This window comes from Microtus oregoni, unplaced genomic scaffold (genome assembly GCF_018167655.1).
Source record: "Microtus oregoni isolate MIOR12 unplaced genomic scaffold, Mior012 000047F_ref0000412, whole genome shotgun sequence".
Classification (NCBI taxonomy): domain Eukaryota; kingdom Metazoa; phylum Chordata; class Mammalia; order Rodentia; family Cricetidae; genus Microtus; species Microtus oregoni.
In genome coordinates, this window is record NW_024543221.1 from 9,945,446 (window position 1) to 10,017,534 (window position 72,089).

General features: G+C 41.8%; 1 protein-coding gene across 2 annotated transcripts; it reads right to left on the reverse strand.

The window, feature by feature from the left end:
• Positions 1-19,891: 19,891 nt before the first annotated feature.
• Lyplal1 (lysophospholipase like 1) lies at positions 19,892-44,416 on the reverse strand. Of its 2 annotated transcripts, none has more exons than XM_041635378.1 (5): positions 44,282-44,416; positions 41,151-41,250; positions 32,016-32,185; positions 21,891-22,006; positions 19,892-21,108 (listed from the first exon to the last, which is right to left on the reverse strand). In XM_041635378.1, the coding sequence occupies exons 1-5, from the start codon at positions 44,373-44,375 to the stop codon at positions 20,869-20,871; spliced, it is 720 nt and encodes a 239-aa protein (XP_041491312.1). In that variant the 5' UTR covers positions 44,376-44,416; the 3' UTR covers positions 19,892-20,868. The 2 variants fall into 2 exon arrangements, with proteins under 2 accessions (XP_041491312.1, XP_041491313.1); XM_041635379.1 differs by lacking the exon at positions 44,282-44,416 and adding an exon at positions 43,795-44,257.
• Between the last annotated feature and the right edge of the window lie 27,673 nt (positions 44,417-72,089).

Genomic DNA, 72,089 nt, shown 5'->3' on the forward strand with positions numbered 1-72,089 from the left:
CTCCGGGCACTTGACTCTGAGCTTCACTGTTTCACATGTTAAGTGATTGGAAACTTGGGAACCATGAAGTAATAGTTTTCTCTGATTTGGAAACTTTGAGTCTTTAACAATGAAACCTTAGATGTGTATTAAGAAAGGTATAGTGTTTTCTTTATAGACGCCTATCATTGGCCCCCATTATATAACTCTTTCTAGGCGAAAAAGAAATATCTAAAGCTGATTTCATGTTTTCATGAGGTTTTTTTTTTTTTTTAAGCCCCTCTTCCCTCTACTCACCTACTGTATTTGCATTTCTTGTTGGTTTCTTCTAAAACTCAAACCAGCGCCAAGGGCATGAGGCTTTAATCAAAGCCTCCTAACACGGGTCATTTCATTTTTTTGCCTTAAGAAAGAAAGAGCTCACGTGCCAGCTGCTGATGGCTATCACGCCATGCTCTTGCATAAACACGGTACCTCCCCTGTGCGGAGGCTCCTGCCAGCCTTTGTAAGTTTGCATATGTCTGAACCCAGATGGCTACACTCAGTGATGCTGGTTGCCAGTTGCAGAGTAAACCACAGAAGGCACGCAGACTGGGAGAAGCACAACCCAGGTCTGGCTAACAGCCGCACTCAGCACTTGGTCCGGTAACTCTTGACTACAGTGTGAGCTGGACCCTGATGGAGAGACCGCTTGCTTTTGGATTTGAGAAATACTCAGTGCCTGGCATTGTACAGGAGGCATAGAGGGCCACCCGGCATGATCTTAAACTTGCACCATAAATTTCGTATTTATTTATGGGCAAAATCTTGAACTTTCTCAGTTGACAGATGTTCCTTTAGAAGCTTTTGCATCATACTTTTTTGCTTTTATGAGTAAAGAAAAGCCTCCTTCGTTTTGAATCCATTTCTCATTCATTCTTTAGCACAGGCAGAACTAGAAGGAGATGCTTATTGATGGTATCTAGTGTCCTGGAGGTGACAGAACACCATGACAATATGGGCTGGCTTGACACATCATACAGTCTGCCCCCTGGATGACCCAGAACTCAGGATTCCAGTTTACCTCCCCATTGCTCAAGGCCTGCTCCTTGGAGTGGGTGAGTTCTACTCAACTGGGAAACACGGAGCATGAATGTACCTTCCAGTCAGGTAGTCCATTCTCCTTCATGGAGAAGAATAGCCAGGGTTGCTAGCTTAACAGAAGAGGACAGAGAGGCAAAGACTATGGAGAGTCTATGATAACACTGTCTACTATTTTAATTTTATCATTAAATATAATATGACTTGAGGTCTGGCAAACTTCCCCAAAGGTCACCCCTCTCAACATTCAGAAGTCATGGCCCTATATTCTATTTTCCTCCCTGTCTACGGTATAGTTTAGTTTTTATAGAAGGAGTTGAAATGGGTCAACCTTTATATTAATCAAATTAATTAATTCCATCCCAGGATGAAAATTCTCTCTTCTATTCCTATTAAATTAAGTTAGAATGTTCAGGTCAGCCTAGCTTATCAGAGAAGATGCACAACACAGCAAGACCCAACACAGAACTTACACTTACACAGGAAGAGGTGCTTCAACGTTGACTACAAAGCCATTCCTCATCAAACCTGCCGAACATACTAAAGGTTTCCTTGCTTTCTTAAAAGTTCAATGACAGTCACAGTCCAGCTGGTCTTGGTGAGCTCTCAATAGATCAGCTCCACTGTCTCAGTGGGTGGGTGCATCCCTCGTGGTCCCGACTTCTTTGCTCATGTTCTCCCTCCTTCTGCTCCTCATTGGGACTTTGGGAGCTCAGTCCAGTGCTCCAGTGTGGGTCTCTGTCTCTATCTCCATCCATCACCAGATGAAGGTTCTATGATGATATGCAAGATATTCGTCAGTATTGCTCAAGGATAGGGTCATGACTGTGACTGAAAAAGCATGGGATAAAACTGGACTCTCTGAACATGGCGAACAATGAGGGCTGATGAGACGCAAAGGACAATGGCACGGGGGTTTGATCCTACGTAATGTGATGGCTTTGTGGGAGCCCAGCCAGTTTGGATGTTCACCTTCCTAGATATGGACGGAAGGGGGAGGTCCTAGGTCTTACCACAGGGCAGAAAACCCTGACTGCTCTTTGGACTGGAGAGGGAGGGGGAAAGGAGTGGGGGGAGGGGGAGAAGGGTGGGAGGAGGGGGCGTAGGGTGGGAGGAGGGGGAGGGAAATGGGAGGCTGGGAGGAGGTGGAAACTTTTTTTTTTTTTTTCACCTTTTCTCAATAAAAAAAGAAAAAAAATAAAGGAAAATTTATAGCATTAGACATCTAAAAATAAAGTTATAAGTTAAAATATAAAAAAAAAAGTTCAATGACATTAAATATATGTTCACATGCATCCAAATCTGAAAACTGAACTCTGGTGTGTCCCTCGCTGGAAACCTAGGTAGAGCTGGCTTTCTTTATCAACTGCATTGGAGAACAGACATCATTCCTTGGAGCTGGCACTGCACAGCGTGAAGGGCGCTCTGCAGCCTCTATCAGAGTTGGAAAGTTTAAGTGCTTTCAAAGAAGAAGCTTGCTTTCTCCTTCTACTCTGTAATTCTGAAGCCTTTTCAATGCATAGAAATTGACTTCTCTCTAAAGAGCTAACTCACCAAAATGTCAAGGTGGGAAGGAAGGAATGAAGAGCAGAGGGAGTGGGGAGGACAGAGAGAGCCGGAAGCACACAGGGAAGGGAGGAGAGGAAAAGAAAGGACAAAGGAAAGACTCTCATGTTGTACAGTTGTGAGGATAAAATGTGGGCTCTTGGGGACATTTCCTCCCAATTTCCAAGTATGCATCGGTTAGAGAATCGTCGTCTACATATCCCTGCCTGAGAAAGCCTTTGGCACTTTCTGAGACCTGTGTTTTCTGGTGGTGATTCATAGGACAGGGAGGTCCAGGCATCGGAATTCAGTCGGCACTTGGAGACTCTGAGGATTCTCACCATCTCAAACAGCATGTCACTTCAGTGGTAAAAGTTGGCATTTCTTCCCCGGTCACTGGGGTTTCTGTCCTGCCCAGTTCCCACAGCCAGTAAGCCCCAAAGAAAATCACACAGAGAGTATATATTAGGTTATAAACTGATTGGCCTATTAGCTCAGGCTTTGTATTAGCTCTTATAACTTTTATTAGCCCATTATTCTAGTATATGTCAGCCACATCGCTCCATACCTTTTTCAGCAGGGCAGGTCACATCTTGCTTCTTCTGTGATCTGGGCAGGACTGCAGGAAGAGCTTCCTTCCTCCCTGAATGTTCCTGTTCTCATTGCCCGGCCTCTACTTCCTTTCTAGTTGTCCTGCCTGGCTACCAGCCAATTAGCATTTATTCAAAACATAATTGACAGAATACAAGTGTCCCACACCACTTCTCCAGATCAGCTATATTGTTCTGTTCCTGCCTGGATCTCTCCTTCAGGATGTTTAACTTAGCTAGGACTTTCTGTATGTATCTTACTGATCAAGTTCCCTTCAAAGCACAGGATGTAAATGCATCTTCACGCTCTCTAACTATGTCACTATGGAGGTCACTAAATAATAATGCTCCATCCTTAGGAACTGGCTTCTGGAGTGTGACCCCTGCTGAGGGATTTGTTCGGTTTGCTCACCAATTATGTCTACCGTCAATGGGTTTGTTTATTTGAAATTACTTATAATTTCCTACTTGTTAGTAACTGAAGAAAACAAACCACTATACCTCCCCTCTCATCATCATAAAATTAAAAAAAATGAAAACAACTATACCTCAATGTAATTTTTGTTCCAGTCCCATAGCTCAGACCATATTCCTTCTGCCGAATGAGCCTAAAACCTCAATGTTTCTCAAAAAAACAAACATAATCCCCCCTAAAAACAAGCAAAGCCTATTCCTTCAGCATAAGTGGCCCAGTCTTCCTCCCCCCTCGCTTTATTCTCCTTGCCTCTGCTCCTTTGTCACATTGAGAGCAGCACATAAACCAGGCTGTACCATCCTTCCTCACGTCATGTTCTTAGCCATACTGATTTCCAGAGACTGCTCATTTTCGACTTTGCCTCTGGGAGTGCAAAAGTGTACTTGTGTTTTTATTTTTACATGATTTCCCCAAAGCAAACATTTTTGTTGTTGTTTATAGAGTAGATCTATCAGTCATCTCTGGGTAGAGGCAATATTTGGCTCTCAGAAATCTGGAGCTGTGATCAGAATTCATAAAGTGGATGCACATGGAGCCATCTTGACTCCACATGTTTGAGAGCCAAAGATGTGCCGAATGCACAGATCTGAGATGCTAATACTCCGTCTCACCAACGCTCTCCCATATGACTAGAGTCATGAACAGAATTGAAAAAAGGGGCCAAGCTTGAAGATGCCTGGCTTGACACGGCACACACAGCGGGCTGCTTTTATAGGCTGATCCTCCACACACACTTTACAGATTGACTGAGAAAAGCTGACCTGTATATAAAATGTGAAGCACTTTTAGCCAGCTTCCTTCTTAATCACTATGGCATTTTTCATCTCCAAATAGCAGAGATATTCTAAACAGGTATCAAGGTGTTATAGTTATAGTAGTACCTATGCTTATCTTGTCTTTATCACTTACTTACTTTTAGGGGCTTGATTCTAGTTTTGTATCCCTCATCTAATAATCATATCCCTATGTCTAGTTTCCTTCCAATTTACATTTCCACCACTTTTTCAACTACCTGAGACAATGTGCTTCTAAAGAGGAATGTCTTATATTGATTCAGAGGTTTTAGCCCACACCGATCTTCTCTGTTGCTTTGAAACTGTGGTAAGGAGGCACCCTATGGCATAAATATTGTGTTAGAGCAAAACCAATGTCTTTGTGAATTTTCTGTTGCTGTGATAAGACAGCATGACCAAAGAAACTTGTAGATGGCCGAGTTTTGGTGCTTACAGTTTCAGAGGGTTAAATTCCATGACTATCATAGTAGGAAGCATGGCAGCAGGCATGGCTCTGGAGCAGTAGCCGAGAGCTTACATCTTGATACACAACCACCAGGCAGAGAGGAGGCACTGAGGTTGCTATGAGTTTGAAACTTCAAAGGCCATCCCCAGTGACACACCTCCTCTAACAAGGCCACACCTCTTAATCCTTACTCTTGTTTCTCTTCAGATCGTACAAATCTTTCGCCTTTTATAAAGATGACAAATTTTGCGATTTCCTCAAAGTGTCACAGGTGAAAGACCAAGGCTTTAGCATATGAGATATGAGGAACATCCAGGTGCTAAGTTATAGTTACTCGGATAATCATTCCAGGGTCACTGGAATCAGATACACTACACTCCAGACACACTAGTTCCATTAACTAATACACAGCAATGAAAGGCATAGAATAAGTCTATTAAAATCGCCCATCCAGATAAAGAAAGCCACAGCCATTGCTGCTCAGTGGTGCTGATGGCCTCTGGTGAGAAGGGCATTAGACAGTAGTCACTTGGTTGGGGGAGGGTAGAAGAGTTCTCTGTAGACCATCTTCGGAAACATAGAGGAGATGACTTTATCCTTTATTCTGACTTATTGCTGGTCAAGTCTTCCTTGTTTATGCTTCTCTAGGAGTTATTGAAGATGAAAATTAGACAGCATGGAAGCTTGTACATGGGTTTATGGTTGATTTGAGTCCATGCTTATAGTGTCTTGTCCAACACATAGAGCTGAGTGGGCTTCTGGTTACTGCTTTTAGTCAGTCTTGTTGGCTAGAACTTATACCCAAGTTCTTTTACAGACACTATTCTGCATTATAACTTATTTTTTGTACTCTCAGTTTAATTCTCTTCCTCAAACTTTAGTAATAATTACATTGGCAAGTACTCTATTATAGACCTGATGAGATCCGATATAGACAGGACTCTATCCTGGCGTTGTGAGAAGGAAAACTATGAACTAGCTTTAAACCTCTTCTACTGGAGCACTGTCAACTCTATCACCCTTAGAATTAGCTCACTCAATAGCCCCCCACTCTGGTGACCGCACTTCTGAAAGATAGCCGCACGCCAACTCACTTCATACCGACAGATTAAGCTCTGCTTCTGATGGTCTGCCCATTCTAGAACTTTATGCTTCTTCAAACCAGAAAGGCACAAATCAGGTCTCTTGGTGTGCACAGCCTCTCGGGAGCACACCCAGGAGCACACACTTGTAATTAGTCATTAACTCTGGTTTTGTTATTTGGGTCACACATTGAGCTGATGAATCTTCTACTGAAAACTTTCAGTCTCTTTATGGATCTGAAAAGTTTGTAAACTAATAAACTTCACAACTCTCCTTCACTCTTTAGGTCTAAAACAGTGAGATTTTACTGCTCACAATGATAAAGTTTTTAGTCATGTCAGCCATATTTGTTTCTTTAAAACTTATGTTCAACTTTGAGGCAAGTACTGTATTATTAGGGTTTGGTTTGCCATCAAATCTACCTGATAGGGACGTTCTTGTAGATTTTAGGATAATTAAACTTCTAGTTTTAAACAAGCAGTTCCCAAGCTGAATGAGCATGCATTAATATCTGCTTCTCACTTACCTTGAAGTGTTGGATAACATCTCTCTGTGTGTTATTCTTCTGCATATCATAGTTCAAGTCTTCCAGATCCTTCTATGTAATCATTATTTCTTCATCAGGAACACTCTCAAGGACAGTCAAATTGGCAGAAGCATCATGGAAGAGTCTTGTGGGGTGTTTAAGAGTCAGGAATAAGCTAAGCAGTGGTGGCTCACACCTCTAATCCCAGCACTCGGGAGGCAGAGGCAGGCAGATCTCTGTGAGTTCGAGGCCAGCCTGATCTACAAGAGTTAGTTTCCAGGACAGGCTCCAAAGCTACAGAGAAACCCTGCCTTGGGAAAAAAAAAAAGAAATAGACATGAGATCATCTGATCCCATTCTCTAGAAGGAAAAGATGTAGTTATCTTGTGTGTCCAGGAAAAGCAGAAAAACAGAATTAATAATGTTTAGGAATCTCTGAAAAACAAGAATAACTAAATTTCAAGGTTCTTGAGAAAGATCAATTCAGTTTCTTCTCCTCCTCCTCCTCCTCTTCTTCCTCTTCCTCCTCCTCCTTCTCCTCCTCTTCCTCCTCTTCCTCCTCCTTCTTCTTCCTTTCTCTCTCTCTCTCTCTCTCTCTCTCTCTCTCTCTCTCACTTTGTATTTCTGGAATTAGCTGAAACAGTGGAGCATGCCAGTTCATCTCCTGAAATATTCAGTTTGTATAACTTTGTTTCTTTTAGCTAAAATTACAGCAAAAATTATTTTCACTTATTTTATCCTTGCTTTTATATTGGTATTTACATTTTACCAGTGTTGTCAAATAGCCTGAAATGTAAGTGATAATTAGCCTGTATGCAAATAGATTTAAGGATCTATACATGCCCCCACCCTTGTCCATGTGGGTCACTCTATGTGCAATTTTACTACAATAGACTACAATAAATAAGAAGAGATAACAATAAATCCCTTTAGAATTGAGTAAAACCTTAAGACTATTAGTTCTTATCAGCTGCATTTTAAAGGCGGCTCCATTTAATTGAGAGTGCTAAGGTTTTTCAAAAATTTTTTAGAAAGCACAAACATATACATACATACACATGCACGTACTCATGCATACACGTGTGCGCACACACACACATATACCTTTTGGCTATTCATGCTACAATTCACTAATGCATTGCTGTTATTAGGTCCAGAAAGATGTTTAAGTGAACAAGTGATTTTCCAATATTTCATCAGTTCTTATTTCCCATTTGCATGGGTAAATCCACACAGACACACATTTGTAGGGCAGTGCGCTATGAAATCAGGCTTATGATTGTTCCATACGTCTTACATTCATCACCTCAGTATTTCAGATTGTCGTCTTACTGTGTGACAGGGTCTAGTGACGGCATAAGCACTGCCGTCTTTGCTTTGCCTGCGTTAACACTGCCTGCTCTGCAGAAACTCACTGCAAATCCAATGATTGCTTTCTGACGCGTAGGGAACAGTCTAGATCACATCAGTACGAGGAACTGGATCTTTTATAATTGCTGGACTAAATCGCTACAGGGAATGGTTCTAATTTAGCATGATTGTGAGCCTAGCTACGAAGAGAGTTAAAACCCTATGATGTATTCAGGCAGCATACTTGAATGTGTGCCAAAACTTCCATTATAACCCTTGCTTGCTGGGAGTTGATACTCTGCCACATTGCGTTGAGCTGCAAATTGGAATATGATATCTAAATTTTACTTTAAGGTTAGAATTTATTATACTTAAACTATAATGTATGCCTACAGAAAACACACACACACACAGAGAGAGAGAGAGAGAGAGAGAGAGAGAGAGAATCACAAGCACACATCTCTGACAGAATGCTCTCAGGGTTCCTTCACTGCCACATGGGCCAGTTCCCTGAACTGTCTTCATGTCTTCGGCCTTCTCACCCTTCTGTATGGAAAATTACTGGTGCACCTATCTGCTAGTTTATTGAGTCAATAAACATCTGCTCAAGGGGTTGGTGGTACAGCTCAGCTGGCGGAGCAATAACCTGGCATATGCAAGGCTTTGGACTCAATTCCTGATCCTGAAAAATGTATAACACACAAACATAAACTGAGAATCCCCTACTCTTCATCGACTGTGCCTTGAGCTGGAGCTCCCTGTAGGGACAGCAGGTGGCACACACTGAAGCGCATGCTGGAGTCTTGCCCAAGAAGCCCCAGCTACACATTGAATTTTTCATATTCTAATCCCTACTCTGCCAATAAATGTATACTTCTAGGAACACTCTTTGAACCATCCCAGTGCATGAGTGACACCCTTTGAATACTTTTTTCAAGGTCATATATCACATGGCGAGTGTGTATCTGTCATGGTCTTTTCTTAAATTTTTCTGGTGAATTTCAGAGAGAATTCGCATAGCCCACAACACAGTCACCTAAGTAATAATTGTGAGGATGTGTGTTAGTTACTCCTTGGGTTTGTCTAGTTTTTGTTTTGTTTTGTTTTGTTTTGCTGTGATAAGACCCCTGACAAACATCAGCTTGAAAGCAAAGGGTACACAGATCCCAACCGTAGATCCTAGAAGGAGGGAGGGAAAGGCAAATGTAGAAATCTGGAGGCAGAAACTGAAGTCCAGACCATGATGCTTTCTGGTATACTCTTTAGGCTCATGCTCGGCAGCTATTTTTCTTATGCCTGTTAGTGATGTGGGATTCCCCTCTGTATGTTGTGAATATCATTGGTTAATAAAAAAAAAAAAACTGCTTTGGGCCTGTAGCAGAGCTATAGGGGAACAGAGCTAGGTAGGGGAAACTAAACTGAATGCTGGGAGAAAGAGGCAGAGTTAGGGGAAGCAAAGTAGTCTGGTTGGAGACGAATGCCAAAACTTTACTCGGTGAATAAGAAGTTAGAGCTAATGGGCCAAGTAGTGATTTAATTAATACAGTTTCTGTGTGATTATTTCGAAACACTGAGATGCTGGGCAGTGGGGAAATGAACAAGCAGCCCCCTTACAACATGTTAGGACCTATTGCCCAAGGGGCCATGAGCTACAGTGAACTGGGCCTTCCAACACCAAACATTGATTAACAAAGTGATCCATAGGCTTGCCTACAGGCCCATCTGATGAGAGCATTCTCTCAACTGAGATTCTCTTTTCCCAGATGACCGTAGCTTGTGCCAAGCTGACAGAAAGAATGAGTCAGCACACTCCTTACGCTCCAGCTGTCTTACTTTATGTGCAGTTCTTTGTCTATTTGCCTTTATTTTTAAGGCAGTATCTTAGAGGTAGTCAAGGATGGCCTTGAACTTACAGCCTCATTGCAGAACCTCCTGTAAGCTGTCTATAAGCATGTGCTGCCATTTCAAGAGAGATGAGCTTTGTGCTGTTATTTTCTGTGCTGGTATGAGTCAGTCAGTCCCTACTTTATCATCCACTGTTTGTTTTTCTCTGATGCTCTCACCCTGTGAGGCAGATTATGTGTTCTACATCTGTAAAATAACTGGAAATCTTTCCTCAGAAGTTGAATAGATGATTACTCTTGGGTATTAACTATCAATTTACTTATCAAAGCCAACTCAGCTTAGTCATGGTACACAGAGTTCAAAAAATATTGTTGAAACAAAGGAAAGGACATTCTGGTAGATGGCCCACTCTCAGAGATAACAGAGGCACAGTAAAAACTTCAGATTCTATGTGTTTTGGAAATCATCTTTCCCATTCTCTCATCTGAACATGAAGAGATGAAGGCTGAGCTCTTTTTCTGCTTTTCGAAGTTCTGTGCTTATGGAAAGATCCAGAAGACAGAGGTAGAGTTCCCATCCAATCACTGATCATACACTTAGGATTTCATTCATCAGTGTCTATCAAAAATCTTGTAAATGTCAAGGATTGTGCTAGATGCTGAGGACCAAGCAGCAGATGATGCTATTCTGTCACAGTGGAGAGCACTCTGTGAGGGGGAAGCTGAGTAAGTAGAGAGAAAAATGAAGAAGGAATTACAAACTAAGAGCCATGAACAAAAACCTCTTAGAACCTACAAGAAGGTTCAGGAGTCCAACTCAGCCTTGGTACTCTCAAAAAGTATCTGGGAAGATGAGAAGTCTGAGTTGAAATTAAAAGCAAACAAACAAGAACAGATAAAAACCAAACCAACTAAGGAACAAAAACACCCCCAACAAAAATCACCACCACCACTAACAACAAACAAAACAAAAACAGAGACAGGAGAGTGGAGACTTTGTGATAGAAGTGGGCCTAATCGCAAGATAAGGAAGGAAGCTAACTCTTTATCTAGAGCATTTTCTGAAGACTGCTGGGAGGGCAGACCTTGTGGTGTTGCTACTCCCACTGCCTGTGTCCTGGGCCTTGGTAGCACATTAGCCAATAAAACGTGTTGACAAAATTGTTGGTAGCTGTTGAAAACAACTCTGCGACATTTATTTCTTCCACACAGTTTGAATGCCTGCTAAGAGCCTCAAATTGGTTAACAATGATAACGTCATTTGTGGGGAAATGGGCAACTTTTTTAAAACACCAAATGTATAAATAATGCTATTTGAAGCTCATTGTGATTTGTGTTTTGTTCTTTTAATGTTTTGTTTAGCAAATAGCTCACTCGATATTTTCTGAATATCATGTGAATTACAGAGAACTTCCAAAGACTTGGAGTATTTATTGGTACTGGCTTGACTTTTTATGTTATTTTAACTCATCATTTCCTAGATTCAAACTTGGTAGCTAGAATGTGAGTTAACGATTCTACTTTTTTTTTTGTATTTCCTAAGTAGCCATATATACAGTTTTAGGTGCTATATTCATAAATAAAACCACATATTCCTGTATATACAGCTGACTTTCCACCACTTTTGAAATTTAAAATTAGGTATTTTAGATGCTTACCAAAGACCAAGGGCATCTTGAGGCTTATTAAAGATACAGAAGAAGAGAGAAAGAAAGAAAGAAAGAAGAGAGAGAGGGAGAGAGAGAGAGAGAGAGAGAGGGAGAGAGAGAGAGAGAGAGAGAGAGAGAGAGAGAGAGAGAAGGGAAGTAGGGAGTAGGGGAGGAAGGGAAGGAGGAAGGGAGGGAGGGAGGGAGGGAATGAGGAAGAGGCTGCCCTCAAACATAGGTAAATGACTGGATTGCTTTAGCCAAACTCCACCAAGTTATCTGAAAAAAACATGAGGTCAGATTTCGATACATACAAAGTAGGGCTTCCTCACTTGTTTTGAGATAGTTACAAATGCTGTAATTACTAAGACTAAGTCATGAAGCTTAGCATCACATTGTGGAGTCAAATGTATTAAGCAAAACCTGGCAATTGTTGAAAACTGTGCCTTCCCCTCCCCTCACTCCACAGGAAATCACATCTCCATCTAACAGTCCTAGACAGTAAGCACAGTCCCTGTCTAAAAGATCTGGTCTCCTAAATGGACAGACTCCAGATATCCGTAGGTAGATGATTTTCACCATCCCTCATGGGACCCATACAGACCACATAAAGCACATTTTCATTTTTTAATGTCCATATGTTTGTTTGGCAGGAAACCAAGTTTCATTACATGTTCCTATTATTTCACAGTATAACAATTTTATTTATTAGCTATTCATGTAAGAACTAATTTCTTTGATAGAAAAGCTGCTAATGCTGACTTCAGCTCACTATAATAAAAGCAATATTGCTGGCACTCCAAGCAAATGCTGGACCTGAAAACCACACCTTTGTTCCCTTCTCCAGAAAGATAACTACGTAGCATCAACCTTTTCTCTTGGGTCCTTATACAAATATGTCAAAAGCACATAGGAACATTTTCAAATGGTGGGGGTCCTGCATAAGGCAAGGGAAGCGTACCTGCTCCCCATAAAGGGTAGGAAAAGCCTTTCCAAAATAAGATTATATTTGAATTCAGGGGCTCTCATACATGATATAGTTGTCTTAGAAACCTATGTAAGAAGAAAGCAATATTCTTTTCGAAGACAATGTTATCTACATGTTATACATATAAATTGGCAATCTTGGTTTCTCTACAACCCTGCAACATTTTTCTCACAGCAGATACTAAAAGACTACACATAAAACACATGCCCTGAAGCATTAAAAGTTCACTGATGTCACATTAAATGCTGGACTACTTTCCCACATTAATCTATAGTAATTAGATTATGTTCCATAAACAATGGACTGGATCCTCGGCCTCCCTTCCAACTCGGTGGGGTCTGGTAGCAATCAAAGATGCCTCGGTATTAACTTTAGAAAGTGAAAGGAGTGTTCTGTTTCAAGAATGTCACCTTAGTGCTTCAAATGTTTACATTTTTGCTTACAGATGTAGCCATGAGCAAATTCGTGGGTTAGCGTGGGATTTCGTGGTGTGGTTACTCCTGCCTCTGCAAAGTGTCCTGTCAGCAATCTGAAACCATATGTTCGCAGTCAAGCCCAATAACAGCTAATTAATCTTCTCCTTGGAATATCACGGTCAAAGTGAGTTATCATGCATGCGAGTGAAAGATCACGTGTTATCTAAGATACACGTCCAAAGACAGTGTGAAAACTTCATGATTTTCTAACATTTGACATAGCTCTGAGTTGTGCTACATTCTTATATTCATAAAGTATAGGGATAAAGAAATGAGTAACCTTAAACAGCTACAGGAGAGATAAAACTCTCAATCTGCCCTCCAACTAAAGGCTCCCCAGACATTATCTGTTATTGGCTGTTTGCAGTCATAACTTATCTCTGGGACCATTCCATGAAGATTCCCCAGTGATTAAAACAACAATCCAGACTTTGCATGTTGTGTCTTACAAAGAAGTACAAATTTTATTATTAATAACATGTTAGTACCTTCCTTGTTCTAGATTGAGTATTAGATACCCAATAAAATCACATTTATTAATTCAGCCTTAACTTGAAACAAGCTTGGTGTGTGTGTCTCTATACTTGTGTGTATGGGGTGTATGCATGTGCACAGCTGACCATGTACATGTGCAGATCAGAGGACAATCTCAGCTGTTACTCCTCAGAGGGAATCTACCTTGTTCTTTCAAGACAGGCTCTTTAATTGCCTGCAGCTCATCAAGTAGCCTAGGCTGCTTGGTAAGCCAGCTTCAGGGATAAGTCTTTCTCTGTCTCCCAAGCACTTGAATTACAACTACAAGCCATGATATATCTGTCTTAGTTTTTAAATACATGTTCTGAAAGATTGAACTTGAGTCCTAGGACTTGCAAGGATTGCCTGACCGAGCCATCACTCCAGCTCAACTCAAAATAATTTAAAAGTTAATATTGTCTTCAATTAAAAGAGAATCCAGGGACCAAATATTTAGTGAGATGGACTTAGTAGGGCACTAGTTAGTTCACTTCCAAACCAGGGCAAATGTTTACCACAGTCTTCCCACTGACTTAGTTTCTTCTTGGGGATGTCCCCCACGTTTAGCAGTGCTTTCAGGAAGTGATTAACCTTCCATAGAAAGCATTTCTTCACTGCTGATAGTAAGTTTCACTGTATTGCCCTACTGAGGTTTTTTTTTTTTAAAGTATTAAAATAACATACAACATAAAAGTTCCCAATTTAACCATTTAGACATATAAGTCAGTGGTTGTAATTATATGTATAGTGTTCACTTTTCCACACTGGAAAATTAGAGCTCAGATTCTGTTGTTTGGGTATGAAAAATCCCCCCAAAGCTCATGTGTTGAGAGGTGAGTCCACAGTACAATAGTCAGGAGACAGGTTTTTCAGCAAGTGATTGTCTCAAGAGAGCTTGTATCTTAATCAATCCCTTGATGGATTTGATGGCTAATCTTCATTGACAATACACTGGGGTTGAAAATTGCCTATGAGACACATCTTTGGGCATATTTACAATGGTGTTTCCAGAGAGGATCAATAGAGGTGGGGAAAACCATCTTGGATGTGTGAGTCACCATCCTGTGAACTGATGATTTGAGACTGGATAAAATGGGGGAAAGGAGAAAGTAGAACACAGAAATTTCCATTTCCCTGTGTCCAGGCAAAATGAGTAAGCAGCTGCAGCCCCACTACACCTCCCCATCAGTGATGAACCATAACTCTTCAAACTATGGACTAAAATAAATTTCTCTTCCATTTACTTGTTTTTTGTCAGGTGCAGAGAGGAAATTAGTCAAATGTACCCATTATTTCATGGGCTGTTGTGCTGTGAAGACTTTGGTGGGAGAAAGGACCTCGATGGAGGAAGTAGATCTCTGGTAGCGTTCCTTTGAAGGCTATATTTTTGCTCATAGATATCTCTTCTCTTCTTTTCTCCTCCACTCACCCCTCTCCACATCCCCTCATTTATCCATATTTTATGTCTTTGTGTCTGTCTCTCTGAGCTCCCTTCTCTCTCCTGTCTACCTTATAAGTAACATTATATTATCTGTTCTTATGAGTTTGGTTACTTTAGATGCCACCCACAGTGGCTGTCCTTTTGTAATTAGATTCCATGACATCATAATAATTTTTTATCCACTTTGGGATATGTGTCAGAATTTCCTTCCTGTTCAATGTTGAAATATATGTATATAAACCTAAACATACCACATTTTGATTTCTTCCACCTACTGATAGACATTTGGGTCATCATAAATGATGCTATGAACATGTGTGTACAGATAGTTTCAGAGATCCTATTTTTAATTTACTCAGATATATACCTAGAAGAACCAGCAGATCATAAAGCATAAAGCAAGTCTAGTTTCGGTCATTTGCAAAATTGTCATGTTGCTTTCCAAATAGATCACACCAGTTTGCATCTGATCAACAGGGCAGGATTCCAACTGCTCCACAACATTGAAAGATTTATATCAGGGAGAACATGGGTAAGTAGAGAATAATCTCTAGTTCTGAAAAGACTGAATATTTGGTAAAAACAGGACAGATACATGCTTCATAGAAAGTAATCACACACTAAAATTAGCAATTATTTGATGTATCCCTTACCCCCTGGGAACATATACACAGTTGTTTATGAGTATTGATGTTCACCATATAAGGGAAGTGGGCCAGGCTTGGGAAGGTGTGGCAGATAATCCCCCAAAATTTGATGTAGACAATCAATCTGGTTGGTCTTCTCTAGAGAGAATTTTGCCATATGTTTAAAAAAATATTGATCCTTTCCAATTTCACATATTATAACCTCAGGACCATTGTCAACAAAATTAGGACATAAGGCTTAATGGTCATTCTTTCTTTTTATCATTAACCAATCACATCTATCCCTAAAAACTTGTGGACATATAAATATACATGTATATATGTATATAAATATGACTATAATATATGTATGAATATTAGGCTTATTTTTATTAATATACATACATTTAGGCTAATTTGTTGTTGACAGAAAATATAAATACTTTTAACTAAGAAAGATTGGCTGAAGATACTAAGTATTTTGGTGTCTGTACATCCCTGCACTGTTTTAGTATTTATATTCTTTGTCACGGTCAACAGTGTTAGATTCCTCTGGGCTCTCCTCTAAGATGCTTCAAACAGTCTTCTCTTTACTCTTCTCACCTGGATCTCATCTCGATGCATGCAAGGTATTCACTCACCCAGCCCCCAACCCATGCAAGACTGTTAAGGGTTTTAAAAGGATGATTTACTTAAAATTCCAAGCATTTCAACATACTAGCAAGAGGGCCTCTCCAGAAGTAGAGTTATATTTCCTTCAAAATTCCCTATATAGTAAGCTGTCATTATCAGGCACTTTATTAGCTATTTTCAAAGATTTACGTAATTACATTCTGACAAATATGTTTTTCAAAGCCATCCATCAGTGACTTTTGACTCAGAGAGCATACTCTCTGGGATGGCAGGGAAGTGGACTTCTGTGAGTCTGGCTTCACATTAGGTGTGTCACCTCCCGAATTCAGTTCCCGAGCTGCAACCTCAGTTTGTAAAATACTTTGCTACCAAACAGCCTGTGCCCCAATGCCTGGGCCTTTAAAATGAGCACATGTGCACTTAATAACATGCCAGGCTCCTAGGCACACTGAGGCACTGATCAGAGTCAAAGGGGATGCAGTCAGAGGGCTACTGTTACATTTGCTAATTGAATGTTTTCTGCTGAACTGTAGTTATCATTGCAGTTCCCGGGGTCATAAAATTAAATTCATAAATACTTCATCTGTATCTTGTGTTGAGATATCGTTGGAAACATTGTGAGTTAGGGGAATACAAGTCTAGATGAACCAATTTTCTTTTGGCTCACGAGTTGGCTTCACCAAGTCAGTCAATAACAAGACGAACCTCTTAGGCAATTAAGTAAGGGCGTGATGGAATCCCAACTTTCAAATGCATTGTGTTTTACAATGGACTTTACAAAATGATTCAGGATAGTCCACAGAGCAAACCTGAACATTCAGCGAGAAGCACAGATAAAGTTATAAATGAGAAGTAAAAGCCACAAGGCAGGTTTCTCCGGAACAATGAAACATGACCTCGACCTGGCCATTCCAGGGACTTAAAGTGCTGATGTGATTCACGTATCTTAGCAACCACAAAATGCTCTCACACGTGATTTCATTTCCTTTTCATTAACATTTAAAATGTAGGGTTAAAATGCTCACTATGGAAGATGCTGGTGCTCCAGTTTGCCTTTTTACTCATGAGATGATGTGGCGGTTTCTATGACACATGTCCCCATAGGCTCAGGTATTTGAGCATGTGGTCCCTAGTGAGCTGTTAGGAATTGTAGCCTTGCTGGAGGAACAAGGCCACTTCGTGGCCTCATCCCACGCCACCACTGCCCGGCTAAGTTAACTGTCTTGATGGAGACAAGGGAAGGGGAATCTAAGGAGGATATGCAGAATTCCTTACGCGGATGCCAAAGCACTGGAAACAGGCCACAAAAAGGAGAAGTAGGGCTGGGGCAATCCACTAAAGCAGCAATTCTGAATTATTAGACTGTTTTAGTTCAGTCTCTACAGACCCACTGCAGTTCAGAAATTAGACCTCTAAGAGAAATGATGAAAAAATTTTAAGAATACTTTATATACAAATATCCACCAGAATTGTAAACAGGGAACTGGACCTTCCATGATTACAGTGAGGCACATGGAGGCCAACCCAACTCATCCCTTTAGCAAACCAGCAAAAATCATGGACCCCAAACACCATGAGTATATCATATTTACAAAGGAAGGTAAACAGCTCCTACTGTAGAAAGTCTTAGTTCATATGAAATTTTAGCTATACTTTCCATCGTGGTGGGTAGCTTAGCCAAAACAGCATCAGTCAGGCCAACTATGTACTGGTCCTGCATATTCAGGGCCATGAGCATCACTGTGATTCTTTGTACCTCAAGTGTCTACATATGCAAATTGACAATCTCTGAGTTCCCTTCCAGCAATAAAGTACTCTTGCCTCCTACGTAAGTATGATGTTCTTAACCACTTTCCCTGAAACACTTGACATTTCATAGGATAATTAAGATGTGAAAACACTCAAGACAGATCCTATATGAAATTAATAGATTTTCCATTTGCCATTTACAAAATTCCTTTTTGACTTACCTACAGGTTTAATGCTCTTGAAAGTATTTAGGAGAGCTACTTACTGCCCCTGTCAGCTGAGCTTCTTTGTAACACTCCTGATGCTCTTATCACATGATAAAAAAAAAACATTGCAGAATAAATACCTGACATCCGAGGAGGTCTCCATCTCTCTGAATTCTTCCATCTAAAAATTTTAATTCCACCAAGCCCATTGGTAAAAGAAAACATGCCAAGGGTTTCTAGAATTAACATGTCAGGTGGCTAAAACTTCGACTGTATCTCTTCATTTCATCCAACAAGCCTACAACTGGCTAGGAAAACTGGGATTTGGCTTGGAAGACTAAAAAAAAATAAAACCACAATTAATTTTGTAAAGCTAGGCTTCATTTCTGTATTGCTTTAGAATTTTGCACATGTCTGCAATGTGTTCAGTCAACTATATCCCCCAGTCCTTTCCTTCCATGTTCTTCTTGTCTTTCACTCACACTGGACATTCTTGTTTTGAAAAATCATTTGAGTCCTCGTAGTACTGCCTTCTGTGTATGGGTGTAGGGGCATGGACAGGCTCTCGGGGGCTTCATGCCTGAAGAAAGCTTCATTCCCAGCAATCACCAGTTGCTAATATCTCCCCAGTTAGGGGTGGAACTTTGTGAACCCCTCCCATTCATGCTGGGATTTTTGCTGGCTTGATCTTGTGAATGCATTGCTGTGAGTTTATGTGTACAATGGTCCTGCCATTTTTTTGGAAACAGTTTCACTGCAGATGTCCACTACTTCTGGTTCTTATAATCTTTCTTCTTCCTCTTCTAACAGGATGCCCTAGCCTTGTGGGGAGAGTTATATATAGAAGTCCCACTTAAAGGTAAGAGCTCTTCCGGATACCAGGTAGTCTCCAACTATCCTCCATGTATGAACCAAAACAAACCATCCATTCAGTTCTTGTCAAGTTCAGGAATGAAACAAGTACCAAATACCACACCCTGGTGTTTGTTGCCCCCCCTTCTATCATGAGGCAAGGCACCATCTTGAGCCAAGTCTCAAGTCTTTCCCAGATCATTTATTCTGCCTGTGTCTTGATCTTGAACTTCCCAGTCTGTATAACTGAGGTTGTCAATATGGCAAAGGGAGGTGGTTTCTACGTGGAGGTATCCCAAAGAGCTTGGACTTTGATTCTCTCATGTAGTAGCCGTCACTCCCTCTTTTGAAAGAACTACTTGTTTTATGTTTTTTTTTCTCGTTTATTTATTTATTAAAGATTTCTGTCTCTTCCCCTTCCCCTCCACCGCCTCCCATTTCCCTCCCCCTCCCCCACTCAAGTTCCCCTCCCTCGTCAGCCCATAGAGCTATCAGGGTTCCCTGCCCTGCGGGGAGTCCAAGGTCCTCCCACCTCCATCCAGGTCTAGTAGGGTGAGCATCCAAACTGCCTAGGCTCCCACAAAGCCCGTACGTGCAGTAGGATCAGAAACCCATTGCCATTGTTCTTGAGTTCTCAGTAGTCCTCATTGTCCACTATGTTCAGGGAGTCCGGTTTTATCCCAGGTTTTTTCAGACCCAGACCAGCTGGCCTTGGTGAGTTCCCAATAGAACATCCCCATTGTCTCAGTGTGTGGGTGCACCCCTCGTGGTCCTGAGTTCTCTCTCTCCTTCTGCTCCTGATTTGGACCTTGAGATTTCTGTCCGGTGCTCCAAAGTGGGTCTCCTTTACTATTCATTTACTATTGGGTTGACCCTGGGCTGGAGAGATGGCTCAGTGGTGAAGAACAAGTGCCACATTATCATGTGTTCTCTCATAAGCAACACAGACACACACATGTCCCCCCATCACACGCACGCACACATACATACATGTATGTATGTCTGTACATAAAATGAAAGCAGAAGGCACTATTTGACATGAATGAGTAAGTGGACCCGTGGGGAGAGGTGCGGGGAGGCTTTTGAGGAAAAAAATGTGAACAAAGTCCAATGCAAGGGTGTGAAAACCATGAAAAGAGTTATTATTTTATATGTTTGTTTTAAAGTACTTAAAGATCCTTAAGTGTATATAATAACTCATCTAAAAAACAGTGCCAGATATTGATCTCAATTAATTCTACCTTTAATATGATCATATTACCCTTTACGGAACTTGACATTTTAAAAGGTAAATTTATTCATATTTTATTCTTATAATTTAACAGTAAATCACTTTTCATAAAGAATCTAGAAACAAACTGGGGAGGACAAACTGATTCTTCACAAATGTGGGAAAATCCTCCAGTGGAGGACTCTGTATCACATTGCTGGCACCAAGAAAATGGAAATCCACCCTGCCTGACAGATCAAACACTGCAGAAACCAAATACTACACAGCCACTAGAATGGCCAAATTGGAATTATGGTGAAGAAGTGCGCATCAGAGGCCACTCTACTGGCTGGAACGGAAAATGGTAAAACTACACAGAGAAACAGCCAGACAGGTTCAGGTCACGCTACAACACACTGCCCAGCCTCGCCACTGTGAGGACGGATGCTCACGACAGTCCTACCTGTGACAACCCCACACAGGAAGAGACCCAAATCTGCGGCCAACGGACAAGCAAACTGCAGTACGTCCATAAAAAGACATCTTTGCAGCTACAAAATACAGCTGACATTTACAACGGAGTGATTCTCGAGGCAATTTTGTTGAAAGAAAACAGACAGATATCATAAATTCCATTCACATAATATGAGAGTGCTGGATGTTTCACAAACCTTAATTTTTGTGAGGATCAAATAAGGAAATTTCAGGTGTAAGAAAATAATCAATATTGTTGTAATACGAGCGGTGGGGCTGCGTCCCCAGCACCCCGGCCGCCTGGCTAGCTTATGCCCCGAAATAACAATATGGTGGTGAGGATTCATTTGTTCTGCCCATCAGTCTCTCCTGGCAGCTTTGTAAGAATCCATGACTTTAGCCTCTCCAGCTCAGTTCTGTTCAGGTCATGGTAAAGATTTGGAAGACTGTGGAAGACGGCGCTCACTCCCAGAGATTTCAGCTTTGAGTTTGTCTCCTCGCCCCAAGAATGGAGAACCAGCTCATCTGCCGTGCCATGGCACTGAAACAGCTCCGGGAACACACCATCAGCCTGCAGGAGATCCTAGGGGGTGGGAGACAGTCCACTGAGACAGGAGATCCCAGGGGATGGGAGACAGTCCACTGAGACAGGAGATCCCAGGGGATGGGAGACAGTCCTCTTAGACAGGAAATCCCGGGGGTGGGAGACAGAGACCACTCCTAGTTAATGTCAGCTGCTCTAAGAGAAGAAGAGGGAGCCTCCAGAGGAGGAGCGGGGTCAGGTGTGCAGTGGAAGCGGGTGGGGGGGAGGGGGCTCCAGGAGGGCGGTGTGGGTCTGTGCCCTATGTTTGCACCACTGAGGACTCTTCAAAGGCCAACAAGGCATTTCCTCAGCAAAGGAGTGAAATGCATAGCCGGACTTCTTCCCGGGGAGAGAGAGGGAGGAGTACAGAGCTGAGACCCAACTGAAGGGAAAAGTCAATTCAAATGCTCTGTTGGACTTTTGGTGATGGAGCTGTAACAAACAGCCATAAGCTTGAAAACCGCTGCAAAGCATTAGCTTTAGAATTGACCTTTGAGCAGGCACAATATACGCAAGTCTGACTACAGTCTCCTACATTCTAGTTCTGCATAAAGGAGTCACGCAACACTAAGCATGCCCTTCCCTAAAACTGTCCTTTCCAAGGTGGCACTGCTGAACATAGAGGCCTCCTAGAGTCACCATGACAAAACTGCTCATGGATTCCAGAGACAGTTAATCTACATAGACCAGGTACCACATTTTATTGCTTAACTATCAACTTTATTTTGGATTCAATGTGTCTATGCTTCACGCTGTATTTGTTTTTTAAATCTGGAACTTACCTTGTAAATAGCAGAGTCTTTATTCAGGAAACTAGAAAGAGCGAAAACTCCTGCCACATCCCGGTGATTTCTGTATGCTAAATGCATCGCCATGCAGCCTCCCATGGAAAATCCCCCTAAAGGAAACAATGCACATGCTTATCAGAAAAAGAGGAACACAGGTCACATGGTACCTCTGAATAAAGCCAGTCCCAACCTTTCACAAACATTTTAAAGACATCTGGAGATGGGAAGGAAATACACTCCTAAAGAGAATGTCAGTTTCCGTCTTAGCCACTGCTCTGTGGCTGAAGAGACACTACAACCATGACAATGTTTACAAAAGAAAGCACTTAACTGGGGGCGCACTTCCAGTTTCAGAGGGTTAGTCCATGATCATCACGGCAGGGAGCATGGTGCCAGGGGAACAGACATAGTGCTGGAGAAGCAGCTGAGAGCTACATGCTGGTCCTCAAGTTGGGAGATGGGGGAGGGGAGTCAAGGAGACTGTGCCTGAGCTTAGTGAGGACATTTGAAACCTCAAAGCCCTCCCCCAGTGACCCACTTCTTCCAACAAGGCCACACCTCCTAATCCTTCTCCTTCTTTCAAACAGTTCTCTCTGGAGACTAAGCATCCAAATATACGAGCCTTTGGGGACAATTTGTGTTCAAGCCACCAATCTTCTTCAGGTCTCAGAGAACCAGCCCTGCTGTGAGGAACTAACGCCAAGACATCAGTGGTAAAGAGATGGATTACCAAAGGGGCCAGATTCAGGAGAGAAATCACATCCATCAAGAAAAGTATTTATCATAATTGGAAATACAATCAAAGTACGAATTTGACGTAGCTACGCTTCCAGTGTCTGCCTGAGTTTGGGTTTATTTCTAGGAACCCCGACACAACACCTACAATTAACAGCCCGTTCCTCTGTGTCAGTCACTGTGCCATGGGCTCCACAAACACTTCTGTTTCTGCTATCTTACTCATAACAGACACCTGGTGACCTCTGCATCAGGAACGCTGATTAAAAACATTGGTGAGCTAGGTGAAGCATTTTGGGATTATGGTATTATTTTGTAAAATGACAAGATAAAATAAAATGAACTCATCTATATGAGAAAAAAAATGTAGTGAGGAGGCGAGCAGGCCTGCTTTTTGTCCTGCCCGGCTCCCGCATGGCTAGCTTTACACCAGAAATAACAACACACAAATTGTATTCATTTAAACACTGCCTGGCCCATTATATCTATCCTTTTCTTGGCTAACTCTCAAATCTTAATTAACCCATTTTTAATAATCTGTGTAGCACCACAAAGTGGTGGCTTACCGGGAAGATTCTAACCACCATCTGTCTTGGGAAGGAGAAGCATGATGCCTGCCTGACTCTGCTTTCTTTCTCCCAGCATTCTGTTCTGTCTTCCCTGCCTACCTATGTTCTGACCTATCAGGCCAAGCAGTTTTCTTTATTAATTAACCAATGAAAGTAACACATAGAAGAAGACCCACCTACATCAAAAACACATTTATTTACTTAACTTTAAGGGCTCCAAGGGCTGGAATAACTTTGCCGCCCTGTTTTTTAATGATGTAGCCCAGGCTGGCCCAGAACTGATGATGCTCCTGCCTCAGTCTTCAAGTGCAGACCACTGTGCCAGTCACTAGAAACAGGCAGATGAAAACAGCACATGGAGACACTGCTGTCTAGGGGAACGCTGAGGAGAAAACACATGCAGCACAGACTAGAGCTGGCGTGCAGGGAAAGAGTGGAGAGGCGGGGACACAGCTCATGGCTGGAGCTCAGAGCTCCGTCTGGTAGTCCTAGCCTTCAGGAGAGTTGAGGCATCTTGTTTGTATTCTGTGAGAAATAATGAAAGCAAGCCGCACATTTACAGGGTTTAGAATTCTGCCCTGGTACACAATTCACTCTCCTAATGTTTGCCCTACTGCCTTACTTCACCTGATAAACACAATCCCAGCCCTCCTCAGAGGGCCGTGAAGGTGTGAGATTCTCCCTCCATGCACCAAGAAGACTGGGGCCTGAGAAAGCAGGTGACCTGCTTAGAGATGTGTCCTTAATTTTAGGGGTAAAGTCAAGACTTTTGGGACCCAGATCCTTGTCCCAGAGCGTAATGTCCCTTCTCTTAACCTTTGCTGTTTATTCAGAGGATTTCCTTCTCTGGGGAAGGCAGCTGATATTAATTAGGGCACCGGATTCCAAAGTTTAGATTTCTCCTAAAAGGCACAATTTGTAAGTAATAACTAGGTATGATAAGAATGACTGTTATGCCTGTAATTTTATTATTTCAGAAAGAAATAGCAGGACTCACCTATAGCCCTAGAATCTAGTGTTCTAGGGGCTAAACTGTGTGGACCGGTTTAAGAACCACCTTAAAGAATGACAGATCCACCCATCCCCAGATGCAAAGACAGTGGAGGACGGTTCAGGAACAGCTCAGCCAGGTAGGAGAGGATGCACATCTTAAGACACCGTGTGTTTGCCTTTATATGCGAGCCTTGCCCAGGGAGAACAGTCAGCGGGCCGTAGCTGCATCTGCGCGAAGATGCATCCTCGATGTGGCCCCGAGAACTTGGCACAGACTAAGCATTCGCAGTTATTGAATGTGTGGATCTGCAGAATGGATCTCGGCATTGTGATTTTCACATGACTATGCTGCAGTTCTAGCTTTGGGCCTCTTTCTCCTGAACTCTCTACACAGTAGTCAACATTACGTGGGTCTGGAGCAGAAATTCTCATTTTGATTTGCAGAAGACACACGAGTGCTCTCGATGTTGCAAACTTGAGAGGAAGAGGCAGGTCTTCCTTCACTTGTCAGAAACTGGCTGAGTGTTTACAACAACCTGCTGGCAGTGCCGGTGCCCTCAGGTGCATGTGGTCATTAGCCAGTTTATCTAACACCCAGACCAGCGCCGGGCACATGGTGGCGACTGAATAAGTGTGTCTGTATGACTGAATCCACACTGGCGGTGTGTCCCTATATTGCCAGCTCTAAGGAGAAAGAGGTAGGAGGACCGGAAGCTCAAGGTCAACCTAGGCTAAGTGAGACTCTGTCTCCGTACCAACCAACAAACCAGCTAACTACTAACTAACCAAAAATATCTGTTAATTTGGTATTTTAGAAATTGATATTTTATAAGCCTCTCTTAATATTTTTTAACTTAAAATTTGGTAGAAAGATGGTTGGACTGAAAATATGGGAACCTCTCTTCTAGCCTGCCTGTGCCATGTCTCACCTGAATGTCTGAATAAATTCATGAAAATCCAAACTTAATTTCCAGAAATACTGGAGAGCTAGAGTAGACAGAATTTCCATCAGATTCTGAATCAACAGTGTATGGTTGGTGCTAAAACTTGAATCTTCAAAGGCTTTTCGTGTTCACATTAGCGTAAGTATACAAATCTGCCTTTGCCAAGGGGCAGGATCAACATCTCTCGGGACAGAATTGCAGCTTTCCTCCACCCTCATGGGTCAGGGTCGGGAAGGCCCACCTCTTCGACCTCTTCCTTTGGGTCTTATGCATTTGTGCATTTGTATAAACTGTAAAGCGAGCACACTGTTAAGCATGAGCTATGCCTCTAAAAAGGATTCTGGTTGCATGGGGGAGGGTGGGGTGGGAAAGGAAAGGAGAGTGAGATGGAGAGGCAGGGACAGAGAGAGACGTCGAGAGAAACAACACAGACACAGAGAAACAGAGACACAGAGAGAAACACACAGGTAGAGAGAAGGGGAGGAGAGGGCACCTGGAGGAAGTGTGAGGCTGAGGAGGAGAGGGAAGGAGCAGGCCGTGATATTGGCAGGGTGATAATTCAAGCCATGGCTGGAGGTTTAACTGTTCCTCTGTAGCAAGGCAATATTCGTTCACAGAAGGAATCATAATAAATCATGCTAGGAATTGTTCCTAGCGTTTAATTTCTTGCTGGAATTTATTAAGTGGATCTTTATTAAACATAAAACTCAAAAGCCAGACATTGTGCATGTGGCCACTTCTGCTACTGACACTTTAATAAAGCAGTCTTCAATAAAGCGCACAGCGGCTTAGCACGCGCTGGAGAAGAAAGATCTCTTATGCTTAGACCAGGGCCGGGCACAGCAGCAGTTTCATAAATATTCACTGGATAAATGAAGTTAATGGAAAATGAAGTTTGAAAACGATATTTCTACAAAGAGGCAAATTTATCATCAGGAAATGTCATTTTCTGGCAATTTAATTTGAGATGATAGTAAAGTTTTAAAAAAACATCTCTATGGTTGAGGCTGCGAATGGTGGTATTTTTGTTATCAAAGCACTAAAGAGGAGAAGGCAGGAGGACTGTTTGAGGTCAACCTGAACAAGACAGCATCACAACAGAAAAGGAAATTCAGAGTGAGTGAGCAGTCTGCTCAGCCCCGAACATTTACAGTTTGTCTTCTTAAAAACGTCAGTCCCAGGCCACTAGCAAAATCTCACCACATACGTCAGATTTAAAGTGTGCTCATGTCGTGGATTAGATGTTGGGACCTACAGCTACTGTGGTGAGCAAGTCAAAGCTAAGCATCACGGGTTAAATGTGAGCATGGCCATGATTTGGGATGGACCCATCTTCTGTGGACATCAAGACAACAGAGCTGTTCTTTTCTGAGAAACTCAAAAGCTTGAATTACATCTTCTCAAATACTGCCCATGGCCACTTAAGGACAGCTACCGTGATGGGAGACTAAGCTTTAAATTGTTTTGTTAGGTAGCCTAAATCTGAATTCAAAAAGCCACAGTTATTAGTGGCAGAGTAGTTAAACAGAAAAGAGCATCTAAGTGTACCAGAGAAAACAACTTTTCAAAATCCAATTCAGCTAGAGGAATTAATTCATAAAAGATAATCCTAAGACTAAGATAAAGATCATCAAAAAATGTGGCATAAATCAAACAAATAGGCCAAAACGTGTTCTAAAGTGGTTATAAAACCACAAAACTTTACGCATGACGCACCTTTGACCTTTCCTTTTTATTAAGTGGTAAAATCTAGTGCCTTGGTGTGGTGTCAGTGTCCTTTGATGAGACTAGCTTGAGGGAGGAAATGAAGTAAGAGAGAGGGCTGGGAGGTGGGGGAAAGGAGTCAGAGATGAGAAGAAAAAAAAAGGAGAAGAAAACACATAAAGATTTCCTACAGGCATTCAGCCTTGTGTGTGCGTGTGTGTGTGTGTGTGTGTGTGTATGTGTGTGTGTGTGTATCACAACAGAAAACAAGGGACAAGGGCATATCAAAATGTTGTTAAGATCCCATTTTAAGTCCCTAACCCATTTACAATCCTGTGAGGTAATCATAGCTCCCCACTTGCTGCCTTTGACAGCACTGTCACCTCTAGCATGGGACACTGTGAAAAGGAACTTTGTATATTTTCTGCCCAAGAAAAAAACTGAACACAAAGGACCAGTTATTGAGTCAATTTTTCATCTAGGAGTCTAAACTCCAGCCCACAACAGACTACTCAGTAAGTAAATAGAAAATAGTAAACGCATTGTAGGTAATGGTTATGGTGGACATTTATAGGTGCTGGCGAAGTATTTAAGGTAGTAATAGGTAACAATTTAACATATACTTAAGATTAACAAGCTGAATAAAACATGTTAAAAAATAATAAACTTGGCTTTATGAACTCTTTATATAAAATAAAACAGAAACAATCTATAAAAAATCTATACTGGGAAAATTAATGTGTTCAACCTCAATGCAAATTCCTAATGATAAAAACCATGAAGTTTGCTATCACGGGAACAGATTTTTTTTTTTTTAAAGGCAATGAACTTCACCACCATCCCAAATTTCAGTCCCTCTACTTTATCCCATGGCGCTCTAGCACTATGCAAATGCGAGGAAAGGCTCGGAGATCTGGGAATGGACAAGTCATGCCTCCCGTGTTTATTTCTGCATTTCCTCCCCTATCAACTTTGCAAGTTACAATATCTCCACCCTTTTATGCAAAAGTGTTAGGACAGCAGTCCCAACCAAGCCTTTGGAGGCCTGGCAAGCATTGCTGAAAGGATCCCGAGTCATTTTCAGTTAGTTAAAATCCATGTGCTTGCACATATGTAGAGGGAACAATGCCATCATGCCATCATCCCACGTGTTAGCTCCAGGCAGAACCCGAGGCAGAGCTCAGAGAATGACTGCATCTTGTGAGTTCCAGGTGCCCAGTTTACTTTCATTTTAAGTCCTATTATAAGGTTAATATAGTAACACAGACTCATTCTGTAAAGTGTTTCCTCTGTAGAGTAGATACAACAAATAAAGGAAACCCATTCTGAAATTTGTAGTACCTAAACCCATTCAGCAGGTTATCAAATTTTGTTTTAACAGTTGGACTCATCTATATTGTATCTTGCCTTCTTATGTGGATCCCTCATATGAGAAATCTTTCCATGGGATTGTAAGATGTATGAAAGTTAAGATCTAAATTTAAAAACGGATAAACATTTCCTGAGTGCCTTCTACGTGTAGGCGGCAAATTTAATGGCTTTATCACATGCAGTTTTATGAACGGACCATGATGATTTTAAGGGAGCCCCTCGTGATGAGTATGTGGGTCACAGATGTGACATAAGTGTGGTCCTATAAACACTCGCTCCCCTACTGCAAGATTTGGAACATGTACTCATAGGATCAAAATTCTGATGTCAGATTCTATACATCCTAGATCAAAACGGAACCTAAACTATATCAATATTCTCTCTTAACAAGTTGTCACCACCTAGTGGCCATGAATGGATTCTGATCATGGCAGAAAGTTGACGAAATCAAAGGGGCTTGGGTTCTAGGGTCCCTCTCTGTCACTGAAAATCTCTGACTTTCAGTCCTTTCACTGGGGAAATGAAAACAATTATCTCCTACCTTTCTCATTGCAAGGCTCAATGGGACACTGTATAAGGAAGAAAAGCTTACAATTTCAAGACTTTCCGAACGGAACACTGATGTGTAATGGCTGCTATGGGTTGAGTGTCAGCTAACGGAGAGTGTTGCCATCCCTGCTACCCTCTCCCAGCACAACAGGGCACACTGACGAGCCCAGCTTCAGCTAACCGAGACTGTTGCCGTCACCTCTAGCTCTCCCAGCACAACAGGGCACACTGACGAGTCCAGCATCAGCTAACCGAGAGTGTTGCCGTCACCTCTAGCTCTCCCAGCACAACAGGGCACACTGACGAGCCCAGCATCAGCTAACAGAGAGTGTTGCCATCACTTCTAGCTCTCCCAGCACAACAGGGCACACTGAAGTCTCCCACTATCCATTTTCCTCTTCTTAAATAAAACCATACAGAAGTACATGAAATAAACCCGAGAGGTGTGCACTGGCTATAAAATGTGCTCATATTTCACACGTGGGCACTCACAATGAATGTGTGAGAAAGCAGAACACAGGCCAATTTCATGCTGATAAATTTCCTCACAGTACAGGACTCAGCACTGCTTCTACCAGGGACTATCTGGTCAACTTCCAGAAAGTAAGTGGAAAGTTGGTAACTGCATGGCTGTGTTTTATCATAACCTTTCAGACTTGGGCTGTCTGTAAATGCTGCAAAAAACAAGCAGACTGAACACTGCCTTATATTCTTAATGCCCCCAGTGAGGATTCATGAATGTCTCCATGAATCGACTTAGCTATGTATCAGACTTAGCTATGTATCAGACGTGTGCCCTCCAGCAAAACTTTTGCTTAGATGTTGGAAGCTGTGAACCTCCAGATCCTGAACTTCTTGTAAACAACTTGTTTTCCTCTGCTCTGAGACAGCCTGCAGCTGATCTGAGCATGAGACCCTCAGGAGCCTGATGGCAGGAGAGTGGTTCCTGGTGCATTTGGCTGGGGCATGGCTATCAGTTAAGGATCTCTATACAAACGGCTCTGGTACACAATAAAGGGGGCATTCCTGTTTCAAGAATGACCCGAGTCCCTGTCTGTGTGTCTTTGTGTGTTTTAGTCTCCAGCCCCTTGCCCGGTTCACGAACTGCACGGCAGCGCATAGAGCGCAGACGGCCGCGATGCGCCGCACCCACGTCGTTCTTTACAACAGAGGCTCACTAAGGTTTTCTGTTTTCTATTAAAAGAAAAATGTGAGTCTTTTGCATCAAACTTGGAAAATGCATTTTAATAGCCTGCTCCACAGTCAGCTGTACTCTTCTCTGGAACGATCTTATCTCTGTCTCCTCCACTTCTCGGTCAGCTTATTGTTCTATGAATCTCGTTATCTGTCGTGTTTGCCTTCCTGCTGTCCCAGTGACATTTGCATGTCACCTCCACAACATGGCTGGTGTCTTTGTGAAGTGAACATCCCAACACATCACCTGTTTTCTGCGTATAATTTGGTGATGCTAAGTCCTGGCATGCACGCCAAAACACCATTTCCTGCAATGGGGATGCAGTGGGTCCCTTGCTTCTTTCCACAAGCAGGCTTCTCGCTTACTTTACCAAATTCTTGCCCTACTTTCAGATCAGCTGGAGGGGTATCTTTCCTCAGAAGAAGTCCTTAGCCCCTAAGACCATTTTTCTCTATATATACAATCTGTCCCACACATTCCAGTCTTTTCCCCAGCAATACTCCTACATTAGAATGTCTGACTTCTGTTCCCATCCCATTGGAGATTTTGAGAAATTTTACTACTCCAACCCTTAAGTTTCATGAACAATTTAGGAATAAAAGGCTAAACACCATTCCAGTTTTAGACAGACTCCCTAGAAGAGCTGGCAGATCACATACAGTATGGAAAACTATTTCTAACTGAGCTGACACAATCAAAGGACACACAGGGAAAGGATGTGCTGTCACCTGCCCCAGATCTGAAGCGGTACTTATTACAAAGTATCAATGGTTGTACTTATCATCTCAGAGACAGGGTCCCCTAGAACACATTATCTCATAAGAAGTCAGAACTCTGGTCATCATTGCATAGAAAGAAGAAATAAACCATTTTGTACCTAGTGCTTTTCTTTTCATCCTCCAAATCACAGAGATTTTCCACTTTGCAACTATGCTATGTGCTTTGATCATATAACTCTGATTTTTTCACTGAGTCTTCCTCTCTCTCTCTCTCTTTCTCTCTCTCTCTCTCTCTCTCTCTCTCTCTCACACACACACACACACACACACACACACACAGATGTGCACGCATAAGCAAATGCACAGATTTTATCAGTTGGTGTAGACTCTAACAGACACATTAGAGTAAAGCCAGCAGGAAGACATTTTGCAGTAATCTGTGTTTAAACAGTTTGAACAGTGAAAAGAAAGGAACTCGGTAACTCCCTCACAGCACAGCACCTCAGTGAGCACTAACACTTTAAATCCAGTCTCAAGAAGATTTCTAAGTATATTTTGATGCTACTTAGCACATGATGGAGTCATCAAATACAGTGGTTATAAGTTTGTACAATCAAAACATTCTGTACTAGAGACATTACACATCTCATCTTGCATATGTATATATTAAATATAAATTTCTCTAGTTTATATATTTGATGAGTTCAGTCAAAGAAGAATTCAGTACATAATTTACACAAAGCTTTAAATGCCCTTGGGAACAGGGTTCACTGTGACATGTTTAACACAAGGTTATCAATGTTTTAGTTTTGTGCCACTCGCTAGAAAGACTTTGTGCTCATGAGTTTGACAACACATTCTCACATGATTTCAATCATGGCATGAGCAGTTTAATCTTATATTCATAAGACCCCAGCTACATGAAAGAAAAATTATTTTTTAATTGCAATAGACAATCTCAGTTAAAAATTAAAATAGAAAATTATTTATCATAAAAAAGGCAGAATAGCTAGAGCATGATGGTGCATTCCTATAGCTGGGTATGGGAGAGGTAGAAGAGAGAGAACTGGAATTTTGAGGTCAGTCTTGGCTATACAGCAATGCCTTGTCTAAAACAAATAAACAAGCTGAAAAGGAGTCGTTATTAAAAATGAAAATCAATGAAAGTTTCATGAGCTGTTGTTTATGACTCTAATATTTTTGAAAGCTGCATGTGTAGCTTATCCAAAACTGTGAATGCGGCAAGCAATATTCACGTACTTGTAAACAATGTTACAAATATAACTCAAAAATGTAATTAGACAAAAGTGGGACAGATTACCAATGTTATAAAACCTCACCTATGAGTATCCTGCTCTTCTGGATGCCACTTTTGACTTCGTCATCAATCAATTCGGTGAGCACCTGGCGCATTCCATCAATGGACTCAAGGTGTTCTGGGCAGTCATTAGAGATTTTAAATCTGTCAAACCACACATTGGAAAGTCCACCCTTCATAGGTGTATACGGCCTGTTTAAAACAAATAACAAAAAGTGGTATTAAAATGATTGCTTTAATTTCTGAAGGATTAATGTACTATTTCTGCTGAATTTTATATTAAAGAATTTGTATGAAAAATGCCCCACACAGCCTATACTACTGTTCTTATATTTATTCCATTAATGTTTCCTAAGCTGGTTCACCGTCTTTATTGAACTGTCTAATGGTTACATTCATTTATGTGGGGAGATGTGCCATGGGCAATGTGACGCTCAGAGCACAGTCTGCACGTGTGAGTTCTCTCCTTCCAAAACGAAGGTTGCAGAGGTAGAACATGGGCCTTCAGTCATGGTGGCAAGCACCCTCAGCCTCTGAGCCATCTCACAAGTCCATTACCTACTTTTAGGAGGTAGGACCATTATGGTGCTATGACTATTAGCCCATTCATGTACATTAATGCTATGCAATGAAATTCCAGTTTTATACCCACACTTGTGCACATTCTGCATCTTTGTAAACCAATTTCAGTTTCAGGTCTAACTTCTAGGTCATCAGAAGTAAATGTGAAGGAGAGTAAAGACAATTTGGGAGATGCTTTGTGGTATGGGGGCAGCGCTGCTAAAACATGGAGAAGGCTGGGCTGCCCAAGAAAAGAGACAGGGGGTTTGATCAGAGGCACTACCCTTTTCCTGGTGAGCTCTTGTTTTCTTACTTAATAACAAAATGCATGGTCCGCTTTATGTGTAAGAATGCCACAAATGAGCTAGTGGCAACAGAAGACTCACTATGATTGAAAGGCATTTCAACCAATCACAGTGACTCTCTGCAATGCTGGCTACTCAACTCTGTCTCTTCCACTTTGTTTTTCAGATTCAGGTAGGCACTCACTATCCAAGCCATGTAGATAAAATGTGTGGCCAGGCGGTGGTGGCACACGCCTTTAATCCTAGCACTCAGGAGGCAGAGGCAGGCAGTTTGAGGCCAGCCTGGTCTACGAAAGCTAGTTCCAGGGCAGAGGACAGGCTCTAAACCTTAGAGAAACCCTGTCTTGAAAAAAAGAAAAAGAAGAAAGTGTGTAACTTAGAACCATAAAAGACAGGAACAAAGAGAACGAGCCGGGCCCTGACCTGCTTCCTTGCACTTCTCTTCTGAAACCACATGGGGAAGTGCAGTATAACCAATGGCCTCCCCAGCGAGTGTCAGGCAACAGCTGGCACTGGCAGACTACATGCCACCACTTTTCCCTGCTGATGGCACTTCTGAAAACGAACGTTCATTCTGGGAACCTGGTTTGTATTTAAAACTTTCCCAGAGAAGCTGAGAAAATCCTAAAAACAAGAAAGGTACCCTGACTCAGATGAAACCAAAACGTAAGTGCCGCCATCTTCTGTTGATTGACTGCACCGTGTGATGGATGCTACTGCGGGATGAGCCTGCATGTGTTCTAATGCATGGGATGCACACTCCTTTCAGGGCATACACACTGGAAATCTCCCTGCCTTGTGTATGTATAAAAACATGCACCAACACAGTGATGTGCCACGGTGTATTACTAAATATACACATACAGGTTAGTTTAGTTCCTAGATATACTATTTAGGCTTCTGAGAGAATAAATCAGATTTAATGTTTGCTCATCTCCTCACCCTTTCCCTTAGAGACCTCACTCTCCACAGCAGCAAACGGATTTAAGCACTTGAACGTCCTCTCCCTTCCGTGTTCCCTTCACATATACTAAAACATAACCTTTCATGACTATTTTTCCTTGGAGCACCGCTGCCTGTCAAAGCTGACAAACGCATTCTGCTTGGCAGCTGAGTGCGTTCTTCTCCACTGCCCTCGCAGAAGTATGTGCCCTTTCCTTAGCGAATGCTATTCTTTCAGTTTCATCTGAGTCTCTGTGCACTTTGGCCCCTCTCCCATTTCCCTGCCAACACTACTATGAATCCATCCCTACCCCATGAATCCAAATAATTACATAAATGTCTTATGAACAAAGGTGAGAAGCTACTTTAGAATTGAATCTCCCATTCTCCCCTGATGATCACTTACATAGTACCTAGATTCTAGTCCCTGTGGATGGGGTGACATAAATAAACATATATATTTAATTATGGAACAGAGACCAACAATCATATTGCTAGAATGAAAGGTACAGATTTTACGTTAATACATGTTTCAAAATGGCCTAGACAAAGGTGGTGAAATTCCACCATTCTGCCACAGAAGACTACTTTTCCTTCAGAAGACTACCTTTCCTACAGCTTCTGTAGAAATAGCTACTGGTGGAGGTACCTATTCTTGCTTGAGTGTGCTGACTAAATTATACAACAAACTTTATAGGGTTAACATATAAAGCCCTGCTCAGTTTTAAGTTCAAAGTTCAAAAGCTTTTGACACAGCGACCACCACCTCATGGTTCCTTATTTAGTAAAGAAGTCAATCATTTGGAAAAGCTTGAAATACTCTCAAGTAATTCTCTTTAGAAAACTTTTGGGATTTTTAATTTATATGCATTATTATCTGAGATTGATGTTGCAGGAGAGAACTTTGGGTGGGGGGAGACTTCTGAAGACTGAGCCCTCCAGGCTTCTCCTCCACTGCTCTCTGCCCATCTCCTCAGTTGCTGTGGGAAAGATAAAATTCCACTGTAGCTCAGTTCAGTTCCCCTCTGCACCTCTGACCCCAGAAGCTGTTCGGCTCTAGATAGCTCAGGTACACTGAGAAGACATAAATCATCCAAGCCTTCCTCCTCCAGGGGCCCTGTCGAGGTTAACCCCGAGCCCACTGCAAATGAAAAGCAGGTACTCGGATCAAATCCTTGTTACACACTGCAAAGTCCCCAGCTCACTGGAACTGCCACTGAAGTCAGGGAAGCCCAGCTCCAGAGCAGACACAGAGCCCTCGCTTATGTTCCAATCAGACTGTCACCCTTTGAGTCAACTCCGGCTCCCCTCTCCACTTTCCTCTGCTTCTCTCTGACTGTTTATTTGTCTGTCTAAGCACTTAAATAAGGATGATATCATAGGCTAAAATGTGAATCATTCTGGGAACTCAGCCATTAATGGGAAAAAATGATACTCTCTTTCCTCGTTTTCCCTTTGACAATGCCTTATTTAATTAATCTAAACGGATCCACTGAGGTGTACACAGCCCAACGTAAATCCCAATTTACCCAGCTGGAGGGTTTTGGTCTCTCATTTCTAAAAGAAAAAAAATTAAAATTTTCTATTCAAAAGGAATCATTAGGATAATTTAATGGGATAAAAAGACTTCAGAACTTTTTTTTTTTTGCTAAGAAAACAATCAAGAGTACATAAATCTCCAAAGATGTTAGAATAACCTTTAAATAAAGCATAAAAGACTGTTTTTTAAACAGCTGAAAGGCCTGGCACATGTGTTACATTCATTCACTTCTTCCTCAAATAAATCACTTTATTAGCTGGTATAAAAGCAGCTCAGACATTACCACAATAAACAAATATGTTCAGCAAGGAGCATCTGTGTGACTCCTAAATCAATCAATCAATCAATCGGCCATTACACACTGGTAAAGTATTAGCCCGGAATAAATGTCCAAAGACTTTTTTATTTTTAATAAAATGGCATGCAGCTGAATATCCATTTTTATTTTGGTCTGTACTCCCCTAAAATTAAAAAAAAAAAAAACAAAAGACCATCCGCAGCCTTTTTGATAGCAACCTTGCCCCAGTCTTCACTGGACCTGGTTTCACAATTTCCCCTAGCATGCTCTAGGGTCGAGTTACTTGGACCAGCTCACCATTGATGCAGGAGCATCACATTGGTCTTCCTTTCCCTGCAGGCTCTTCCTGTCCTGTGCTGAGCTCCCACTAAGTCTCAACCCAAAGTCACCTTCTCAGAGGAAGCCCTTTGACTCTCCAGTGTTGCCTCTATTCTGTAATGCTGACTCTGTCTCTTTAATTTAAAGGCCTTCATGGTATTCATCATTATTTGAAATTGTAATTATTTGCCTTTCTTATTCAGTCTGCATGAGTAGATGACCTCTGGCCTTCACGGGTACCTGCATTCAGATGCAGGTGCATGCCACTTATATGTGTACTCCCCATATGAACATGTAAATATATAAACTCATAAAATAAGCATATAAGTCTGCTCTAGAGTACACGCTTACTGCGGATGCTGAGCACCCACTGTATGTGGGAAATTGTGTAGTCACCGTGTAGAGGCATACACAAGCCTGACGAGATTTAGAATTTTTCAAATCACCAAGAGAATTTATCCTTGAAAATTATAAATGGACTATAAAACATTGTTAATTTTTAATGGAAATTCTGTTATTAGATCCAAACTAAGAAAACCTGTGGTTGTAAACACAGTTAAAATATGCCACAAAAATAAAAATATTTATTGGGTACTTCCAGTTAAAGAGTCCAAATTAACATAATGAAAAAATACTATTTCATTTTTCCATTTTAATTAACACAGAAAACTATTGTTGACTTTTACTTAATATACTGCTGCTTAGCCAATTTATAGCAAAGGAAAAGGAGTATTTATAGACAAAAGGGTAATTCACAATTTAGCAAAAATACAATGACATGCCATTACAGACTACGCTGAGCAAACATAATAAACCACTGACCACTCTTAGGTTCTTTGTGGCGTTTATTACTACGAAAAACAAAATTATAACCTTGCTTGATGTGTTCTCAGCATGTGTAGATGAAAGGCATGGTAGTCATAAAGGGGATGAGGAAAAGGAGCCTAAGTGACCTGAAGTTCTAAAATTCAATTAAATTGGGAAGGTCTGTGATTTATATTGAGCTTTACCACAATCAAGAACAAAAAGAACAGAGAATTAAATTAAATTGAAATATTAAAAAAATTTAATGGTGCAAAAAATAAGGAAAATAGAACACAGGTGAAAAAACTAGACTTGTATTCAAACCTATAAATTCAATGTTACATTAAATATAAATGGATAAACAAATCATTTAAAAGACAGAAGCTATCAGATGGGTTCAATATACAAGCAAAGCCCAGCCATATGCCATCTGTAACAAACACATTTTAAATAATTTTAATGGATAGACAAACTAAAAGTAAAAGGCTGGAGGTTTGCTATGCAACAGTAACCAAAGTAACATACAGTAATGGAAAATTTGTAAAATAAGTATAGGAAAGCTGCTGGGCAGTATATAATTATTACAGAAATTACACTTTGGGCTGTTACCAGAAGTTAAGAGTAATCATTTTGTAAGAAAAAGATATTTATTAACGCTTTCTCCTCATGACTCCTAGAACCACTTAAAAACAATTATCGAACATATATAAAAATTTCAGTAATACTATCAGCCACCTTGGACTATACATACAATGCTATGCATAAAAATACACATGAGAGTCAACATGATAGAACTTACGTGAAGCCATAAAGTTGCAGGGAGAATCCAAAGACTGGGAAAATATAAAATATTTTATCTGATAGCAATGAAATGAAACTAGAAATCAGCAAGCATTAGACACCTGTAATAACCCTCAATTCATGGAAATCACTAACAGACTTCTAAGTGGCTTCCTGACTTAGAAGGTCCAGGAATTACACTGACTGCATCCAGTCAGAATAATAACCATACAAACCCTTTCCACAGCGTGGCTAACATTTGCAAGAGGTAAAGGCCTACACTTTTTACTTCTAACCAGGTTTCCTTGTGGAGAAGCTCTGCCCCTGCTAACTTCTGAGTTCTCTGAGGGGATCCCCACTGGGAACCACGCCTCCAGGCTATGACACAGCTCAGGACTACCAATGGTGGGCAAGGGAGATGGGTCCCATACAAGCACGAGAATCTGAATTCAGCACCAAGGTAAAAGCCAGGAGTGCTGGGGTTGGGAGGAGGTAAGAAAGGGGCAGTCAGGTCCCTGGAGCCTGCTGGCCTGCTAATCTTGCCTACTCGGTGAGCTCCAGGTTGGTCGAGAGAGACTGTCTCAAAAAGCAAGGTGGAGAAAAGCCTCGGGCTTCGGTTGGAGCCCACGAGCATTACATAGTAAATGTACAGCTGACAGGCCAATAGACAGCTCCACAGGAAGTGGATATGTACACATCCACACAGAGAAACCCATTCAGAAGAGCTGCGGGAACAATTGTCTCTTGGAAAGGTCACTGTCAAATCTGTAAAAACCTAGTGAAGCCATAATTTTTCCCTTTAAAATGGGATTCATTCCCAAAACACCTCAGCAGTGTAATTTCCTCCCACATGGGCAACAGAATGACCTTCCATGAGGCCTTAGAGCAATAACATCTATTCTTTGCTTTAATAGTCAAAATTTATATAAAGATTTTCACTTGCTATAGTAAATCTTAGCTGGACCCTGAGAGGTTTAATGGGGCTTAACCCCAAAATCATCAACAGGCTTCCATGTGCACAAGCATCAATATGCACACAATTACACACACTCAAATATATATATATTTCCAAACGATAAAGCCCAGTACAGGGTCCAGGGTGCAGAAGCTGCAGGAAAGCCCCAGCTAATATCCAGTATCAACTGCCAGCTATGTGAGTAAGCCTTCAGATGAGGGATCCAGTTCCCAGCAGACAAATCATAAGCCACACCCAGTCTTCAAGCTTTCCCAGGAGAAGCCCCAAAAACAACAGAATTGGGATTGAGTCACCACTATTGTGCCCTTTCTGAGTTCCTAACCCACAAAATTTGTGACCATAATAAAAGTGTTGCTGGGGGTGATTTGTTACACAAAAATTATACAGGGAACATGAAGATGATAGAAAACCTTCCAACATAAATAAAGCAGAAAAAAAAAAAACCATGATGGTATTTGGCTAGAGTAGTGATAAAATTATTTCTCTAATATAAATAGGATGGAAAAAGAAAACTAACAGATATAAATGAAAAGTAACAGAGAGAATGATGCTGGGTGTGGTGAACACCTGTAATCCCAGCGCTCAGGAGACAGAGACAGAAAGATCACGAGTTCTAGGGCAGCCTGGACTACACAGTGAGATTCTGTGTTCAACCTACAACCAAACAGAAAAGAGACAAGACTAAACTGGTTCTAAAAAAGATCAACTAGTAACCCTTGATAAGACAAAATACACACACAAATAATAATAACAATAACAATAATAAAATAGTACTATCAGAACTGAAATAAAATATGTAAGCAGAAATTTAATTAATAAAAATAAATATCATGAAGTCAAAGACAAATTCCACCAAATCCCTGACACTGCCTTAAAAATGCGCAGAAAATCTGAAAACCTTGATTCTACAAAAGAAAATAAATGCATTACCAACAACTCATAAGAAAACTTCAAGTTCAGGTGACTTTTCTAAGTGCTATCAAACATTTCAAGAAGATATAATACAAACCTAGAGGGACAAACACTTCCAAACACCCACAAATGACAGTGTATGTGAAGATATGTAAATAGGAAATACTCCTGGTTTAAAGTTTGAAAAACACTGACCTAGAATTCAAGTTACAATTGATAACATGTGAAAGTCAAGAGATGTAACACCCGATTTTGTGTTACACCCTCGGTACAGTTCTAGCGCCACCGGACTGTAAGCGAGTTGGACAAGGGCCTGAAGATTGAAATAACACACAGAGACCAGGGTCATTCCAGTCGAAAGGAGACCAGCCGAAGGTCATTTATTCAGACTTGGGGAAGTCCTTAAGTACCTAACTGCTGCACAAGGACCTCTGCCCAGGCAGGTGGGAAATTACCATATTAACAAAGGAGTCAATGCCCTACAGCTAATCACCAGGCGGGGCAGGGAGAACACAGAAACAAATAGGATGCTTAGTTAGCTGACCAGAAACTGTCCTCGCAAATGCACCCCAAGGAACAAGGGCAGATCCAGGCCCTACAAAGAGATAATAATCATTAAACTCTTAGCAAGAGATAAAAACTGTTAAATTCTTGGACTCAAGTCTCAAACGCCTTATTTAATCACCTCCATTTACAACCAACCTAAAACACACCATCCTTCCGGTTCCTACAGAAATGTCAGCATTCCCTTCCCACTGTACCTACCCTGGACACCAGAGGGAAACAAGCTCTTAGCATCAATCCACCAACAGATATCGGTGGGCGCTGCCAACCCCCTAAGCTTAGCTATATTAAAATAACTTTTGAATCTTCTATTTTACAGTCTGTTCTATAACTCCATCAACTAGAGAAATAAGTTCTTATTGGTGAATATAAGAAGTTTCTTGAAATCCTGGTTTATTTTCTTGTGAGTACAAGGTTGACAGAAAAATCAAAGCCCAGCATTTCTGTGAATACTAAGCAGGCTTAAAGAAAAATAATAAGAACAGATCATGAGAAATCAGATTGGGTTGCATGACACAATACAATATTTGTTTATGCAAAAAGGAGTTTGTGAAAAAGACTATGTGGATGATTATTTAATATTTATAAAAAGCTGTCCATGGCCTCAAAAGTATTCCACTCCCATGATTATGAATTCTGTTGGATGCACCTACAGATTTCCACTCTAAATATTAAGTAGGCCCCATGCCTCATGTTATCCTGGTCTGCTGATTCAAAGAGCCCAACAGTATTTAACATCCTTTGAAGCTTGGAAAGAATGTTATAAAACTCTTTTCCAGAGATTATGAACCTGGGCTTAACTAAATTATCAGAAAGACTATCTTGGCAGAAGTTATTCAGTTTGCTTTTGGGGTGCGTGAGGTAAAGGGGGGCATTTAAACCATGAGCACTACGCACACTTGCAGGAAGCAGAGCGTGCTGGGAAGGGGTCAGTCAGAATGGCAGAGCATGCTTGCAGGAAAGAAGGGCTTGGCGCCTGGAAAGCTTGGCCAAGGAGCCCAATTTCGAAGTAAAGCATGCATTTTTACAGGTGGGAATTGACGACCCTAATTTAAAATGCCTTAAATACAGAGTTAAAGTTAAAACCATCTCTCTGGCACATACATATATTTTATGCCATGGAGTTCTACTGAGAAGTGAAATTAAGCATTGCATACCTGGAAGGAGCCGTAGGATAAATAATCTTTATGTGTTGGAATGTTAAGTCTTGGTTTAGCACTGTCTTGATCCACTCTCTCATTCCTTGGCCAGAATGACCTGAAAAAATTACAGAATTCGCAGTCAGATAAACATCTTCATAACAGTGTGTTTCAAAGGGATTTGTACCTCCTAGATCACTTAAAGGCTGGAAAAGAGACTGCGAAAAATCTCCACGTGCCAAAAAGCTGTTTAGATTTAGCAGGCAGAATTAGTTCACCAAGCATAAACAGTAGAAATAATCCTTATTATTGTACATCCGGATGTATTGTTTATCAGTTGCAAGACCATACCTAGGCTTGAGTTTCAGTTTCCCTCATTTGTAACAGGTATAATCGATTCTCCTAGAGAGGAATTCTGCTCGGCTGTTGTCCAACACTGTCCATTTCCCATCTCCACTGATCTAAGTGTGTCTTACATATGACTGAAGAGAAAGTGTTAAAGTTTATCTTTTTGTCCTTGTCGTGTGTGTGTGTGTGTGTGTGTGCGCGCGCGCGCGTGCGCGCGCGCGCGTGCACAATGGGCAGGCCCATGTAAACGTGCAGAAGTCAGAAGACATCAGGTCCCACTACATGATTTTCTGCCTTACCCCTTGATACAGGGCCTTTCCCTGAACCTGGAGCTCATAGATTTTTGCTTGTTTGTTTTTTGTTGTTGCTGTTTTCACTAAGTTGGCTGTTCAGCAAGCCCCACAGACCCTCCTGTCTCCCCCAGTGGTGGGGTCGCAGGCACAAGAAGTGGTGCCCAGTTTTTTCCTGGATGTTAGAAATCCAAACTCAGGCCCTAGTACTTGCAGGCATATTCTTACCCATATACTCTAGACCAGATGTCTTTATTAAATAGGATCTGTTTCCAAACACTTCTTCAGCCTTGGGTGAAAGAGACAACTGAATGATAGAAAACCACACTCAGCCATCCACTCACAAGGACCATGTTGTCTCTATGTATGAAATTCTCAAGAAAGTATTTTAAATGACAAAAAAACAGTTAGTACCTTAGTCCAACTCATGGTAAAACCATATAATTAGTTTGTTTATATTTGTTTTACCCAGAAGCCAAATACTTCCTGTCCTTGTAACACAAACACGTGCTCAAGTCCAATGTGAAATTGTTGCCTTCCAACCTGGAGGGCCAAGGCCTCCTAGTTTGCTTCCTGTTGCCATGATAAAACAGATCTAGGCCAACTTGGGAGTAAAGGGTTTATTTCAACGAACTCTCCCAGCTAGCAGTCCATCACCAAGGGGAAGTGGAGGCAGCAACTTGAATAGGAACAGAGCAAGAAACCTCAGAGCAAAATTGATTATTGGCTTGACGCCGTGGCTCATGCTCAAACAGCCTTTCTAAATGTCCCAGGATACCTGCCCAGGGGTAGCAATGGCCACAGTGGGCTGGGCCCCCCTCTATCAATCAACAGTCAAGACCATTCACTATAGACAAAGCCACAGGCCAACCTGAACTAGGCAGTTTCTCAATTGAGACTCTCTTTCCCCAGGGGACTCCTGATTCGAGATGACAATAAAAACTAACAGGACAGGCCTGTGCCAAAAGGAGTCTTTTATACTTCAACGGAGATTTAATTATATAAGAATTATATATCTGTACATCTGGAAGAATTATTTAGATGAACTCTTTTTCCAATGTACAAAATAAAGTTTTATACACACACTCACACACACACATACACACATGTGCAATGTGTAAAATACACTCAGAATGAATGACTCTGATTTCAGACATGTATTATAGGTTATAAAAATGTCAGTGATTTGAAATTGAAAAATAGGAAGCATTAAGCAAAGTGGTCCAGGGGGGTTAAAAAAAAAAGAACGAATTCTAGTTCTTTCTAAAGACACTGAATTAATTATGAGAAGATATTAGTATGTGGGAATTCTGGATGTTCATCACTGATCGCTCCCGGGGTCCTGAATAAGCACTGCTCAGCTGGCTATAAAGCCATAAGTCATCAGCCAAGTCTTTCCGTTCACAGGTGCTCACCCCTCATCTTCTGTTTCCAAAGCGATACGTCATAGCTCTGGGTTCCCCTCACCCTCCCACCAAAAATAATAATTGTGAATCCGACATTTGTGTTCAAATCCCAGCTTCACCGCCACTCACAGCAGCAGCAAACGTTTCTAGACCCGGTTTTGAAATGATGAGACCATCTTACATTGTTGCTAACACTTTCCAATCCCTTGGGTGTTCTAGCCGCCATTCCGTTTAAGCCTGCACGTGTCTCAGCTCAAACAAGGCCTTCTTGGAAAACTCCAACAAGCCTTCAGTTGCAAATGCCTTACTAATGTCCAACCACATTTTTTCCCTTTCCTTACTATTGACTTGGCAGTAGCTCAGGCACCATCTTGTGATCCCCTGTCCACGGCTGACTCAAATTAATTGAATTGTTTTTGTTTTTAAATTTAGGTAGGCCCCCTGAGGACACCGGCTGGATCTCATTTCTTTAAAAGAAAATTAAAAAAAAAAATAGCATTTTTTTTTTCCTGGGAACTTACCCTGGGCCAGCCAAGAACTGTGGATGCAAGAATTAAAACACAGGTCCTTATTCTTTCTCTAGGGGCACTCCCTGGATGGAGATGACTTTGTACTTACCTCAGAGATTTAATGAGTGGACAAAAAAGGAAATCAAGAAGGTAAGACATCAAAAAGGACAGGTGGGAAGCGTATGGGGACCCTGGTGGTGGCAAACAGAAAGGACAATTGCTGTTCACTGCTCTAGGGGTCCTGTGGAGCCTGAGTATATGGGTCAGATCACGGAGGGTCGACACTGAAAACAATAGTTGGCCCCTGTACCTGGAGACTCACACTGCCGGACTGGTGTGCCTGAACCTGGGATCGGCTAAAGACTGCCCAGGTGACTATGCTGTGGTTGGTGAGGGGGGGTCCAGGACACCAGAAAAGGCAGCAAGATAAAGGCGAAGACTGCCTTGGAGAAAGAGAGCACCCTCCCGGGAGGTGGCAGCCCCCCTCCCGATCCTGGGTGCAGGCGGAGCCCTAGGGAGCTCTGGGGGACGAAGGAGAGGGTGCTTCCCCAGCCGCAGCACGCTGGGCGGACAGACACCACGAGGGTGCACTGCACCTGAGCCGTGCAGGAAGATCAGCGAGGCACTGTGTTTCCCGGCCGGCGACACCACAGAGCGCTGCAGGCGAATGGCGCTGGGTGACACAGCCATGGCGGAACCCAGAAGCCAAGGTGCGTGGCCACTCCCTCAACGTCGCGGGGTCGCGCACGCAGGCACGCAGCGCTAGCATGGGTTTACGCATGCGCTGAGGAAGGCTTTCACCTGAGGTTGGGCAGCTTTTGCATTCTGCTGGGAATTGCATCCCTTAGCTTCAGGCTGCTTTATGCAATGATGTAGAATAGACCGCTATCCCGAGAATTTGCTGCAGGTTTTAAACTGCAGTTCTAAAGCTCAGAATCACCCCATTTGGAGAATATTACTGCCTTCAAAATTTTACAGATATAATCATAGTTTTTTATAACCATCCACTTGGAGGCTTACACCAGATGTCCATAGCCTTTTGCATACAGGGTGAGTCAGCCATATAGTAATTTATTTTTGTGTATTTATTTTGTTTTTCTTTTTCTGATAGTTAACAGACAGATCTAATTTTAATGAGCGAGGACTTCACATTCTTTGGCATGCCTGTTACCAAAAATGTGGCCAGTGACTGGTGGGAATGAGTACAAGCTGGAGATTGTTATCCACGGCTGATGGAAGTACTGTGAAAATAAGTGTGGAATTATATGACCCACAACTTCTGGATACACTGCCCCCTAAAGATAGGAAATCAGAAACTCAAGACAGAGGCTCCTACACCAATGTCCACAGTGGTAATCACGGTCTACAAAGGCTACAACAACTTCCACACCATCTCCACATGGATGGGTGGACAGGATGCTTGGGATATGTGTACCAGTGAGTAACTGTTGGTCCTCACAAAGGTGGAATTCTGATTCATGTACAAAATAGATTGTTTGTTAATGGGCCAGGAAGAAGGAGACAAACATTAACTGACTCCATCTGTTTTTCTTATCTGGAATGAACAAATTTATAAAGGTAGACAGTAAATGAATACTTACCTCACTAGGGTCCCCACAATGGGGGTGAGGTGTAATCAGTGCAGAACTCCTATTTGGGGTATTGACTCCTTTCTGGAAAGGGACAGTGGGATGGTTCGCTCAAATTGTTGAGGTATTTGATATCATGGAACTGTGTCTTTAAAATGGTTAAAATAGTAAAATAAGATTTGTTATTTTATTCTAATTATAATGATATGCAAAAATGAAATTATCACTTACATAAGTATTAAGCATAGATAACTTTTAATAATAAGACAGCAGTCCCAGCAAGTGGCTCTTTCTTCATGCAAAATTGGACAAAATAACTCCAGGGGAGTTTATGTGACTAAACCACATGGCAATATACACCATAATTAAGCAATTTCAAATCTCATCTTACTGTTTTTGAAGTATTTGCCCTGCTACTGAATGACAAGCTTGCTTAGTAGCACTTCCTCGTTGCGAGGATACACTTGAAGCTATCACGGTTTTGTACCGATACTGTCAGTGGGAATGCCATTCAGTGCCATTATTGCCATTAGCTAGCTAGAGTAAAAAGAGCCCGACTCGGCTCTCTGTATCCCATAGAGAGTAATGAGAATGAAGTCGACTCGGTTCTCTGTACCCCATAGAGAGTAATGAGAGTGAAGTCTTTGAGGAGTTCGGGGCAGGGCCAGCTCTGCTCTGACAGATGTCTGAGCACTGTTCCTTAGACCTCCCTCCTCTGGGCACTTCTGGAGAGCTCTTGGGAGCCCTGCAAAAGCAGAGCAGTGGGCTCCACCTGGAACTGCATTCACTCTTATGGAGCCTCGCTGTGATCCACCTTGAAGCTGTGAGACAAATCGTCAAGAGCAGGATGATTTAGTAGCTGTTGCTAATGTAATCTTTACTCTTGTTAATAAGCAGCCTGTATACATAGTACTTACAAGGTGCTGAACTCTGACATAAATAAATACCCGTAACTGAACTCTGGCTACCTACGCTTGGCAGCTTAACTCACTGGATAAGGAACTTGTCTCAGTACAATCCAGCCAGTCTGTGGGAGAGCCTGGGCGCACATGTGTGTCACTCCAGGGCCCAGGGTCTTAATTGTACCCACAGTCAAACACTGACCTACCAAATATAAGGTCAGGACATACAATAACCATTCTAGTTAGTTTTTATTGTCAGTTTAACACAAGCTGCAGTCTCCTGGGAAGAGGAACACTCAGCTGAGGAGTAGCTTAGACATGGCTGGCCTGTGAGCATGTCTGTGGGAGATGGTCTTGATTGCTAATAGATTAGGAGAGCGCAGCACACTGTGGGAGGCACCATTCCCTTGGAAGATGACTCTGGGCTATGTAAGAAAGCTGGCTAAGCATGAGCCCTGAGACAAGCCTGCTCACAGCATGCCTTCAGGGTTTCTTCCTGCTTCACTTCCTGCCCTGACTTCCTTGAGGATGGACTGGTACCTGGAAAGGAAGTTGGATCAAACCCTTACTTCTGTGATTTGCTTTTGGTCATTGTCACGGCAGCAGATACCAAGCAAGAACACTCGCTATGGTATGATTTTGATTTTAAGCATTTCTTGAGCTTTCCTCAGATGCCTTGGCACAATATCCTTCTTTCTCCAGATGAATGACTATCAGTCACAACAGGTAGGCGGTGGGGAATGGATTCCTGCATGCAGGCTAGGAGTTGGCCTCTCACAGAATGCCACCCTTTCTGGGTTCACAATCACTATTAGATTGAGGTAGATTCTTCCAAACCTAATCACAGTGCTCTTCCGTTTTTTCCATGATTTGAATAGGAAGGTATGGTAGCTGTCCTTTTCATCTTTAGTTATGGAACAAACAGAGGGATTTATATTCCTCTATTTAGAGATGCCATCTGGTAAGCACACTATAGATGCTTTGTTTCTTTCATGTCGGGTCACACTTTGAAATGTAATTAGGTTTCAGGCTGGGTGGCTGCCTCATTTATGATGGATCTCTTGCTCTATGGAATCGGGGATGGGAATATTCCTGGAGGGCTTATATTGCTTCATTCTTTCAGCCTTTCCATACCTTCTTCTTTCCTTGTTACTGCTCATATGCTTTTAGCCAGTCTGCCCATCTACCCCGGTACATCCCTTATGATATCGTCAGTTCTAAATAAAAACCTAGCACAGAGAACCAAGCAAAAGCAAAGAAAAGGAATCAGAAAAAAAAATCTTATGCTTTTCAAATTTTTCATGTTTATTAGGATAAAAATATACAAGGTCAAGATTGGCATAGTGACACCCACCTTTAATCCCAGGACATGAAAGGCAGAGGCAGGCAGATCTCTGAGTTTCAGTACAGCCAGAGCTACAGAGCGATACCCTGTTCAAAAAAAAAAAAAAGATGCACGGTCAGAGTTTAGTTTCTTATGCTGTGTTTAGGAATTCTTTCCGGTGTTATGTTGTCTTTGGAGAACATGTGAGGGGCCGCCCCTTGAAGCACAGTGCCTGTTGTTGCACATGGTCACACACGTCAGCGCACGGTCACAGTTTCATGAAGTCATGTCAGCTGCCCTTTGTCTCTTGTATGAGTCTGAATTTGTCTTCTCTGTTGGTTGGATCTTCAATTAATTATTCATTTTAATTATGATTGTTGTATGCATGTATGTGAATACCGTGTGAGTGTGCATGCCACAGCACACACTTGGAGGTCCAATATACCACAGCACACATGTGGAGGTCCAACATGCCACAGCACACATGTGGACATCCAACATGCCACAGCACACATGTGGACGTCCAACATGCCACAGCACACATGTGGACGTCCAACATGCCACAGCACACATGTGGACATCCAACATGCCACGGCACACATGTGGACGTCCAACATGCCACGGCACACATGTGGACGTCCAACATGCCACGGCACACATGTGGACGTCCAACATGCCACGGCACACATGTGGAGGTTCAAGAACAACTTTATGGAATGAGGTCTCTTCTACCACTTCTATGTGGGTCCCAAGAATTGAAGTCAGGTCACCAGGCTGGGATAGTCAGTGCCTTAACCAGCTCAGCCATCTTGCTGGCATGTTTTTTTTTTTTTAATAATTTTTTTTATTAAGAAAAGAAGAAAAAAAAACATAAACAAAAAACAAGTTTCCACCTCCTCCCAGCCTCCCATTTCCCTCCCCCTCCTCCCACCCTTCTCCCCCTCCTCCCACCCTTCTACCCCTCCCCCCACTCCTCTCCCCCTCCCTCTCCAGTCCACAGAGCAGTCCAGGTTCCCTGCCCTGTGGTAAGTCCTAGGTCCTCCCCCCTCCGTCCATATCTAGGAAGGTGAACATCCAAACTGGCTAGGCTTCCACAAAGCCAGCACATTAAGTAGGATCAAAACCCCGTGCCATTGTCCTTGGCGTCTCATCAGCCCTCATTGTTCGCCATGTTCAGAGAGTCCGGTTTTATCCCATGCTTTTTCGGTCACAGTCCAGCTGGCCTTGGTGAGCTCCCAGTAGATCAGCTCCACTGTCTCAGTGGGTGGGTGCACGCCTCGTGGTCCCGACTTCTTTGCTCATGTTCTCCCTCCTTCTGCTCCTCATTGGGACCTTGGGAGCTCAGTCCAGTGCTCCAGTGTGGGTCTCTGTCTCTGTCTCCATCCATCACCAGATGAAGGTTCTATGATGATATGCAAGATATTCGTCAGTATTGCTCTCGGATAGGGTCATTTCAGGTTCCCAATCCTCAGCTACCCAAGGAACTAACTGGGAACCTCATGTTGGGCACTTGGGAGCCCCTCTAGGGTCAAATCTCTTGCTCACTCTAAAGTGGTTCCCTTAACTAAGAATTGTGGTTCCGTGCTCCCCTATCCACCTTTCCTTTATCCCAATTCTCCTGATTCCCCAAATCCCCCCTCCTTCCCTTCTACCTTTTCTCTCCCCATCTCCCCTTACCCCCATCCCACCCCACCCCCAAGATCCTAATTTTCTCCCCGGCAATTGGGTCTACTTCCCTTAGCCAAGAGGATAACTATATGTTTTTCCTTGGGTTCACCTTCTTACTTAGCTTCTTTAGGTTCACCTATTGTAGACTCCGTGGCCCTAATTTATGGCTAGAAACCAATTATGAGCGAGTACATCCCATGTTCATCTTTTTGGGTCTGGGACACCTCACTCAGGATAGTGTTTTCTATTTCCATCCATTTGCCTGCAAAATTCGAGAAGTCATTGTTTTTTACCGCAGCGTAGTACTCTAGCGTGTATATATTCCATACTTTCTTCATCCATTCTTCCATTGAAGGGCATCTAGGTTGTTTCCAGGTTCTGGCTATTACAAATAATACTGCTATGAACATAGTTGAACAAATGCTTTTGTCATATGATAGAGCATCTCTTGGGTATATTCCCAGGAGTGGTATTGCTGGGTCCAGGGGTAAGTTGATCCCGAATTTCCTGAGAAACCGAAACACTGACTTCCACAGTGGTTGCACAAGATGGCATTCCCACCAGCAATGGATGAGGGTACCCGTTCCTCCACAGCCTCTCCAGCAAAGGTTATCCTTGGTGTTTTTGACTTTAGCCATTCTGACAGGTGTAAGATGATATCTCAAAGTTGTTTTGATTTGCATTTCCCTGATTGCTAAGGAAGTTGAGCACGACTTTAAGTGTCTTTTGGCCATTTGAACTTCCTCTGCTGAGAATTCTCTGTTCAGTTCAGTGCCCCATTTTTTAATTGGGTTAATTAGCATTTTAAACTCTAGTTTCTTGAGTTCTTTATATATTTTGGAGATCAGACCTTTGTCTGTTGTGGGGTTGGTGAAGATCTTCTCCCAATCAGTAGGTTGCCTTTGTGTCTTATTGACTATGTCCTTTGCTTTACAGAAGCTTCTCAGTTTAAGTAGGTCCCATTTATTCAATGTTGCCCTTAATGTCTGTGCTTCTGGGGTTATACATAGGAAGCGATCTCCTGTGCCCAGCTCCTGTAGGGTACTTCCCACTTTCTCTTCTATCAGGTTCAGTGTGTTCGGGCTGATATTGAGGTCTTTAATCCATTTGGACTTGAGTTTTGTGCACGGTGATAGATAAGGGTCTATTTTCATTCTTCTACAAGATGACATCTAGTTGTGAATTGGAAAGGAAGAAGTTAAACTTTCGTTATTTGCAGATGATATGATAGTGTACATAAGCGACCCCAAAAACTCCACCAAAGAACTCCTACAGCTGATAAACAGCTTTAGTAATGTGGCAGGATACAAGATCAACTCCAAAAAATCAGTCGCCCTCTTATACACAAAGGATATGGAAGCAGAGAGGGAAATCAGAGAAGCTTCACCATTCACAATAGCCAAAAACAGCATAAAATATCTTGGGGTACATCTAACCAAGGAAGTGAAAGATCTATTTGACAAGAACTTTAAGGCATTGAAGAAAGAAATTGAAGAGGATACCAAAAAATGGATGGACCTCCCTTGCTCTTGGATTGGGAGGATCAACATAGTAAAAATGGCAATTCTACCAAAGGCTATTTATAGATTCAATGCAATCCCCATCAAGATCCCATCAAAATTCTTCACAGATCTGGAGAGGACAATAATCAACTTTATATGGAAAAACAAAAAACCCAGGATAGCCAAAACAATCCTATACAATAAAGGATCTTCTGGAAGCATTACCATCCCTGACTTCAAACTCTATTACAGAGCTACAGTAATGAAAACAGTGTGGTACTGGCATAAAAACAGAGAAGTCGACCAATTGAATCGTATAGAAGACCCGGATTTTATCCCACAAACCTATGAACACCTGATTTTCGATAAAGGAGCTAAAAGTATAAAATGTTTTTTTTTTTATCTACTACTTATTTTGTGAAAGCATAAACATACATAGTTAATACACACTTCATGGTCAGTCTCAGACTGGGGTAACTTAATATATTTTATAAACTGACAAAAGTAAATTCCCTTATCCATTTATGAAAGAAACTAAATGACTTAAAGGTCTGAATTCTTGTCAGACAGTGAAATATTTTTTAAATGAGGCTAAAATGTTAGTGTAACTGTTACCTTCATTCTAGGGGCTTTAAGCGTTTTGATTCTGGCCTTCTAGATACAAGTGTGTGGCATTCCTTTCTTCACCACCATAGCACTCTCTGCATATGCAAGGTTTCTTTTGAGTCACCTGGGGCATGGTAATGGGAATTATGACAGAGGAGTTGCCCAAGCAAAACCATGGAGTGGGGGCAGTAGTGGAAGTTTTATAGTTAGTACCCCTGGCACACACAATACAAAACCTCAGCCCAAGTCTTTTGTTTGTTTGTTTTGTTTTTTGAGACAGGGTTTCTCTGTGTAATAGCCCTAGGTATTCTGAAACTAGCTCTTATAGACCAGGCTGGCCTTGAACTCACTGAGATCTGCCTACCTCTGCCTCCCAAGTGTGTGTGCCACCACCTCCCGGTTGGCACCCTAGTCTTAATCTTCACATGACCTCATGCCTCTTCTCTTCCTTAGGAAAGAGATTCTCCCATTTGATCACTCCCTATGACTGTTTCTGAGATTCCCAATTTATTCCAGGAAATATTCTTGTTCTGCTTTCTCCAAGTCCAGGGGACTCTCAGAAACCCCTCCATTCGTCTTATTAACCCAGGCATTCTAATATCATTATCTCACTTCCTGATAATAGCTCTTGGTGGCCATCAAATCCAAAGGAAGACTCAACAGTAGCTACCGAGTGGGCCCTGTTCTCTTGAGGGAAGGAGGCTAGTCCTTTAAATCCCTGAGGTGAGGGGAAGTCACTGCCTCCCAGAAATCCTATATAAGAAAAGAAATAGAAAACAGAAAGAAAATTCACTGTCAGTACTTTTGACTTTCACACTCGGCCCCATTTTTTATTAGAGTTGTGCAAGAACATGGATGTTGAAATGTTCTAACGGGAATAAGGGTTTCCAGTCCCTGGAGGGTTGGCAGATGTGTGACACCAGAGAGACCCCTGTGGCTTCCTGAACACATTCTCCAGATGCACAGTAAGGGAACCGGGTTTGGCAACCCCACCGATTCACTGATTTTCAGACTGTGCAACACTCACACATTCCACTCTCTCCTCTATTGCCATGGCATGTCTAAAAGTTTAAAAGAATATAGGATGGATGGCTGATCTGAAGGCAATCTTTGCCATTTATTTTATTCCATCATCGACTATTTTCAGGGGTGGTGGTGGTAGTGGTGTGTGTGTGTGTGTGTGTGTGTGTGTGTGTGTGTGTGTTTGTGTGTGTGAACCATCGACCCCTGAACAATAGTCTATGTGAGGATATGACGGTGGATTTCCTGACATCATAACCATATCTTCAGACAATAAAGAACCTTTGGAAGTTATTATTGATTCTTACTGTGAGAGCAAACTGATACCGTTCCTCTTTTAGACTGTGTCTTCAAATAATTTGCTTTCTTGTGAAATGGTGTAAGGTCAATCTTTAAAATCAGATAGATGTTCTTGGGCCAGTGAGATGGCTAAGTGTGCAAAAATACTTGCTTTCAAGTCTGTTGGCATGTTTGATTCCTGGAACCCAAATGTGGGCAGGGGAGAACGGACTGCCACCCATCCTTTGAACCCTACATATAACTCTTGGTGCACCCATGCCCACGCATACAAATTAGTTAATTAGTGTAATAAAATATATTTTTTAAACAGAGCAAGTTTTCTTTGTGTAGGTTGAAAATGAACATAAGGCTATCTATATGTCTAAAAGGAGGGTCTTGGAGAGCTGTGTATACATTCATATTTACATACATTGAAAACCAAAGGGAAGAAAGAAACCAAAAGTCTACAAGGATAGTAAGAGGATGTTATCCAGCCTTTACAAAGGAAGCATGCCACATGCTCTCGTGTGCACAGATGTATAAACTCACTAGAAGACAGTTTATTCTGTATGACTCCTTCTCACAGGTATCAGAAGTAGTAAAATTCACAAGACACACGAGAGTCTCACAAGTCCAAGTGTAGAATCAAGAGACCATAAAGCCATTTTTATATTTTTATGAGAAATCCCCCCTTTAAGAAAATACAAATGTTTTATCTCCAAAGTCTAAATTTACAAGATTAACTAATTATGATATAATGTGAATTTTATTCATGAATTTCTGTGACTTTCCTACACTCAAACAGGACTTTTTCATCTTGCTCATGCTGATGTCTAATTTGTATAAAAATCTGTGAAGAATTACATCTTTAAGGTATGCCTTTGCAATGCCCCTGCTGCCAGGCACTGATGACAACTTTCCAAACGTTTTTTCTGGAACAGGGTGCTGCTGATCTTCCTGCTTGTGTTTGCAGCCCTGTCTCCTTCCCTCTTGCTGTGCTGTACACCAGCAGTGAGCCAGGCATGGTGCTCTGTCTCCTGCCAGCTGCCTCATCTCCCCTGGTCAGCTAGCCAGTCCCCCTCCTTTTGGAGACAGGATCTTACTAGGCTGTCCTGGCTGTTTTGAAACTTGCTATGTAAACCAAGCTGGCCTTGAACTCACAGAGATCTGCTTGCCTTTGCTTCCCTTGTGCTGGGTTTAAGGACATGTACCACCACACGCAACCTTGGTCATTTCCTTTATGGTCTACCTTCTGTACCTCCATCGGTTCCCTTCTGTTTGTTTGCCAACATGACCAGTGCGGCTATAGGTAAGCATTATGGAATGTGTAATACACAAATGGCTATTAAAACCTCTGATTCAAACTGCTACTTCAAAGTAAAAAGTAAAAGGAATAAGAAATACACCTCTCAATAATTTAATTTAAAAAGGAAATCTGAACATTCCTCTTTGGGACCTGAAATAACAATTGTCACTTAAATGTTTCAGTTAGTACCAGTGATGACTTTGAAAAACTATCAACATCCTCCTCTTCTTCCCTCTTCTGCCCTATCCTGTCCTCCCCTTCTTTCCCTTTTTCTTCTCTCCCCCTCCTATTCTCTCTTTTCCTACCCCCTCCATCCTCTCCTCTCCTTTTCTTTATCTTCTCTTCTCCCTTCTCCCCCTCCCCCTCCTCTCTTCCCCTTCTTTTCTCTTCCCTTCCCTTCCCCCTTCTCCTTTTTCTCTCTCTTTCTCCTTCCCCATCTTGTCTCCTCTTTTATCTCCTCCCCTTTCTCTCTTCCCCTCCCCTCTTTCCTCTTTGCAGGTGGGGCTTGCCAAGGTCTCACTTCATATCCCAGGTTCACCCTGATCATTTCCTTGTTCTCACAACTTGCCTATATTCTTAGGACAAATATTCTGAAGTCCAAATGTATGTACATGTTTAATGCTTTTCTAAGAAGACAATGGGTTGATGCTAATGAAAACATTGTTTCATTTCTTCCTAGCAAGAAATGCCACCCCTGGACTACCCTGGTCTTAATAATACAATGTCAAGAAGGTCATTTTAAAAATCACCTTCATTTTCACGAGCATGCATAATTAGTGATCTTTTAAACTTTTATTCTTCCCTCATACATCACATCCCAGCCACAGTTTCCCTTCCCTCAACTCCTCTCAGTCACTCCCCCACCTATAGTCTACCCCAAATCAACTCCTCTGTTTCCTCCAAAACAAACAAGCAAACAAACAGGCCTCCCAGGAATATCTACCAAACATGGCCTAACAAGATACAATAAGTCTGGGCACAAACCCTGGTATCACAGCTGGAGGTGGCAACCCTGTTGGAGGAAAAGGGTCCCAAGTGTAGGCAAGAGAATCAGACAGCCCCACTCCCCCTGTCAGGAGTTCCACAAGAACACCAGCCTACACAACTAGTTTTCTTAATAGCGAATACGAACTGCATCCGTGTTTAATTTTAGCGGAAAGTAATTTCAGTGTTTTTATTATGTTATATAAAAAGCACCCAAAGGACTGTCCTTCAGTTAGCAGAGACGATAAGAATTTAACTTCCTGACTAGATCATAGGCACAGATATCTTGAAATACAAAATATATAAACCGTTAAAGGATACGTTATGATTAGTTTTCATTGACTTATTCATTTCTTCTTTATAAATACAAAGCACACACTGCATGGATTTAACGCTTGCCGTAGGAATGTATCTTATCCACACAGGTGTTTTACATCACACAGGTGGAGTTGATCAGCAGAATGGACTTTCCATGGTTATTGAAATAATCATACATGCTGAGAATAATCTTGCTGTGCATGTTGGAGGCTGGTTCTGCTGACTGTGTGGCTAACATCTGGAGCTCACACGAGGCAATAACTACCTGCAGCTTGCTGCTTTTCAGAGTAGACACACTATCCAGCAAGGAAAGGGTAAATTCCATGTCTCCAGCACTCACAGACTTAGAATCTCATCACTGCCTTTAAGTCATTCATTAAGCCACTGAAAGGATTAAAGGTCAATAAATGTGTTTTTTGGCCTCAGAAAAGCCCAGAGGACATAGAACTGTTCAGCAATGAGATCTCAGTGCAGGATTTTCAGGTTGGCCCTGGAAGCAAACACAGGCATGACTTTTATTCCTGCAGTTGGTGTAATAAATCACATTTGTGTCTCCCAGAATGTCATTTGGGAGACTTGTTCATCTCTGAATATAGAAGAAGACAGCCATAACGTGATAGAAAAAGCCCAGCTCTTTTCTGTCTCAATAAACAGTTATTGTCTCAATTGTGTTCTGCAGATCTCTCTGGCATCTCTGATAGCATCAGTCAAAGATGTTCCCTGGGGATTTCCTTAAGGCAGAGTTTGCTAGTGGTGGTGTGTTTTCATTCTGTTGCTATGGTCATCTGTAGGGATCTGTGGCATTTCAAAGGTGACTGTGAGTGAAAGGAAGACAGTGTCATGGACAAGGCCTGGCTGTTCACTGTCCCAGTAAAACAGGAGGCAGGGGAGGCATGGCACACATACTGCAGAAACCAATATGGAAGCACTTCCAAGGCAGAAACAGAATTGCCAGGGCCAGCTGCATGGCTCAGTGGATGAATCTTCTTACACGGAGGCTGTTGCCCCGAGTTCAATCCCAAAATCTTCAGGGTGGCAAGAGAGACCTGATACCTGCCAGTTGTTCTCTGACTTCCAAACCCAAGTCATGGCATGTATGCCGCACATGTACATACATGCATGAGTATACACACAAAATAATAACACATAAGCTAAAAAAAATAAAGAACCACTACATGTACATACATGCATGAGTATATATACACACAATAAATACACATAAAATAAAAAATTAAAAAGCCACTATGTGATCAAATTGTACAACTCTTGAGTATATATATCTAGAGAAATCAAAGTTTGCACAAAAAGAAACACTTGTATTCCCGTGGTTGCCACACCAACCAAACTGTGGCACCAGGATAGGTGCCCACAACTAAATGTATGGATACTTTGGCAAATGTATACATGAGATATTCAGTCACAAAGAGGAATTAAGCTATGTGGTTTGTGGGAAAATAGATAGAGCTAGAGTTCTTCACATCAAGTGAAATAAAATGAATTCAGAGAGACAAGTGTCATATGTTTTGCCTTAATATGAAACCCAGGGAAAAAAGACATGAACATTGAAGGAGGCTTTTAGAGAAGAAGGGGGAACTAGGTGACATGGGCAAGAAAGGTAAGAAGGAAACAGGAGAAACCTAGTGTTTTGTACATTTGTTGCATATTGATTTATTTAAATCAGAAGAAAAGTGTTTCTTTTTTTAAGTTTGATCTTTATTGAGGACAAATAGATGGTTCTTTAAGGTCAAAGATTAGGCATTTAAAAAAAAAATCTGAAGACAGGACTGTATCCTGTCTCTGGCCTTTGTCTCTGAGGCCACACTTGGTTTTAAGTACTGTCCTGTTTGACCTCTGCTGGACTAAATAAATCCCTTACTCACAGAGGCTCCCCCACCCCCCATTGTGACGTTGCCTTTGTTTGAGGTAGGGGCTACTGTTCTCAGATTGCTTTGTTTCTGCTATTTGCAGTTGAATTATATAAGCTCTCTAGAGTTCAGTGGAATTGTATAGCTCTGAATGTCTCCTGGTCTCACACAGATGAAAATCATGATTACAGTACTACTTCAAAATAGGCACTTATGTGTCATAACCAGAAATTTAAAACTGCCCCATATTTGCCATCTTCTAAATTTGGATATCCCGAGTGTCAAAAATACTGACTCACTAACTATTCCTCCTCGCAGGAAGAGTTTAGTCACGAGGTTGGTACCTTTTCTCAGTAAGGCATTCTCATCTTATTTTCTCTATATTTGGCTGGGAACTGCATCTCTGCCTTTCCTCTTCTCAGAATTCTCCTAGTCTGGTCTCCCCACCTATACTTCCTGCCTGACTACTGGCCAATCAGTGTTTTATTAAACTAATAGATGTGACAGATATTTACAAGTACAAGAGAATTAATTGTCCCACAGCATTACATGAGTCCATTGAGAACTTTTTTCAATCAATTTCAATAGAATATCCCTCATTTCAATGCAATGTGAAGTACTGTTGGTGAGGGACGGTTAGGCTCTTGTCCTTACAGAGTTTATACTCACCAGGGGGAAACGTGGTAAGAAGAACAGCATGGTGTAATGATAAATACTAAAGGAGGGGACAGGGCAAGTTTTCAAGTTGTGGTGGGAAACAATAAGTTTATAGTCACATAAAATCAGAGAAGTCTCCAATACAATAAACATCACAGTCCTATGAAATGAGAAAGAAGAAAGTAGAAATTCTCAGACAATGGAGTCCAAGAGAACAGGGCTCGCCACATCCTCTCCTCCCACTGAAGGCCAGCATTTCTCTATAGCAAATCCATGTCCTCAGTGACACTCTCTGTCACCTCCATATTCTGGCTCCATCTCATTTTATCTCAAGCCCAAGAATAGCACAATTCCCTCTCTGATTAACTGGCCAGATCTTGGTATGATAACGTGATGATTCTCTTGGACTTTTTAAGCATACGTGGCTGACAGATTGTAAACTTGTAATAGATGTGGGATTACTGGATGTTGAACGGTTGACTTGTAAGCAGCTGAGTGTGTAAAGGAGAGGGTGACCATCAGCTAGGAAGCCGAGGCAAACAGCGGGTGCTGACTGCACTGCTCCATGTCACTTAAGGAGAAGCCTAACATAGTTCTGCAAATGCTGAGAAGCTGAACCTGATGCTCCTTGGAACTCTCAAGTCCTACTCTTGGGTGCCAATATTTAGATAATCAGAGAACGCTCAGTCACCTTGTGGAAGGTACAAATGTGTTTCTCCACTGGATAAATAGACCATTGTGCAGTGTTTCCAACAGCTTTCCTAGAAATGATGCCAATGAGGTTCAAAAAGCAACCAAAAAGTGATTCAATTTTATAAGAGCAAGGCACATCTGATTATTATTCACAAAATGAAACGTCCCAAACCATAACTCTGTGTGCCTTAATGGTCTCCTAGTCTCCTTGCAAGGTTACATCTTGCTGTTTGTTTGTAAGAACTGGGTAGGGATACAAGGATCCCTTCTGCCAGTTTCTGTGATGCTGGGGGGAGGGTGCATTTTCAGTTTTCAACACTGATTAGTTCAGCTCCCAGCTGTGCAGCACCACACCCTGCTGGGAGATGGAGAGGGAGCAAGGGGACAAGTCTATATTGGCTTAAATTTATAGCTTTTCTTTGGGAAGGTTTTTTCTTTTTCTAAATTACATTGTGATGTTGTGACTTTGTGTGCTAGCCTGTACAGCATGGAGCCATAACTCAAGGGAGTGATCAGTGATGTACGATGTTTGGCTCCTTTAAGGAAATGTTAGGGGCTAAGTGATGAGAGGAAAACCAAAGCCAGAAGCAAATTAGCTAACTATTTAATGAGAGCGTTCACTGATCCCAGTTCCTGGAACGTATACCTATGAGGACCTTGCCTGAAAAATATGTTCAGAGTTGTAAGCCAACAGATTAAAAAAAAAATAGATCAATAGACTTGAACTCTGCTTAACTTTTGACACACTTATCCCCGAAAGAGCTTCAAAACTCCATGTCAGTTTTCAAACGTGAAGAGCGTGTTCAGAGGGACAGAACTAGGTTGATGTCACAGAGGTCGGTCATATCCAGAAAGAATGTGGTTCAACAGTTACGGTAGTGTAGGTAGGACCTTTCAATACCTGCTGGCAGGTTACCGATTTTAAGGTTAAAAACTTGGGCCTCAGCTTCTTTTCTGTTCACTCTCACATGTGGGAAACAAGGAGACTCTTTTCAAACATTCTCTTGAGTGAGGCAGGACAGATGAAGTCAGATGATGCTGTGGGTGTCTGTGCTGTGTGAGCGGCTTATCTATCACTATCAGTGCAGGGTCAGGTTTGCAGTCCTCTGCTAAGCACTGGTGACAGTGGAGGGGCAGACTGGGAGAAGAAGCTCTGTGATAAGGCTCACAAAAGATGCTCATCCACTGCAGCAATAGCGGCAGGGGAGAGCTCTCTGTCAAGACTTGTTGTGAAGAGCTCAAGCTGGCCCCGACAGCCAGGAAGTACTTTTCAGTCTTGATTAGAATTAACTGATGGTTTTTGTTTGAACATCTGCAGTGCACACTGGTAGTTAGGAATCTTTGAAAGTCATCTTGAAAGCCTAGGATCCTATTCAGCTACATGAATTACTTGGATTATGGTAATCATAATTTTTGTCTAGACAAACCTTCTTTTATTTTTTGCTTTTTTTTTTCGAGACAGGGTTTCTCTGTGGCTTTTGAGCCTATCCTGGAACTAGCTCTTGTAGATCAGGCTGGCCTCAAACTCACAGAGACCTGTCTGCCTCTGCCTCCCAAGTGCTGGGATTAAAGGCGTGTGTCAAGACCGCCCAGCCTGCTTTCAGCCTTCATAATGCTGGACCCTTTAATATATTTCTTCATGTTTGGACAACCCCCAAATATAAAGTTATTTTGTTGCTGTTTTATAACTGTAATTTCGCTGCTGTTATGAATCACAATGTAAATATCTGATATGCAGGATATTTGATATGTGACCTCTGTGAAAGTGTCATTGACCTTTAAAGGGTTTGTAACCTCCAGGTTGAGAACTGCTGGTTTACACAGAAAGACACGACCTAGGGTGCTTCTGGAGGCATTTTCAAAAGCAGCACTAATTTTAATGCCAAATGGAAATTCTATTCTTTTCTTTATAAATAAATCTGTGGTGTTTAATAAAGCTTATGGAAGAGTGCCTTCTATCTCTTAACCATGATTGGGAGGTATAAGAAAGGGTAAACCACAGGTGAATGTGGCTGGTCTGTAGCCCTGAAAGGCATAGCTTTGTGTTTGAGCCAGGGACTGAATCTGGAGAGAACAGAAAGAGGTTCACAAGTAGCACCTAGCACTGAGAGGATACCTCTCGACAGAGAATCATGTGAGCCAAAGTCATGCATGGTCTCCTTAGCGGTCTTTGATCTGGACCATACTTGGGAAGACATAAAGCACAGGCTAGCTATTGAAAATTTCCACCAGATCAGGCTGTTTTATTCCACCTAAAAGTTCAAGCAATGAAACCACCCTCTTTTCAAATGAGCCATGAGGCCCAAAGATCTCAATCATCCCTCAATCAAGATTAATCCCTTTAATTAAACCTAGAGCCTAACCTAATCAAAACAAGCCCTGACAAGTGGGATTGGGACTTGTCTCCTAGGTGACTCCAGATCTTTCCCAGATGACAATAAACACTGATCATGGCTGGGGGAAAAGGTATTTTAAAATATTATTCAACATATAAAGTGATAAGAGAGTTCAAGGAGTAGAGAGAAACAAAGCAATGACAAACAAGAGCTCAGATGGAGCAGGACGTGATGGAGAAGCTGAGACAGCAACATGCTTCTGAAAGTAACAAAGTGGAAGTTAGAAGTAGGTTCCGGCTCTCACATGTGTGGTACTAGCATTTAAGAGGCAGAATCAAAAGGCTCACACGTGCAAGTCTAGCCTGGACTCTCTGGGGAGTTGAGGCCAGTTTAGGCTACATAGTAAGATCCTATCTAGAGACAGATGACTGTATCTTAATCATCTATCTATCTATCTATCTATCTATCTATCTATCTATCTATCTATCTACCTATCTATACCTATCATCTATCTATCTATTTATCTATCTACCTACTTATCATCTATCTATCTACCTACCTATTATCTATCTATCTATCTATCTACCTACCTACCTATCTATCTAGTTACCTAGGTGGTGTTTAGGAATGAGGTTAATGGGGGAAAAGGTCGGCGACTTAAGAGAAGTATGTAAAGGATTGAAAAAAAAGAGTTGAGAGTGGGAACAGCTACTACTTAGTCATGGATGCATAAAGCAATAAAGCTAATCTACGTTGTCCTCAATTGCATAATGGAAAAAGATTTAGAACCAGAAAACAGGGCAGGGTTTGTTGCTCTGGCATTGGAGATCCTAAATGTGAAGGTGGCGATGGGGTAAGGTGCTTGGTTTGGATGGGTAAGAGTATCACATTTATTCTGTAGACAAGGAGAGATGTAAGTCAAGAAAGGGCCAATACGCTGGGAAAATGATGAAGAGATAAAGCTCAGTGGGCTTTTTGAAATGGTTTGGTGTGGAGGAGAGAGGGAGAGAAGCAGGGCAGAAAGTGAGAAAGGACACAGCATCCGAGGTGTCAGAGTCAGAGGCCATTGCGTTCAGTGCAGTAGAAGCATCAGAAGGCTTCCTGAGCAAGTGAGAGTGTTCAGGCTCTCAAAAACTGGTCACATTTATAATGGGGGGAGATAGGAGGATGATCTGTGGTCACACCAAAGAAGAAGTGGGGACACTGAAAGAGTTTTTATGAGACCTGAGAAGGGACATCTGTGCAGAAAGAAAGAGAACTGGCCATGGGGAAGCTGTGCTTTGCAGTTATCTCACCAAGAATAGGCAATATTCAAATGGACTTATAGAATGGCAGCCTTCTTCTACAGAGCAATCCAGGAGCCATGAGGGAACACAGTAGGGGGATGTCACAAGCTGCATGATGCTTTTGACAAAGTTAGCTGGAGCTGGACAGAGCCTGGCAGTCATTGCAGAGACTCATCTAGAAGACTCAGGAAGCAGGACTCAGAGGCTTGAATTTTGCTGTAGTGATGGAGAGACAACTTCAAGCAAGAGGCAGCAGCATTAGGGACTAGGGTGATGTCAGTCCTTAATAAGATTTCCGAAAAAGCATGAGGACCTGAGTTTGGACCTTCTGCAGTGATGTAAAATTCTGGGTACCTGTAATCCCAATTGGGGAGGAGAAAATATCTCTATAGCTTGTTGGACAGCTGTTCTAGCTGTCAAGAAACTCCTGGTTCAGTAATGGACCTTGTCTCAAAAAAAAAAAAAAAAGTAGAGAAGTAATTGAGGAAGGCAACACCTAAAACTGACCACACACACACACACACACACACACACACACGCACACACACACACACACTCCTAGAGGACTGTGAAGAAAGAAGAGAAGAGAGACAGGAACTGAAGGACCCCTCCCAGGTGCTGCTTGTTTGAGTTCTGGGGAAAACAAACAAACGCATGTTTCATAGGACGTCATGGGATGTGAAAAATACATACACCGAGCTGCTGTCATGTTTTCTTTTTACTGAAATTGATGTGTAGAGAAGCCCTTGGCTGTCCAGAGACCATCAGTAGCTAACTTTTCCTACAGCGTGGAGAAGACAGAGGCTGGGTGGTTCATGTGGTCCATTGGAGCAGTGGTCTCCGAAGACTGGCTTCTGTGAATGATGGCTGTGTTCCAATTAGCAACTTTCAGGAGAGGATAATATGAAAAAGACCGCTTAATCACACATTGAGTTTTTTTTTCAGGCACGGCTGCATGTGGGTAGCAGACACCATGCTGAGAACACTACCATTGATTGCCAAGCATGCATTTTAAAAGGCATTTTTCTTCTTCCTAATAAGTTAAAAATCAAGGTCTTTTTTTTTCTATTGCATCCAGGAGAAAAAAATACCTGGAAGTGCACGAATGGACCTGGTTAAGTTTTTAATTAGTTTAAATGATTCCTAGTTACTTTGGATGTGGGAAAATGGACATGAATGGATATTTAAAGTGAAATTTGCTGTGCAGCAGATTTAAAACTGGGCCAGGAAGGTCAGCAGTAACTTAGAGTAAGGAAGACAGTTTCTGAAATGGTTATTTCATGGAAAAAATATGGCAGACTTTTATGATAGTTTTTCCTAAGATATTTCCTTTATTTTAATAGAACTGGAATGTAACTTCTGAGAACATATTGCTTTATAATTATATGGAAGTATGCTATGGGGGGGGGTGTTCTCGCTTCAAGTCAACTTTGCGCTATTTTTTAGATGATAGTGCATCAAAAACCAGAATGGATGTTGGGCAGCAATCGCTGGTGTTTGCCTCGTGTGGAGTGTGGTTCACATCAGGATTTCTCCATGCACAGTGTGATTTGCACATTTTACTTCAGTTCTATGTTGGGGTCTCTCATCCGTAAGTTGATGTGAAAGGCCCTAAGTACTCCTCTTTATTCTTTATGAAATCTACAGTCGGATGATGCCTTAGTTTCTTTGGGTTGCCTTAAGACATGGCTGAGGTCAGGTGCCACAATGGCTGAGAAAGGCAAACATATCCATTTACAACCCTAGAGACTAGAAGTCTGAAAGCCAAGTGTCACCTGGGCCATCTTGCCTTCTGAAACTCTATGTACATGTCTGTGATTACTCTTTGCACAGGCCACGATGTTACATCACAGGACTATAGTCAGTTACATCGTGGCAGAGCTGGTATCTGTGTTCACCTCATGTTCTTCTCTGTATCTCTGGTTCTTCCATGTCTTTATGCTCAAATTTTTGCTTTTCTCTTATGAGGACACTAGTCATATGATGTAGCACCTGCTCTCAATTCTAGATCATTTCTACTCGAAATCGCAGGCGGATTCCATCAGCAAAGATGCCGTACCTACGCCAATAGTGACTGATGTTCTGACATTTGAGGTAGGGCCATTCATTTGGAGAAAAGGGGCAGTATTCAACCAAATAAGTAGTCACAAAATGTCTCAAACATGTAGTAATTTAGTTTAAAAGTTGTTAGCCAGAGCAGCTGTAAAGGGAAGGGCCTGCTCGAGAGAGGGGCCAAAAATGTGGAGGCCTCAGGATGTAACACAGGAAGTGGTCTGGCAGGGGAGTACTCCCTCAGGATCTGTGTGTCCCAGAGAGGATTTACAGGATGAACTTGCAACAAGTTCCTTGGCCTTGTAGATGTCTCCATGGTCTCCTGACTTTTTGAGAAATGGGAATGAAAAAGTAAGCTCCACCCTGAAGGCTAAAACATAACTCTTCGTATGCTAGACTGGACCAGAGCAAGGCCCAGTACAGTGAATGAGTGTCCAAATGAGTGTCATTCATTAGCCAGCGTGTGAGCAACACTGAACACTAGGATTGTATAAATGCATCTGCTTACCTAGCCTCACGCATGCTGGTGAAGTCAGCAGGTACCCTGGCATCCAGACATCTGTGGAAAATATGTAGCTCAAGTTTTCTGTGGCTTACTGCGTGTAGAAAGTATTTTGTGAACATCTGTTTGGTTCCAGGCTGTGCCCAGGGAGTCACTGGACCAGAAAACAGAGAAAGTCTTGCTGATCTCTGGTTCAGTAGTCATGATTAAGTCACACACTTGATTAAGATTCCTATTTTCCCCAAGGAATTTTAGTTGAATATGTTTCTTTAAAAATTGTATTTATTTATTTGTGTGTGTGTTTGTTTGTGTGTGTGCGTGCACACATGCAAGTCTATCACAGCCCACTGTGGAGGGCAGTGGACAACCCACAGGAGTTGGTTCTTTCTTTCCACCACCTGGATCTCACGGATAGCATCTGGGACCTCAGGTGTGGGAACAATTTACCTGTCCCACACCCCGATTCTTAATCTCTGTCAGAGAAGTGAATTTTCTTCATAAGACTAGTGTATCTGTGCAGTTCTTGCAATTTGTGAGCCTCTTCATTCTGTCTTTCGAAACCTCTTCAGTATAGTCCACATAGTTGTAGGCTATAAAATTGGTTTAGAAAAATTAACCAATTTAATTAGACCCATGGTGGCCAGCTTGTGGACCAAAGTTTAAGCTTTCTGTTCTATATTACTTGCTTTATAAATAATGAAAAGGGGAAAACATTGATGGGTCTATATTAATTGTATCTCAAACTTCAGTGGTATGAAAAAATTAAGCTAAGCATCCGATGCAATGGAAACCACGCAAATTTCAGAGACCTGGCATTTTAGCCTCTACTTCCTGATTTGAGCTGGAAAAGGAGCTCGTGATTGTGAGACGTCAACTGCCTGTTCGTGGAGTGGATCTTCACTCTTCAGCTCATGTGCTGTGTTTCAGATGACAGGGCTCTGGTCTATAACAAGAAAATCCTCCTGTCACTTAGTGAGATTTCATTTTCTGGAAATCAGTCGATGCTGGCTCACGGAGCAAACGTGTTTGCATAACGTGCTGGTTGCCATGTGTTTGGGAGATGTCCCCATATGCCATTGTTGACACAACGGTGATGGGGCTTTTAAATGTTGAGACTATGAAAATGTAACGTGATTGGACTTGGACAGGAGCCTGAAACAGACCACCCATTGTATTTATTTTGCTGCCAAACGGGTCAAACAATTTCATTTGCAGAGCTTTGAACCTTCTTGATAGGAGTACTTCACATTTCACGTTAAATACACGCTGAGTTGTGCTGAAATTTTCATCTTGAGAACTAGATTTTGGTATGTGCGTGTGTGTATTTTTTTCCACAGACCTTTTACTTTTGTCAGTTTTATTTTGGGGATTTATTCTGGAAAAGAATTCATCCTATCCAGTTGGGGGCAAGATACTTGGCTACAGCTTGCCTTGGGGATTTAATCAGGCCTCAGTCCATCCCTTAGAGCAGCATTGTACCTTACAGTCTTTCCTGTGTGTGTTCTCAGATCTCATGGCTAGGATCTGCCTTGTTCCCTTTCTCCTTGCCCAACTGCACACTCCTTCCATATGTCTTGCCAGACCTATACCATGCCTCAGGGATTAGCCTGGTGCGTGGCATGAAACAGGCATTCGGAAAGTGCTTACAGATGTGAACTACATGGCCCATGTTAGTAACACGAGTAAAACTGGGTCCAAGCTTCTTTCTCAACTGCTCCATTCTCTTGGTCAACAGATGGGAATTCCTCAAGTCTTACTGAAGCCAAGCAGATTGTAAAACACATGTGGTATGTCCTCTGTGGTGATAATTGGGTGTCACCACTATGACTATTATGTAAGTTGGGTTTCTGTCACTATAACAAATATCTCAGATCATTATCTTGAAGGAAAAGGGGTTTATTTTGGCTCATGGTTTTAGAGGTTTCAGCCCATGCTTGGTTGAGTCTTTTCTTTGGGAGAGGTAATGAAGCACAATTGCTCATCACACTTTCAGAAAGCAAAACATCCAAAACAAAAGAAAAGATAAAATAGTAATAGGAAGGTACTGTGTGTCCCCAGTGTCCTCTCCAAGGCCACATGCCCACTTACCTAAAGACTTTCATTGAGGCTACACTTCCAAAAAGTTCCAACATATCTCATATTTCCACTGGGGCTAATTCTCTGGCAGATGGAACTCTGGGCGACAGATAAGCCCCTGGTGTGAGAAAATCAACTGAGCAGATCTCAGGCCTTCCCCTTCCTAGAAGACTGAGGAGAGCCCTGTCAACAGTGAGCCTGGCTGTCCTAGCCCAAGTCTAAGATACCTTATAAACAAGACTTCAGGCCCACCCAGATGACACAGTATGCAGTCTCTATTTTCAATTTCCTTTATTCTGATAACTCTCACAAGACCTGAATGAGCATTCAGATACACAAGTAAATGAGAGGGCTGACATTCCAATTGCCCACAGTGAAGAAGAGGACAATGGACACTTTTCACACATTGTAATTTTTCTTTTAGGTATCACATGTAAACCTCAACTTGTCACATGAATCTATGCCTTATCTAGGGTACTTCAAATTCTGTTCACGTGCGTGGAAACCTCAAATTCCTTGACTGACAGTTTTTGCTAAGATGTACTAGGGACAACACTGATTTGAGGAGGTACCATTATGTAGATAAACACTACTGAGCAATGGTTGTTTCAGAAAAGGTTCTCGGAGACTTCTAGAAGCTCACAGCTCTAGAAGCATGCCATTAATTTCTCAAAAATATTTTTTAAATGGAAACCCAATAGTCTTTTTCTCATTTGAACTCTCCAGAGATCTTCCTTTTATTTTTCTCATGTCTTTGTGCATGGTGTGTGTGTGTGTGTGTGTGTGTGTGTGTGTGTGTGTGTGTGTTTGCAGGTGTAAGCATGTGCATGAGGATATCCAAGGCCAGTGTCAGGCATTTTCCTGGATTTATCTCCATCTTATTCATTGAGGTCCCTTAATTGAACCCAGAGATGATTGATATAGTTTGTCTAGATGGAGAGCTTGCTCCAGGCACCCCAGTCTCCTTTCCCAGTGTGCTGGAACTTCCGACTGTGTGGGCTACCACACCTCCTGGAGATCTAACTCCAGTCTTCTCACTTGCTGCTTACACACACAGCAAATTCTTTAAACACAGAATTTTCTCTCCAAACCCAGAACTTTCTTCTCCATCATTCCTTCACTCCTGCGGACAGGTTAGTTTCATTGCAAAGCTTGTGGACTTAAAACCACAGTGTTCAGATTTCAACCTTAGCCCTTCCTCTTAATAATTGTGTAACCATGAGGGAGCAAATTACATTTCTGAATCTTTGGTTTCCTTGACTATAAAATGAACCAAATAATAGTACCTGATAAATAGGGACCAATAAGTGTATTAAATGAACTATATCGTTATAAATCTATAAAATGCTGAATATCAAAAGAGCTTAATACATTGTGGCTGATATATGGCTGTTATTTCTCAGTAGTTTCTAATTATTTCCTACTATGCTAAAACCTCTACTGTCAAAGTCCCTTAAACAGTGGAGCTGAGGATGCAAATAGCATCCTAAACAAAACTCAGAAGCAAAGAGTAAACTTAGGTCTCACAGATCTCTCGATGTGCTCATTAGTAATGTATAAAAGATTTTAGAGGATTGAGTGGATCCAGAGGGTTCATCTTGCACAGCACAGCCCAGCAATAAGTGACACCAACAGGGCACAGGGCACTTTCGCCCAAGAGCATCTTGATTCAGGTCAGCTTCTGCGCGGCGTCACTCCTTCCCTCGGGTCTGCATTCGGTACTTTTGGAGACTGCGATAAATTCTACTTAAACTTTAGAGGACCTAAAATTAGTCAAATGCTGCCTTTGTTTACCAAAACACTGAAACTATAGTAGGCTAGATAAGGCTCAAAGCATCTCTTGATTCTGTGAAGAATGATATTCTACTCTTTGAACTAAGTGGTGGTGTTAGTGTTCAGAACCTGATTAGTTGTGCTGATTTAAGAACCAGCATGCTGAACTTACCATGGATACACCCCAAAATAATAATTTAAAAGGAAGTAGGGTATTATAAGAAAAGACCTTGAGGAACTGGGAAGATGGCCCCATCACAATGCCCCATCTTTTTGTCTCTGCAAACACAAAGACCTGTGTTAGAAATCCAGAACCCTCTGACAAAGTCAGGATGTTGCTCTATAGGTAATCCCAGGGCTAGGGAAGGACAGACAGATCTCCGAGGCTCACTGGCCAGTCGTGCTAGTCTGTATGACAAGTTTATGCCTAGTAAGAGGCTACTACATGTACATATAAATGCATGCATATAAATGTGCACATTCACCAGTATAAACATGCACTCAAAGAAAGAGATGAAAAAGAAAAAGTCAGATCTTTTTTTTAAAAATATTTGTTTATTTAGTTATTTATTACATATACAATATTCTGTCAGTGTATATGCCTGCAGGTCAGAAGAGGGCACCAGACCCCATTACAGATGGTTGTGAGCCACCATGTGGTTGCTGGGAACTGAACTCAGGACCTTTGGAAGAGCAGGCAATGCTCTTAACCTCTGAGCATTTGTTTGTTTTGCTTTTGTTTTTCAAGGAGGTTTTTTTTTTTTTTTTTTTATGTAGCCTCCTTAGCTGTCCTGGAACTTGCTCTGTAGACCAGGCTGATCTCACACTCATAAAGCTATGACATCTAAGAAGTTTCCTATCGAAGTATGAGGATGAACTAAGCAAACTTAGAAGAAACTCAACAGGTCTGACTCTCACCAGGGTAGCTAAGTTTCCTTCCTCTTCCACAGCTGTGTTTTCACCTGATTAATTACATGAAGAACTTTTCCTCCCCTCAGTACATTCACTATTTTGCCCCAAATGTCACCAACTGGCAAGATCCCGAGGTGTTTGGAACCTGCTTCCTTGCCCTTTACAGTAAAGTGGTGACCTCACTGAAGAGTGAAGATGCAGCCCAGCAGTTAAGCACCCCTACTCTTGCCCAGGGCTGAAGTAAGGTTCCTTGAATCCATGTCAGGCAGCTCATAGCCAGCAGTCATGCCAGGTATCTGCTGCCCACTCTGGCCTCTGAAGAAAGCTACGCTAACATGCATGCATGTACACACACATACATACACACATACACAACATATAAAAAGAAAACAATGGAAACAGAATAAGATTTCCATGTATCTTTGTCTTCATCCTCACTTGTTCACTACTGTGGAAGTGAAATTTCTTTTTTGTGTATGTACGCATATATGTCTGGGTCTATTCATGAATGTGTGTATGTGTGCATTTGTAGCATGTGTGTATTATGTGATTGCATGTGTGTATATGTTTAAGTGTGTGCATGAGTATGAGTATGCATATATATTGAATATATATGTATGTATATGTATATATGTGTGTGTGTACCTATGTTTGTATGTGTGTATGTGTGTGTGTATATTTTGTGTATGTCTTTAGATGAATGTGTTATATACACACATACATATATGTTGTGTGTGTACATGTAGATTTGTAAGTGTGCAGGTCAGCATGTATAGTGGCTAGAGATTCACCTCTTGTTTCATTTCTCAGGTGCCATACCTCTTGTTTATTAAGAAAGGATCTTTCATTGATCTGTAACTCTTCTTGTAGGTGCTCCAAGCTGGTTGGCCAGTGACCCTATGAAGGAATCCACCTGTCTCTAGTGAAAAGCACTGGGATTGTAAAAGTATGACACCATACAACCCTTACATATGGGTTCAAAAGATCACAGGATTACATGCTTGTGTGGCAAGGACTTTATTGCCTGGGCTATCTTCTTAGACCTGAAATTACAATTACCAAGCTTGCAAAAAAAACTAGTTAGTATTCTTGTGATGGGCTTTGGGCAATATCTACTTTAACCTCAATACAACAAAGGTTGATCTGTAAATAGAGCCCAGAAGTAGAGCACTTGCCCAATATACATGAACACCTGGATTTAATTCTGAACACTTCAATAAAAAAAAATAAAGAAAGAGAATCAGAGACCAAAATAAATTCTACAACAGGAGGCAACTGAGTGGTAACAGGTTTGTGTCCCAGTTCCATGGTTACAAGTCCAGGGTATTTTTTGACAAAGCATCTGTGGGTGTGCCCCAAGCATACTCTGATCCTACAGCTCTTCATTAAAATGAAACAGATAAATCTAAAAGGTTTCTGGAGCCATTCTCCCACTATATATGTGTCATGTGTATAATATATACCTGCTCAGTGAAATATCTTAATCATATTATATAACACATCTTTAAAATAATGTTTTAAGAGACAAATCTAAACCCAGTAGGTTCTTGATGTCCTAGAACACTCGTCTTTCCACTTTGGAGTGGGGTCTCACAGAATTTTACTTTAATAGGGCAGAATGATTTATGGAGACAGGGAAATAAAAGTCCTTAATGATTGTAAGTGGAAGTCAATCTATTTCCATCCCTGGTGCCTTAAATATCCATAGTACCTTGGGACAGGAATGGTTTCTAACTGAGGTGCTCAGGTCCCTTTCCTGCAGCTTCCCTCAATATATTCTCACACACAGGCTCCTCAACCCATCACATTTTCCACTATACTTTGATGAAAAGAAATGATCAGGACCTTCATTTGTAAAAAACTCAGGAGGTAGATTTTTATGCTGTGGATTGAAATGTGATTCTTTGATGGTGGAGGTTACAAAATAATCCCTAGTTCAGAATTACATATAATAAATGGTTATTTATTTAGGGAAGACTTACAGATCACTGTCCTAGATCACAGTTCTCTCCACAAACGGGGAACAGGAACAGAATCTAGCAGCCAGAAGTGAGAGCCAAAAGTAAGAGAGTGAGAACAGGCTTTACAGATGCATTTATAGTATAAGAGACCACACCCAAGTGGGCTGATATCTTAAAGGCTGAAGGAGCAGAAGGAGCTCCTACAACACTTCCCCCCTTTTGTTTCAATAAGAGAGTTCCAAACCCAGTACAAAACTATATACACTAGGAACAGATACCAAGTAAAAGATTAGAATTACAACAATATTAAGCAAGGAATGTATGCTAATTGTTTTAATAAACATTCTATCCTAAGCAGTCTAAGTCTTCTATTGGAAATGGCTTGGCTAGATCATAAGATGACGGTAACTATGACTAATCTTCAATCCCATCGAAGGCCTGAGAATGGAGATAATATTACTTGAGTAGGCAGGAAGTGCAATCAAGTAGCTTCCAAAATGTGCAGTAGATGACAGAGACAACTGGCTACCTGGGCAATCACTCAAAGTCTCATTTGCAATGTTGAAGAAACCAATTTTGGCTAAGGCCTAGAGTAACTGACAGACCATTTTCAGAGGCAGGAAATTTTTAAAAACCATTATAGCCTGTCTTGGTAAGATTTGACAGTCTTTTTTCTTGAATCCTGCTTGTCTAGTTTGGACATTGTGTACTTTGTCAGTGGTCAAGGCATGGGCAATTTTTTACCCAAAGGCCAGTTGTGCCAAGAAGAAGACAAAGTTCAAGTGGAGTGTCT

Bases quoted from the DNA above. Each gene is read 5' to 3' on its own strand.
- Lyplal1 (XM_041635378.1), bottom strand. From the start codon at position 44,375: ATGGCTGTGTCACCCAGCGCCATTCGCCTGCAGCGCTCTGTGGTGTCG. The intron at 32,186-41,150 runs GTATGCAATGCT...TGTTTTAAACAG, and splicing joins TATCCTACGGCTCCTTCCAG to GCCGTATACACCTATGAAGG. The intron at 22,007-32,015 runs GTGAGGTTTTAT...TGTTTCCTTTAG, and splicing joins GAAGAGCAGGATACTCATAG to GGGGATTTTCCATGGGAGGC.